Genomic DNA, 72,089 nt, shown 5'->3' on the forward strand with positions numbered 1-72,089 from the left:
CGAGGCTTGCCGAGTTACCGCCCATGGGCGGGTTCCCGAGGGACGGATATTCCAATCCGAACCGCAAACATATGTTAGATATTTTTTCTTGCATATTCTGCCATATTATTTCATATCTAAAATGGTTTACCTCAATATGATATATGTTCATGGAAATTAAACTCATTTCATCCATAACTATTTTCTTACAATAGCGTATGAACTTACAACTTTAATAACAACGGCGAAATGACGTCATCCTAAGCACATATTTCCCTTCTAAAACGACGTCATTTACCGCGGTTCATTCATAAAGTGCGCTTAAATGACGTTGTTGTTAGGCACGCGACTCATCTGGCACCCCCCATGCCAGATGAAATTTCCGGCATGGGTAAAACTCACGGAAACGCCAGTCTGCTATGCAAGAATAGAACACTCTCAGTGATAAATGAGTGAGACTGGAGCACCTCATGAAATTCCGTATTCCAGTATATACGGGACAAGGCGCTTGAATGTTTAAATGTTAAAATCTCGCCTTTTCACCCACTAAAATATATTTTAAGACATCTAAATCATCTGTTCACACCAATTTATAATTATATGATCACAAATGAAATATGTAAGAATCAGCGAAAAAAATGTAATATTTTTTTACTTTGCGATCATGATTTCTGCAAGCGTCTAGAGGTTACTGGATAAATATCTTCAGGTATATTTTTTTTTCTCATTTCAGTATTCTATTACCTCACCTATGAAGGCTCAGTAGACCTAGACAGGTATGTAGGTGGTAGAAAATCTTGTTTTTGCTTTCCAACTTGTCATGATAAATCATTTATATTAATTATTTTTTATAGGCCAAGTTTTTGTAAATGCTATCATATAATTTCACAAAGTATAAGTTTCTTTTTTAAATGAAAAACCGTGTATTTAAATTAATATAATGCAGAAAAAAACTTGATCAGTGACTTTGTTTTTCATTATGACATGTATGATGTACATTGAATTAGAATTTATTAATCAACGAATACATTGTTAAAATATTTTTAATGGACTTGTCCTTGTTTCAATCTGGTCAAAACCTTTCATCAAATTTAAGGAATATTTTGAAATATGAATGTACTGACTGAATTACGAACAGTGGAGGCCAATATCAGATGGCACAGATCTAGGTTTGAACTGGTCATCTGTGCCAGATGATCTTGGTCTGCACTGGTCACATGGGTACAGTCAATTGCCACCAATAGGCTAATGGTGAAGGATAGCTTGAAATTCCTTGAATATACTTATTAAGTTATTTTGCAGTATAAAGGACCCAAATGAGAGAGCTTGCATGGAGATACAGATAATGGAGTTTGGGCAGGTTCCTAAGCAGCTGTTTACCACACCCCACCCTGTTAGATCTATATCAAAAGAACATCCACCTGATATGGCTATTCCTCCACATGTGATATCTCAAGAGCATAGGTCAAAAACCCCAGGTGAGAGAAAGACGGTTATGTTAGTTATACATGGATAATTGAATAAGGGGGTCTGTGGCTTAGTGCTTAAGGTCGTTGACTTCAAACTACTTGCCTTTCACCACTGTATGTTCGCATTGTGCAATTGTTAATGGATTCTGCAAGTGCAAAACTTATCTAGCTCAGCTTACGAAACATCGGTGGTTCTCCTGAGGTGCCCGTTTGTGCCTGAAATAATGTACAGAGGAGCACCTGATGTCTTCCTCCACCAAAAAAGCTGGAAAGTCACCATATGACCCAACCAAGAAAGGAAAACTGGTTGCATATAGATAATATTTCTTAACTTTTGAGAATTATCAGCAATGGATCAATGACTTTTATACATATGTGGGGAAGGTATACTTATGCATTTATATAGGTATGAAAATATGTCAATGAAGTAGCGGAATATTAATCCCTGACAATTGATCTTGAATATTGGGTCTAATGATCATAAATTTTGTCTCTCACAGTTGATTCAGAAATCATTTGGATTAGTAGTTTTTCACTTGAATTTTATTTTTACTGGTAAGTCATTCAGAAAAGCCAGTTAGTTATCCAGAAAAGCTTGAAATTTAACTGGGAAAGCAGATCTGAACATGCCATTAATGTAGACTCTGGTAACACTTCATGTTCTTCACTCAGAGAGAGACTCATTCATACCGAGTCTGCAACATTTTCAATTTTGAGATTATAAATGTTCATTAGGAATTCCCTCTATAATTCTATACAGCTAGTTGTTTAGGGCAGACTTTATTATGTCAATTGTGTGTTAAACTGCACAGGAACTGCTTTTGATTTTAAAAGTTAAGACTTTATTATGTAATTTGGAGGGTAAACTACCAACATCACCACCACACACAGAAATGAAAGCATATCTAAATTTGTTATATCTTTTTCAGCGTAACATATTTTCCATATTTTCAATGGTATCTTGCTGAACTACTTCCTTCTAAATTGAGTCAATACTCAAAATTTAAGGCGAAGTCATACAAATTGTGATGTTAAAAAAAAAGAGAAAAATGTATATAATGAGCAGAAAATTCAAGTGATATGAAAATTATCATATTTCACTGGTGGCCACTACCAGTCTTGAAATATTTATTCTCAGACACCTCGATTAATATAAATCCTGTATTTATAGAAAAAAATAAATATTAGACCTCTATATCTTTGTACCGTCAAATGTTGCATAAATAAAAAAAAATCTTAGCTAAGCAATTATGTAAATAAAATCATTTCACTTCATAGCAACAGCTGCTAGCTAAATTTCAAAATGATTTATGATTTTTTTTTTTTTAAATATATTAATTTTATTCTCTACATTGAAATAGAGTTCTACAAAAATACTTCAGTGCATAGATTTATTACTTTATGTTACAAAGCAAAAACTTATATGAGTATCAATGACTAAAGTTTCGTCTTTCCTTTTACAGTATTTATTTATTTTTTAAATGGCCATACCAGAAACCTTACATCCTACACAAAGTCCGTGAAATCTTAGACATTGTCAACAGAAAGCACACCTTGAACAAAAGTGACAAATACTTTTACTGAGAACAAATTTTTTTGTACCTTTCTGAAAACATCTGATGCATTTTGAGTAGTAGATTCTTGGTAGAGTTTTAGATCTTATTTCCATACTGGAAAATAAAAACAAGAGTTAGAAATGTATTTAAAATAGAAAGATAAATGTCAGACATTGACATTTTGTGAATAACTGTAAGTTTTTCTTTCAATGTTTTGAATATACTGTTTAAATCTAAAATAGAAAGTTGTTTGTTAAAGATCTAAACTGAAGTCCAGTCCAAAAGCCAAAAAAGATAAAATTTGAATATTTTTTTACATAGATCAACTGAAGCACTGAAAAGGGTAAAATATTGATAAGTTAATAAAGAAAAATTAATTGTAGATCAATAGAGCAATTCTGAGCCGATTTCAGTAAAAAGTATTGCAACACGTTTGATTTGAGGTCATTTTGCACAAGAAAAATTATTATTCTGGAAAAACAGGGTAAAGGAATGATCTGAAACTTTGCACATGAATTTTTGGTCCAGACCTTCAGCAAATGGTAACAAATCTCGGAAAAATATTTCCCGTCCTATCATGTCAAACAACCTCAATCGAGTCCCTTTAATTTAAAATGCAAGTATTGCAAGAGAATTTTATCAGATCTAATATACTTTTAAAACTCGGAATAAAATGTTATTATTGAAATGCAAGCATCATGAAAAATTAATCTGATCAAATTAAGGATCAAATTTTAGAAAAGGATAAAATTTTGTAGTCACTACATGAGGATAGTTGCTCTCGTGAGGTTAACTAATATTATTGTGAAGTCTTACATACCATTGTTGTAAAGAGGGAATTGTTCTACTGTAAGAAAGGTCAGGGGTCAAAGGGCTCGCAGTGAGACTTACTGTAAAATCTTTGTTCGGTCAGTAACTTGTTGTAGGGGGAACTGCATGTCTATGTTACAGAGGGCAGCAGTTGTGGAGATAGCACTGTATTTATAGATGGCCACCCTTTTATTTTATCTAAATTCTACTTTTGTATTAGATATGAAACCTGTGAGCATGTGTTACTGAGAAGTTTCAAATCATATGGTATATTCTCCAATAATTGCCCCTCCTCCCATAAGTGCCCATTCCTCATTATGACATAGAAAAATAAAACTGAGTTACTAATGACAATAATAATATCTGTCATATTTTTGCGGTTTGGATTGCAATATCTGTCCCGAAGGATGGATATTCCAATCCAAACTGCAAACATGCCAGATATTTTTTCTTGTATATTCTACCACATTTCATTATGTTTAAAACTATTTACCTTAAAACACACATTTGGGTCGCTACCTTGAAGGTCAAGGTCACAGCATGACCTTGCAGCAAAATCGTGTCTGGCCCATAACTTTGTTATTTGAAGTCGGATTTTTCAACAATTTCACAGAAATAATGACTATATTGAGACGACCTGTCTCGCTCAACATTTGGGTCACTACCTTGAAGGTCAAGGTCACAGCATAACCTTGCAGCAAAATCATGTCCAGCCCATAACTTCGCTATTTGAAGTCAGATTTTACAACTATTTCACAGAAATGATAACCATATTGAGACGTGTTGCATGCAGTATTTGGGTTGTTACCTTGAAGGTCAAGGTCACAGCATGACCTTGGAGCAAAATCGTGTCCGGCCCATAACTTCGTTATTTGAAGTTCGATTTTACAACTATTTCACAGAAATGATCACCATATTGAGATGATGTGTTGGGCACAGCATTAAGGGTCGCTACCTTGAAGGTCAAGGTCACAGCATGACCTTGGAGCAAAATTGTGTCCGGCTCATAACTTCGTTATTTTACAACTATTTCACAGAAATGATCACCATATTGAGAAGATGTGTCTGGCGCAAGTCGGTAGGTAGATCTCATTGAGTAGAAGTGCAGTGCAAAGAACAGTTACTCTGCGTGGCTTAGTTTGGAATTATCACACTTTGAAATTTGTCTGGGACATAACTCTGAAACTACAAAAGATATACTTTTCTGAGTCCGAAACCTAGTCGGGTGCATCACCCGGTTCATCCAGCTCTTGTCCTAAGCATGCCATTGTACAGCACGCAACTCATCTGGCACAGCCCATGCCAGATGAATTTTCTGGCATGTGTAAAACAAACGGAAAGGCCAGTCTATTATGCAAGAATAGCTGTTGATTTTTAATACAAGGACATAACACTGATTTTAATATCTGAACATTTAAGGGATTTGTCAGAAAATACACAGAAACATTAAGTTAGATGTACAATTGCATTTATTTTATCTCAATTGAAACCAAGTTCCTCATCAAGTTCACGTCTGCTTCCTGGAACAAACCAGTACTTGTTAAATATGAGGAAACATGGTTGTGACCTGATAAAGCCTTGAACCCAAAATCCCTTGGTTGGGTGGCAGACACCTTTAAACCACAAGGTCGCCCCCCCCCCATTATAATAATATTTTGATCCTGACCTTGATCATTATTATGAATTGGTTATAAACACATTGCCTGGAAACATACAGCTTAATATATGATATTTTGATATTTTTCAGAAACAGATCAAGTAGAAGAAGATGCAATATTACAGACTATAGATTTTACCAATATGCATAAAATTGTGACATTTTCAAAGCATAAGGAGTGAGTTATCATGTTATCAAATTTCTATAAAACAATTAAAGACAACTTGTCAAACCTGTTTATCTGGTACTTTTGAGTTACAGGTGAAAGATCTTGATTGGATAAGATTAGAATTACTATAGTTTGATTGGTTAAAATTAGAATTAATCCAATTTCATTGTCTAAGCTTAGATATATGACAATTTAATTTAGTTAGTTTAGATCTATGTAAATTTGATTGGTAAAGCCTAGTGTGACAATTTGATTGGTAGGCAATGCTGTATAAATTCTTTTATGGGTCAACAGTGGTAGTTACTTGTAGAAAAAAAGGTAAGAATTGTTACATAATCAAGGACATTTTTGTTAATTAGTCAACTGCCAGTATAATTATTGTATTTGATGGAAAAACTGTTAATCGTCTCCATCTCCTTATGAAAAAATAATAGAAACAAATACAGAGAAAAAAATTTCAATTTACAAATTATGTTACTAGGTTTTCAATTTGTTTATTTTCATTTTTTTTAAGTCTCCTATTTTGTTATTAATCACAGTGGCTTTTATTTAAGATATTAAGCAAATCAGCTTTGTTATTAAGTGTATAGTTTATACATATTTCAAAGTGTTTTCTTTACCAAATTTCAGTTCAATAACTGATGTAAAATTATGTTTGGAGAAAAAGATGGCATTTTCTGTCTCACAAGGTAAATTTTGTTTGAACAATTACTCAAAAGCTTTTAATTATCATTAATGTAAGCTCTTATTATTTTTTTTTTTTGAGAATTTATTAAAAGTAAATTTAGAATGACCAAAGTTTTGTTACATCAATTTTGACCCATTCTGTGGATCATCTCAGCAGAGAGCTAGCCAGTTAAACATTATTGGCTATTCTGGGTAACTTACCAATAATGATCAATTTCTCTGCAAGTGATCCACTACTTATACTTATTCCTCATTAATCAGTGGAGAGAGGCAAATGACTATGTGAATCATGTCTGAAAACAATGGTCATGAAAATAATAACGCCTTGTTTGAGAATCAAACAAGGGAACCATGGATTACTAACCCAGTGCTTTCTCTGTTGAGCAACGCCAGGGGACACTAATTTTTGTTGACATGTAATAGCATAGAACCTGTCACTAAAGAGAAAGATAGTCTGTATGAAGCCAATTAGGACAGTCTGTTGAGCAGCAGAATGGTTTATTGAGGGTCCAGTTTTCAAATTCTGGTCAATGTGCACAATCATGTTTCTGACTCGGTGACGGTCATGCAACATGCAAGAGCATGGCCGTTTATGTGCACATTTTATCCTATAATATGTATTTTGTTGTTAATGTTGATGATATGATTTTAATAATGTAATGCATTTAAATTGTTTTGTATACTGTAAGGGAAAATGAATTATTCAAGGTTTTTATTAGCTTGACTATTTTCGAAGAATATGGATAGCTAATGTACTCAACCATTCATTGGTTTTGGCATTGGCCTCACACTTCGGTTAAGTTTTTGTGTTCAAGTTGGTATGTCAAAAACCACTAAAGAGAATGGATTGAAACTTCAGACACTTATTTAACAGCATAATAGATCACTGTCCAAGGGCCATAACTCTAACAAGGATTTTGACAGAACTATGTTTTAGAAATTAGTATATTCAACATTGTTCAAGCTCTAGTATAACTATCAAGCACTGAGAATAGTTCAGCATACTGTCCTACAAACAGCTCTTGTTTGATTTCTGTTTTACAGAAGAAGAAAAAACAGTTTACCTCAATAATCATATTGGATTTGAACATATTAATCATATTTTATTGTGATAATTTGTCTAGTTTGCCTTGAAAAGGTTACATGATAGAAAAATGAACATAAAATTCAGGATATTTGATCGACTAAAGTGATTGGAAAATCATAAAAATGAGGTTGACATTTTGCGTAGTGTAGAATTTCCTTTTAAGATAATCCCAGTGATTTGTTTTATATTCTAGTAGCATTTTATTTCCAGACAGTTTACTCAAAACAAACATAGATTTCAGGATATTTCCTCCCTTAAAATGATTGGCAATGCATAAAAATTGAGGTTTGACATTTAGAAAGTGAAGGATTTCCTTTTAAGATAAGCCCGATAATTTGTTTCCTATCCTTGTAACACTTTATTTTCAGATAGTTTACTCAAGTTATATTGTCTAGAAGAGCAAAGGCAGTTGAGGAGCGTTACCATTGCAAATATGGTATGATTATTTTATTTCCCATTTTTTGAAGGCCATTTATTTATATTTAAACCTTATTATCCCAGAGAGAGCAGGAGATGTATAATAATTATAGGAATAGAGACAAATTTATGTTATAAAAACATTACAATATAAGAAGAGCTTTAAACAGCCCCTCTTAATAGATAGATTTCCCTAAATGAAAAGTATTATAGTAATTGTTATTGAATACCTTTTAATGAAACTTGTGAACAGAGAGTGTTCAAGACCGCATTTAACAACAAAAGTGCGGAAATCCACCTTTCAGTAGAGAGTTAGTCTGAAATCCACCTGTCAATAGTGAGTGTGAAAATCCACCTATCAATAAAGAGTAAGTATGAAAACCCACCTGACAGTAGAGAGTAAGTGTGAAAATCCACCTGTCAGAAGAGAGTATGTGTAAAAAAATCCACCAGTCAATAGAGATTGTGAAATAATCCACAGGTCCATAGAGAGAAGGTGATCTTTAGAGAGTATGAAAAAACCAATTGTCAATAGCCAATACTGAGTGTGAAAATCCACCTGTCAATATAGTAAAAGTGTGAAAATCCACCTGTTAATAGAGAATAAGTTTGAAAATCCATCGGAAAAAATATAATCCACCTGTCAACATAGAGTGTGAAAATCCATCTGCCATTAGAGAGTACATGTAAGTGTGTAAATACACATGTCAATAGAGAGTATGAAAATTCACCTGCCACTAGAGAGTGAGTGTAAAAAAACCCACATGTCATTAGTGTGAAAGTCTACCTCAAAATTGGGAGAGTGAAAAAAATAGCTTTCATTGAGTGTGAAAATCCACCTTTCAGTAGGGGAGTATTATAGATATACACTATTTCTGAATAGTGTAAAACCACTTCTTACTTTAGAATATTTAAGACTTTCATTATTTCAGTAGTCACTGATAATATTGTCTCATTTAGGTTTAGCTTAAGCAGACATATAGAAATATTGTTTTTATTTTTTTATGCCCCCGGGCATATAGTAATTGAACCGTCCGTCCGTCTGTCCATACGAGGTTAACCTAGAACAGCAAGTTGGATTTTTCTTAAGTTCTACCTGTACCAATGGCTTCTTAGTTTACACACTTTCTAATCAATACAAAGTACATGATCTTGTCAAGTTACATAACTTGCTTCCATTTACCAAGTTATTGCCCTTTTCAGCTCTTAGAAAATGAATAATGGTTAACCTAAAACGGCAAGTTGGAAATATCTTAAGTTCTATCTATACTTATGGCTTCATAATTTCCACACTTACTTATCAATACAAAGAACATGATATTGCCAAGTTAAATAACTGTGTCATCCATATTTATCAGTTATTTCCCTTTTTTCACTTTGAAAATAGGGCCTTGTCTGGTTAACCTATTCCTGCAAGTTGGATTTATCATAAATTTCTCTTAATTGCTTAATTTATTTAATGATATCTTGCATATTTGGTAGTTGGATACCTTTAATGGTCCTCTAATTTTTTGTGGAGTAAGTAGTCTCGAGGGTCAAAGTCAAGGTCACTGGTTTAGAAAATAAATTTAAACATTTTTGCTCATACAGCCTTTATTTTTTGGTTGATGTCTTTCTTGTTTAATACAAACATGCCAAGGGAGGTCCTCATTCTTTGGGTATAGTAAGGAGTCATTTGGGTTAAGGTCAATGTCACCAATGTCAAGGTCACCAATGTTAAAAATAGATTTTTACATTTTTACAGGTGTATTAATCATATTCTATAGACAGATGTCATTTATAATTGATAGGAAAATAAAATTTGATGGAGTTAGTGGTCAGTTGGGTCAAGGTCACCAGTGCTAAAAATAGATTGTTTACAGTTTTGCTTATACAGCTTTTATTTATTGACAGATATATTTCATATTTGGTAGGAAGATAACTTGCATGGTATTCCTTCTTTTGTCAGTTGGCACAAGATCACTTGTACTAAAAATAGATTTTTACACTTTTGCCCATACAGGCTTTATTTATTGACAGGTGTATTTCATATTTGATAGGAAGATAACTTGCATGGTATTCTTCCTTTTGATTGAGTTAGGGATCAGTGTGTCTAGGTCACTAGTGCTAAAAATAGATTTTTACACTTTTGCCCATACAGCCTTTATTTATTGACAGATATATTTCATATTTGGTAGGAAGATAACCTGCATGTTATTCCTACTTTGGATGGATTTAGGGGTCAGTTGGGTCAAGGTCACAAGTGCTAAAATAGATTTTTACACTTTTGCCCATACAGCCTTTATTTACTGACAGATTTATTTCATATTTGGTTGGAAGATAACTTGCATGGTATTCTTCCTTTGGATGGAGTTAGGGGTCAGTTTGGTCAAGGTCATCAATGCTCAAAATAGATTTTAACATTTTTGCCTATACATCCTTTATTTATTTACAGGTGTATTTCATATTTGGTTGGAAGATAAATTGCATGGTATTCTTCCTTTGGATGGAGTTAGGGGTCAGTTTGGTCAAGGTCATCAATGCTCAAAATAGATTTTAACATTTTTGCCTATACATCCTTTATTTATTGACAGGTGTATTTCATATTTGGTAGGAAGATAACTTGCATGATATTCTATAGGTGTCAGTGGGTCAAGGTCAAGGGTGCCAAGTATAGATTTCTTACATTTATATATATTTGATAAAGTTGAATATTTATCACTTCACAAGTCATAGCATTGACTTGGCAACTTATATATTTCTCAATTACAAAACGCCATGAGTGAATGGGTAATCATTTTTTGAAATATTGCTACTGACAAGAATCGGAGCCGGGGGCATTTGTGTTTAACAAACATGTTCTTGTTTAATTGATTATTAATTTGAAATGATACTGTGTTTTGAAATTTAATTTAGTGTTAACCATTAATTTTTAATTATTTCAGGCCTTGTCATCTTGTATAGTGATGCCAGATTGTAAAACTGTGATATGTGGTGCTTGGGATAATAATGTGTAAGTTTTTGGTTGGGTTGTATGTTGCACCAACACTGTTTAGGTCATATGTCAACTTTCCAGCTTTATTGGTGGAGGAAGACTTCAGGTGCTCCTCCTTTTATTTTTTCAGGCATGCATGAATGGGCACCTGAGTAAGACCAACAATGTTCCATAAGCTAGCTGGATAGCTTCCTCACATGAAATAATCTAAAGTCCCTGTCGGGATTCAATATCCCTGCAGAGAGCGGCAAGTGGTTTGAAGTCAATGACCTTAACCACTTTGGTACAGAATGTGTACACAAGGAAGCTGTTTGGTTATTTAAGTTTCTGCTTTTAGCCAGTCGCTGGTTTCTGTTTGGTTATTTAAGTTTCTGCTTTTAGCCAGTCGCTGGTTTCTTCTTGCATTATTGTATGAATAGGTTCCTGTGGTGTATTGTTATTCTATACAGTAGCAGTTTGTTGTAATTCTATACAAAAAGAAAACAAAACAGTTGGAAATCATGCAAATAATTATACAGTAAGCAAAGAGGCACAATTTATTTTTTTTTATTTATTTTTTTTACTTTCTTTCATATATTTTTGAATTCTTTTTCAGATATTTTACATTTTCTTTTTTGTATTTTTACTTTCTTTCATGTATTTTATACTTCTTTTCAGGTATTTTTACAGTGTAGAGTATGGGAATATATTAGACACATTACATGCACATGATGACGCTGTAATCAACATCTATTGGAGAAATGATCTTCTGTTTACAGCCTCATGGGACTCTACTGTCAAGGTATACGGGTTTTTTTATTTTATCTGACATTTGTCAGATATTACCTCTGTGTAAATAGTTGGATTTCTCTTACTTTATCACTTATTTCTTATTTCTCTTTTATGAATTCCCTGAGGGAAACAAATTTACAATATACCATTGGTTATATTCTAAGGAATTGTATGCAGAAGTTCAAGAGATTCAACTAATGCAATACTTGTATTTCAAAAGCATAACCTTATGACATATATTAGGTCTTTTATTCTCACTCTGGCATCCACTTTTGTTTGATGGGACACTTGGTCATCTATATGATCTGTATTTTTCTCCTTAAATGCTATTTATTGTATCATATTTAGCTATGACAGATATAATTATGTTTAATTTATTTGCCTTTTAGCTATGACAAATGGCACTGGGCATTATATTTAGTTTGACTTTTGTCTATTATATTCAGCCATGACAGATGCCATTATATTAAAGTTTGTCTTTTTTCTGTGGCACCTGGCATTATATTAATTTTCTCTTTTGTCTTTTATATTCAGCTATGGCAAATGCCATGTCCAACAGCAGATGATAGTTTTATTGCAGCAGAATACTTTGTAAGTTTTTTGTTTTATCAATGTATAGTTTATTTTCTGTAAATATGTAAATGATATTTCTCAAACGCACGCTTTTAAATGCATGATGAATCAAAAATGATGAATGAAAAACTATACACACACACCTCTAGTACACGTTGTACACTTGGGAAATGCTTTTATCAAACACACATTGCACAATGCATGTTCGCACAATATTTGTAAAATGAAAAGCAATTTTGAGACAACTGAAATGTTTACCCTGCTGTACTGACCCATGACTAGCTATTTGGAAACCTAGGTTTGGCATAGCGTGTAATCTTACGTCATAACCATTAACACTTGCGGCCAAGTTTCCATATCAAAGTACGTTAAGCATGGAAAGACATAGACAATGAAAGACAATAAACACGATTTTCATAAGAACTTAATATTTTGCACTTTTGATTTGCACTGATAATATACTATTGATATTTAAATGATTTTCACACAACTAGAAGCTCATAGATAAACCTTTATTGATATCATCTGAATATAAGTGTTTCTAATGTTTATGGTACTAAATCATGGAAACAGTTCATGACAAGCCAAAAAAAATTGGTAAAATGATTTAAGTGAAGTAAAACAAAAAAAATCCCCCCACCTTGAAGCCAGGGTATACAGATTTGGCATTGTCTGTCGGGCAGATCATTTGCACTACCAATAGGGATAGGGGACATTTAACTGTGAACAAACAAAAGAGAACAAGTGTTCATTCAGTAACAGAAGAGGAAGGGGCAAATGTAACTCTTTTCATAATACCTATCTTCATTATTTATAAAACACTTTTAGTGGCATTCATGACTATCACATGACAGCTTTTGTTTAAATACTGAATTTGATTCCAGGGTTTTAAACTCATAAAGAATTGGAGATATCAATTCGAAATTTTACAACTTCATCTATATTAATGATAACCACGCTGTTAAAGAACCATTTCTTTATTTTATATGAATTTGGAGTTATTGCCCTTTATAATTTTATACATTTAATTAGCTCACTAGAGCTGAAGGCTCAGGATGAGCTATTAGTATCAAAGGGGATGCTCGGGTGTCCGTCGTCCATTGTCATGCGTCAACAATCGTCTTCTTCTCTGAAACTACTAGGCAGATTTACTTCAAATTTGGTCTGTAGCATCCTTGTGACAGTCACACTTAAATTTGCTCATGTCATTCCAATTGGCCCCTTTTAGGGGTCAGCAGAGCCAAAAATTGAAAAACCTTAAAACATCTTCTTCGAAGGATGATCACCAAACTTTGTCTGTAGCATTCTTGGGTAGTGTTTTATCAAGTTTGCTCATATTAATTTGATTGGCCCCTTTTAGGGGCCGCAAAAGCTAAAAATAGAAATACCTTTAATTGTCTTTTTCTAGAGAACTAATTGATGGATGATCACCAAACTTTGTCTCTAGCATTCTTAGGTAGCCTTTTATCAAGTTTGCTTATATTTTTTTGATTGGCCCCATTTAGGGGTCTCTAGGACTAAAAATAGAAAAAAACCTTTAAACACCTTCTCCTACAGAACTAATGGATGGATGATCACCAAACTTTGTTTGTTGCATTCTTTAATAGTCTTTTATCAAGTTTGCTAAGATTATTTTGATTGGCCCCTTGTAGGGGCCGCAAAAGATAAAAATAGAAATACCTTTAAATGTCTATTTCTACAGAACCAAGATGGATGATCACCAAACTTTGTCTGTAGCATTCTTAGGTAGTCTTTTACCAAGTTTGCTAATATTATTTTGATTGGCCCCTTTTGCTAATATTATTTTGATTGGCCCCTTTTAGGGGGCCGCAAAAGCTAAAAATAGAAATACCTTTAAATGTCTACAGAACCAATTGATTGAAGATCATTAAACTTTGTCTGTAGCATTCTTGTGTAGTCTTTTATCAAGTTTGCTCATATTAATTTGATTGGCCCCTTTTAGGGGTCTCTATAGCTAAAAGTAGAAATACCGTTAAATGTCTATTTCTAGAGAACTAATTGATGGATGATCACCAAACTTTGTCTGCCGTATTCTTGAGTAGTTTTTTTATTAATTTTGCTCATATGAATTTGATAAGCCCCTATTAAGGGCCGCTTAAGCTAAAAATAGAAATACCTTTAAATGTATATTTCTACAGAACTAATGGATGGATGAACACCTAACTTTGTCTGAGGCATTGTTGGGTAGTCTTTTATCAAGTTTGCTCATATTAATTTGATTGGCCCCTTTTAGGAGTCTCTTTAGCTAAAAATAGAAATACCGTTAAAGGGCCGCTAAAATTAAAAATAGATATACATCTAAACGTCTATTGATAGACAACAAATTGATGGATGATCACCAAACTTTGTCTGTAGCATTATTTGGTAGTCTTTTATTAAGTTTGCTCATATTAATTTGATTAGCCCCTTTTAGGGGCCGCTAAAATTAAAAATAGAAATATGTGTAAACATCTTCTCCTACAGAACTAATTAATGGATGATCACCAAACTTTGTTTGTAGCATTTTTGGGTAATCTTTTATCAAGTTTGCTCATATTTATTTGATTGGCCCCTTTTAGGGGCCGCTTAAGCTAAAAATAGAAAAAAAACCTTTAAACATCTTCTACTTCAGAACCAAATGAAGAATGATCACCAAACTTTGTCTGTAGCATTCTTGGGTACTTTTTTTATCAAGTTTGCTTATATTTATTTGATTAGCCCCTTTTAGGGGCCACTAAAACTAAAAATAGAAAAAAACCTTAGAACACCATTTCCTACTGAAATAATTGAAAGATGATCAAAAAACTTTGTTGCATTCATAGGTAGTCTTTTATCAAGTTTGCTCATATAGTTTGATTAGCCCCGTTTAAGCTAAAGCTTAAATACCCCAGGTCATGGCATTTCTTCAAATTATTGTTTTAACATATTCTATGCTTAAATTTAATATTAGAATATATTGACATTCCAACACTGAAAAGCAGTTGTTTCTGGTGAGCGACTCAGGGCCAACATGGCACTCTTGTTTATTTTTATTTTAATCTGAAATAATGAAGTATTAGAGATATAAACTTTAAGCATCATACATTGATGGATGTTTTGAAGGAAACAATATTGTTCACGAGCCATAATTCTCTTTTGTGTAATTTAAGAATGACCTCCCTTTGCTATTTTTGGGAGCCATAAAATCTAAAAGAATTTTTGGGGCCATAAATCTAAAAGAATTTTAGGTGTCAACATTATATCTGTCATTTAAGAGTGATTCAGTGCATAGGAGAAATAACATTTATGCTCTAGTGTACAGTGTATAATACTAAGAAGCTTTATAGTTTAAAGCTAACTTAGTGATTTGAATCATACGACGGGAGATACCAATTCAACAAAATTGCTGATGTGAGTTATGAATGTCATGAATACTTTAATAATTTTTTAATAATTATGAAATAACTATTTACAATCTGTTACTGTGTTTGAATAAAAAAATTGTAATACTTTTGCTATATACAAGATTGTTATCACGGTAATTAAAATTAAAAGTAAACAGTGTTGAAGTTTTGAATACATGTACATTCAGCGTCTCTGTAGTTTTTTGTAAACTCAACACTTTTTACAATAATACTAAAAGTGTTCTTCAAATAATTTTCCATAATAATATTAACTTTAAACATGAATAAAACTCGTTGGCATAAAATTATCTTGCTATTTTTAGCTCACCGGTCACAAGCGACAAGATGAGCTTTTGTGATCGTTTTTCGCCCAGTGTCCCTCAGGCGTCCGTTATCTTTAAACTTAAACCAAATCACCTCATCAAGCAAAGAACCAATAACATTCAACATTCACAGGAATGTTCCATTTGTGGTCAGCTTAAAAATTGTTCAAAGGCTTATATATTCGTTGCAGAACTCTTAGATATTTAGCATGAGACATCTTCTAGTGAGTGTCGACCAGGTTTGTTCAAATAAAAGCCCTGGGGTAAAAAATGTTCCCGCCCCAGGTAGTCGTTGATTTTCCTTATTTGTGTATAGTAAAAACCTTCTTTTCAAAAACCCAAAGAGCTAGAGCTTAGATATTAAGCATGAAACATCTTCTAGTGAGTGTCTACCAAGTTTGTTCAAACAAAAAGCCTTTGGGTCGAAATTTGCCCCCGGAGGGATCAATATTTTCCTTTTATGTATTAATAAAAAACTAAGATATAGAGCATGAAACTTCTTCTAATTGTTGTGTACCAAGTATGTTCAAATTAAAGCCCCAGGGTTTGAATTGGCCCGGCCCTGGGAGTCATTGATTTTCTTTTTATGTATAAAGTTAAAACTTAAAAATCTTCTTATCAAAAACACAAAAAGCTAGAGCTTAGACATTTAGCTTGAAACCTGTTCTAAGTATACCAAGTTTGTATAAATAAAAGCCCTGGGGCCAAATTTGGCCCCGTCCCGGGGTCATTGATTTTTACACATGCAATATGTTGTTTTTGCACATGCACTATTTCAGATACAAATATGAAATTTGTGATATCAGTTTAAGATTAAGATTTATATCTGCTTTTGTTAATAGTTTACAATATTGCTTGATCCTTGTCATGAAGATCTTTTATATACAGGTAAGTGATTTCAGGGCCATCATGGCCCTCTTGTTTTATCATGCTTCCCCTTTTTTTCGAAGAAACGATGATGACAGTTTTTAAGCCAACTATCGAGAACTGATTACGTTATTTTGTTTAATCTTTGTTCAAGTTTATGTCAATTTGTAGATGTAAATGCAGTTTTCATCAGTTTAAGCGATATCGCGACTGTAGTATAGTTTCTTTGTGTCTCCACACCAGCAAACAGGATAGGGACACTTCAGATCCTGCAGCACAATCTTTCCTATAGAGCAGTCGTGTGATATCTCTTGTATCACCTCTCTCTCCCGGTCACAAACATTGAGAATACTATCATCTGACAGTGCTATTCCTCGAGGTGACTACCTGCCGATCATTTCAACTTGCCAGTTTAATCTTGTCACAGTGTTCATGTCATAGTTAGATACATAAATAGAATCACTGTTACTTGTTATATGCCATTTTAATTGGAAAATATTTCCGCTAATCTTTTTCAAGTTTTTGCCATTCATATCAAGGATCTGGAGTTTTGTAGGGAAAGAGAAAGACACAATAAGTTTACCTTGCTGACAACTTGTACGCCAACATGCTCCACTTACTTCAATAATGCGGGTTTTTATGATTTTGGTTAGATGACATTGAAAGAAACTGTACTGTATTAATGCCAGGAATGATGACAGCAAGTTCATTACTTCAGTGATACCCCATGGTTTACTATCTAGTTGTAATCGATTGGACACATATTGAAGGCTTGTATTTACCATCATGACAGCAACGTTTATCAGTCAGTGATGATGAGAATATCGGGAATTATGAGAGTCATTCCTGTTATGCAGCACCTGCTCTTATCATTTGTTTTCACACAGATTTCTCCCATGTATGAAAAATAATTTTTAGCTCACCTGTCACAAAAGTGACATCTGTCAGTTGTCCCTAAACTTTTACTTTAAATGACATCTCCTCATAAACCTTAAGTTTAAAACCCAAACAGCTTAAGCTTAGATATTTGTCATGAAACATCTTCTAATGAGTGTCTACAAAGCTTGTTAAAAAAAAAAAAAACAAAACAAGATTGGCACCGCCAAAGGGGTTGTTGATCTTCCTTATATGTATACATGTTTAAAAAAAACTTTAAAAATCTTCTTTTAAAGAATCCAAATAGATAGAACTTAGATGTCATGCATGGAACATCTTCTAGTAAGTGTCTACCAAGTTTGCTCAAATAAAAGGTCTGGGGTCCAAGAGGGTCATTGATTTTCCTTATATGTATATGGCAAACACTTAAAACTCTTTTTTTAAAAAACACAAATAGCTAGAGCTTAGATATTAAGCATGAAAAACCTTCCAATGGGCGTCTACCAAGTTTTTTCAAATAAATATCCTGGGGTCAAAGTTGGCCTATCCAAGGGAGTTATTGATTTTTCATAATATGTATAATGTAAAAACTTAAATAATCTTCTTTTAAAAAAGGTAAAGAGGCTGGAGCTTAGATATTTAGCATGAAACATCTTCTAGTGAGTGCTACCAAGCTTGTTCAAATAAAAGCACTGGGGTCAAAATTGGTCCCCAGGGGTTCATTGATTTTCCTTGGTATGTACACATCTTTTGTAACTGTTTTTTTCCCTAAGCAATAACAACCAGCTATGTTTTTACACATGCACTATTTCAGATACAAATATGAACTTTGTGATATCAGTTTAAGATTTAGATTTTTATCTGCATTTGTTTATAGTTTACAATATTTTTTTTTCCTTGTCATGGTGAGTTTCAGGACCATCAAGGCCCTCATATATTTGTTCAAATTTAGTTTCTGTATTTACTGTTTTCTGTTGGATTGCACCCAAAGACTTTTTTGCTTTTAGCTGATTGAGTATTTCTCCATTCGGTTTAAATCTGTATTTTTTGACATTATATGATAAGATTTGTAGTGATTTTTCCTTGACATCGTTCAATACTTGTTCAGCAAGTTTGAGTTCGATGAAGAGGTTATCAGCTTGCTTAGATTTATTGAATTGTTTAATTTTTTCTGATGTTTCCATAAGAGACTTGGTTACATCTTCACTTGTTGTTTCTACTTCATTCAAATGTTTCTTTCTTTTTTGTTTAATCCTTTCAGCTTGACTCTCCAGTTTATCTAGTCTTTGGTTGATCTGCTCCCGAAAAGTTTTAATGTCTGCCAAAGCATCTTCAATCGATCTTTTGGAATTGTGGGTTGTTTTCTTAACGTCCTCTACTATGAATTGAAATTGGTTCAAAGTATTATTTATTTCTTTTGTGACAGCTTGATAGTGTTTGCTGTCTATTGTATTGCCAGAAATATCGGATATAAAGTCAACTTTGCAGGAAGCAGTGTGGTGTTCAAGAGTAAAACAAACCATGCAAAGTATTTTTTCATGGTTATGACAGTAGAACCCAATAATTTCTTTTTGATGCTTTAAACATGTTATGGTCTGATCATTAGACTGACCTGTATTGGTGGATGTTGAGGGTTGCTGCAATGATGTAGGAATACTTGATGCATCTTGAAGTATATGGTGTCTGGTCAGTTCGTGTTTTTTGTGCACTGTAAAACATGTCTTGCAAAGGTTTTCCCTACCATTAGTGCAGTAACCGCGGGCAGGGAGTCTAGTTTCTTCCTTTTCACAAGGCTGGCAGTAAACTTCAAGCTCTTCTTCAGATGCCTTGTATATTGATGATGGAACTTGTGTTGATGCTTTCCTTCCAGAGACAGCCATGCTTTACCTATTTAAATATATTGTTTCAGAGTTAAGAATCTTTTATCTATTCCATGTGTGTGTAATTGTCCTTTAGAGAATTCAAAGAACTACAGGAATTTTTGTGATTATGCAGCACTTCCTTTCCGAGTATCATTGAATTTATTGATTCATATTTTATCAACTATTTAAAAGTAAAATACATTAAATTTTTATTTGTAGACAGATTCCTTATTATGCCCCCTTGGAAGAAGAGGGGGGTATATTGTTTTGCTAAGGACAGTCGGTCTGTTCGTAGGTTGACCACATGGTTTCGGCAGATTTTCTTAAAAACTATTTATCTCAAAGTCTGCATAATTCGCATAGTGATTGGTCATAACTAGTAGATAACCCCTATTGATTTTGGGGTCACTAGGTTAAAGGTCAAGGTCAAAGGTGCCTTAAATGTCAAAATAGTTTCCACTGATTATCTTGAAAACTGTTCATCATAAGTCTTCATATTTCACACAGTGATTGTTCATTGCTATCAGATGACCCCTTTCGAATTTGGGGTCACTAGGCTGAAGGTCAAGGTCACAGGGGCCTTAAATGTCAAAATGGTTTCTGCTGATTATCTTGAAAACTAGTCATCACAAAGTCTTCGTATTTCACATGGTGATTGGTCATTACAAATAGATGACCCCTATTGATTTTGAGGTCACTAGGTCAAAGTGACAGGGGCCTTTAATGTCAAAATAGTTTCTGCTGATCTTCTTGAAAACTATTCATCATAAAGTCTCCATATTTCAGACAGTGATCGATCATAACTAGTAGATGAAACCTATTAATTTTAGGGTCACTAGGTCAAAGGTCAAAGTCACAGGAGCCTTAAATGTCAAAATGGTTTCCGCTGATTATCTTGAAAACTAGTAATCACAAAGTATTTATATTTCACATTGTTATTGGTCATAGCTAGTAGGTGACCCCAATTGTTTTGGGGTCACTAGGTTCAAGTTCAAGGTCAAAGGGGCCTTGAATATTAGAATGGTTTCTGCTCATTATATTGTTTAATATTTATCACAAAGTCTTCATATTTCACTTATAAAATTGTCATAACTGGTTGATGACCCCTTTTGATTTTGGGGTCACTGGGATAAAGGTCAAGGTCACAGGGGCCTTGAATGGTATTATGGTTTCGGTTTAGTTATCCCAAAGATTTCATATTTCATATAATGATTGGTCTTAACTAGTAGATGACCCCTATAAATATTAGTGTCATTAATTCAAAAGTTAAGGTCACCGGGATCTTAAATGTCAGAATGGTTTCCCCTTATTATCTTGAAATCTGTTTATCACAAAGTCTTCATATTTCACATATTGATAAGTCGTAACTATTTCATGACCCCTAATGATTTTGGGGTATCTAGGTTAAAGGTCAAGGTCATAGCTGTCGTAAATGTCAGAATGGTTTGCGCAAACAATTTATCACAAAATCTTCATGTTTCAGATATTGATTGGTCATAACTATTAGATGATCCCTACTGATTTTTTGGTAACAAGGTTAAAATTCAAGGTCATATGTGCCTTAAATGTAAGAATGGTTTCTGCTCATTATCATAAAACTTTTTATCACAAATTCTTCATATTTCATATATTGAATAGCGATATGTAGTAGATGACCCCTTTTGATTTTGAGATCACTAGTTCAAAGGTCAAGTCACAAGGGCCTTCAACGTTAATATGTTTTCTGCTTACTACCTTGAAAACTTTTTTTATCACAGTCTTCATATTTAACATATTTATCAAAATTTGGTCACTAGTTCAAAGGTCAAGCTCTTTATATTTCATTTATTGGTTGGTTATAACTAGTAGGTCATTATTTTTCTTTATTCCATAACTGAACACTTCCATGTACCTATTTATGGCAAGTTTTTATATATACAAATAATGTGAGTCTGGGCATACGTGTCATTCGACATTTCTTTTTATACAGTTTACTTGAAACTGAAGTGAGCAAGCAGTCCATTCTTCTTATAGAAGCAAATATTACACCACAATCCTTGAACTAATGGCTGTAAAATGTATTTCAATCTTTTGTAAATGAAGTTTAACATTATCTGCCATGTATTTAAATACTTTTAGTGTATAGATTGTTTTGAAATTTGCATATTTTAAAATGTGGTACCTTTAAAATGATAACTCTGAATAATTTTAAACGTTTCTAAATACTTTTTCAAAAGAAAGGAGTATCATAAGGTTTTGAAATTGACATTATTCAAACATGTTGGATAAATATGATTTATAACTACATAATTGTAGTAGCAGTTATAAATGGAATTAACTTTTTATACACGCAGAAGAATGCTCTGTTTAAAGTCAGCTAAATTTATTTTGATTAAAGTACTAGTATATTTCCGTCCGGAACACAATATGATTGTACAACATCACAACAGCAATACATAAATCATCATTTTACAATTTTACAAAACAAATGGCATTCTGTATAACCTATCTAAAGTTACTTGTATATTGCTTTTCCTCTTCATTAGTGAGTTTTGGTCGGTTACTCCCTATTCATTGATTAAAGTGGAGATATTTTCTTGACCCACTATTTTAGCTTAAAGCTTCTTACACAATTGAATTAAAACAAATTCAGTATGAGCTTAATATGTTTCTTAAAACAGATAGAAAGGTATTCAGATTTTACAAATGTCTTGTTAAAATCCAAAAGAGGTAGAGCTGAGATATTTTTGCACTGTTTGTAATTCAGGCGGTATGAGAAATGTTTGCAAATATGTATATTCCAACCGTTGAAGTTTTAGACAGTAAAGTGAATTGGTTAGTAATGGAAGGTTTTTGATTCCATAATAGTATTTTGTTTCATAAATGACAACATTGAACCTCAAAAGAATTATATATGGATGATGTTGGTTGGTGTGATAAACATGATCTTATATGACATATCATCTTTTGAGTAGAATAATATTAAATCTAGGAAAGGTATCAACATGGAACTTGGAGTATTTGTTTATCATGGCAAGGTTCAATTTTAGACAAGTGTCACAGTTCTGAGCGTTATATGTTTTGGGTAATGCCCCCTTTTAACTTAAAAAAAATCTGTCAAAATGGCCTACAACTTTTAAGTAGAATATCTTTAAAATAATGAAAGGTATCACCATGAAACTTGGAATACTTGTTCATCCCGACAAGGCACAATTGTAATACAAGGGGCATATTTCTAAAGCTTTATCTTTTGGAGTTATGCCCTTTTTAACGTAGACTGTTTGGCACGTTTGCCTGTAAAGTAGAGTGACTATAAACTATGAACGATATCAACATGAAACTTGGAATACTTTTTCATCATTACAAGGTACAATTGTAAGAAAGGAATTTAATTATCAAAGCGTTGTTTTCGGAGTTATTCCTCTTTTTAACTTAGAATTATCGTCATTATGGCTTAAGTTGAATGATTTCCAAACTATTAAAGATATCAACATGAACTTTGGAATACTTGATTATTGTTACAATCCATTGTTGTAAGACTGGGAGCATTATTCTTAAAGCAATATTTTTAAAAATCACATATTCCTTTGATACACATTCTTTATTGATAACTGTTTTTTCTTAAAAGTTTAGCGTTAACACCACATACGGTGCTCTTATTTTTCTAATTAACAAAGAAATCTGGAGTTGTGCTAGTTAAAAAAAACAAGCTTATTAATTAATGATTTTAATATGCAGGTAAATCTAAAAAAAATAATACCTGTAGCAATCCTTAGTGTTATTGTTTCACAAAGTTTTAAATCGTTCACTATATCTCCTCTTACGAAATGTTAAAATGTAAATATTTTACTGTTACTATTGACTTAATGGAATTTAATCTCGACTTTTTTCGCAACATTGATTTTTTAACAATGTCATTTCACAATTTTTTTTAATGTAAACCTTTGTTTTTAACAAGTTTATTTCATGAATGTAAACCTTATTTCATTTAAACTCCATGATAGCATTCATTTTATTATGTAGTTGAGTTTTACTTATTATGCCCCCACTTCAAAGAAGAGGGGGTATATTGCTTTGCACTTGTCGTCCGTCGGTGCGTTGGTCCGTCGGTCCGTAGACCAAATGGTTTCCGAGTGATAACTAAAGAATGCTTAGGCCTAGGAACTTCAAACTTGGTATGGTGATTGGTCATGACCAGCAGATGACCCCTATTGATTTTGGGGTCAAGGGGTCAAAGGTCAAGGTCACATTGGCCTTGTAAGTAAAAACGGTTTCCGATCAATAACTAAAGAATGCTTAGGCCTAGGAACTTCAAACATGGTATGGTGATTGGTCATGACTAGCAGATGACCCCTATTGATTTTGGGGTCAAGGGGTCAAAGGTCAAGGTCACATTGACCTTGTAGGTAAAAACGGTTTCCGAGTGATAACTAAAGAACCCTTAGGCCTAGGAACTTCAAACTTGGTATGATGATTGGTCATGACCAGCAGATGACCCTTATTGATTTAGGGGTCAAATGTCAGGGTCACATTGACCTTGTAGGTGAAAACAGTTTCCAATCAATAACTAAAGAATGCTTAAGCCTAGAAACTTCAAACTTAGTATGATGATTGGTCATGACCAGCAGATGACTTATTGATTTGGGATCAAAGGTCAAAGGTCAAGGTCACGTTGACCTTGTAGGTAAAACGGTTTCTGACCAATAACTAAAGAATGCATAGGCCTAGGAACTTCAAACTTGGTGTGATGATTGGTCATGACCAGTAGATGACCCCTATTGATTTGGGGTCAAGGGGTCAATGTCATATTGACCTTGTACTTAATGACGGTTTGTGACCAATAACTCAACAACTCAAGTTGCCTCGGTTGATATTTTTATATTAAACTAAAAATGCTTTTGGTATACACATTTGAAGGTCTTATGTAATATAACAATTTGGCTGTCATTAATGAGGCCTACATGATTCATAAAATGTATGCATATATTATTTGTAAGATTTGTAATAACTTAAATTGCTGCACACAACCTATGGGGTCACAATAATTATTACCTTTTGACTAGTCATGACCTGTAGATACTAGATAACCCTTATTAATTGTTTGTTCACTGGGTCAGAAGTCATGCATAACAACATGATCTTATGACTAATTAGCTGCCGATAGGGGGCATACATGTTTTACAAACATATCTTGTTTCTAAAGGTTTGAGATAATATCGTGTTTTCGTGATCATTTTTTTAAAAAAAGAGGATAAGTATTTTTTAAGAGGACATTAGCATTTATTATTCGTGAAAAAAAAATTCCAATTTTATTTGAAATTTAAATCTAAATATGATCTTTAGAATGTGGGATGGTGCCGTAATACATTTCAGTCTGAAGTTAGTTATTTGTGTGCATTTGTTGATAAACTGGCACATTAAGATCATAAATTGTATTGAGATAATATAAAAAAATGGGTCATGAATATCTTGAAAAACATTTAAAGTAAAATAATATGATTCTTTTTTCTTCTTTAAGTACCAAGTGTATTAGTACTTAATCTGTTAATATGTCACAATTTTGTGTTTTGAAAGACCATTGATCAACTAAAAAAAACATAATGAAAGTATAGTATTTCATTACATACGCACTCCGTACAAAAGTCCCAGGCGGTTAATAATATATTCTTTCATGGAAAATTACATATAAATTAGGTGAAATGTAAAGTATCAGTGCTACATATGTATAAGTTGCAATGAATTGAATTAATTTCTCGTGTTGTGAAAAGTATGCATACCTCTAAAAGAATTATTTAGGTTAAAGGATAGCCATGAGAGATAGTGAATCTTCCACGAACAGGCTCAATCAAACAGCTTTGGCTTTCTTTAGGGGTCCTGTTTTTCTTATTTTATCACCTAATAAAGTATGTCCTTGGCATAAAAGAAAACTGTCCATTTGTGGTCTTGTCCTAAATCTAGTATCCTATAACGCATGCTAAGCGTTTAATTGTTCCTTTAATTGTCGCAAATTTTTACGAATCTTTCTTAAAATTACACTATCGATAACATTCTGGAACTCTGTCTCAGGTTCTGTTTTAGCAACAACGAAAATCACATGGTATAGCAACCTTGCTTAGACAAGCATCAACCGAAATTATGTAAAAAGGCCAGACTCAAGGGTCTCATTAGTTTTCTTACCTTGTAGAATGACTTAAAAATCTTCCGATTAAAAACTGCAGCGGACCCCTGCAAAGTTTTATTATTTATGTCCTTGGTGTCGCACATGGCCCAAACACATCTGTCTTCTACACATGTATTGCATAAACAAATAAGAAAGCAATTTTTTATCTTCTTTTCTTGAGTTTTCTGTCGGTAAACCTAAAGTATTGGGCATGTAGCATTGCCTTGCCGAGTGGTCTTCTACAAAAGTTTTATAAATAATTTTCTTCATTCTAAAGACATTTTATATAAAATAATTTGGATTTAGAATAGCTGTATTTAAACCTAAAACAATCCGGTTAAACGTTTCTCAATATCATTTGACTTTCACCTGTTCACTAACTATGTTCATTGGAGCATGGGCATAATGTCACTTAAAGTAATAAAAAGGACAATGTAAGGTTAAGAACAAAGACGAATTTTCAAACATATTTGATATTTATATGGTTTGAATGTTGCATTGGAGGACTTTGATAATTGTCATTTAAATCTTACAAAGGGTTTTAAATTTCTAAGACCATTAACTGAAACTAGAAATCAGTTTATCTTTTCTGCCTTCGCCATGGGTTTTATCAGTCAAGTGGACCCAACATTTGTTTGGAAAATTATTAAATAATATCAGTTGTACCCTTATTAAAATTTAAATGATATAATGTTAGAAGTGTTAAATGGCTATTTTACAAAATACTTAGTGTTTTTTTTATTTGAACTTGAAACCCAATTCCCATCTGTGGTGTTTTCAGGTTTACATTGAAGTATGATGTAATTTAGGCATTATACAATCCAACAAAAAGACTTGTTAAACAAACAGAAACAAAACAGCCACTTTTCAAACATTTTCAAATCAGTTTTTATACCCCTTAAACGAAGTTTCTGGGGGTATATAGGAGTCACCCGGTGGTCGATCGGTTGCTCGGTCGGTCGGTCCAGCGGTCCATTGCATTTTCCTTGTCCGGTGCATAACTTGAAAACTAATGGTTGGAATTCAATATAACTTCATACAGTTGTCAAGCACATTAAGAGGAAGTGCATTGCACAAGAACCATAACTTCATCTTGACTAATGACAGAGTTATTGCCCTTTGTTACTTTTCCTTGTCCGGAGCATAACTTGAAAACTACTGGTTGGAACTCAAAACAACTTCATACAATTGTCAAGCACAATAAGGGGAAGTGCATTGCACAAGAACCATAACTCTATCTTAAGTAATTACAGAGTTATTGCCCTTTGTTACTTTTCCATTGCTTTTTTTGTCCGGAACATAACTTGAAGACAAATGGTTGGAATACAATAGTCAAGCATATTGAGAGGAAGTGCATTGCACAAGAACCATAACCCCATGCTGACTAATTACATAGTTATTGCCCTTTGTTACTTTCTTTTGTCCGGAGCATTACTTGAAAACTACTGGTTGGAATTCAATACAACTTCTAACAGTTGTCAAGCACATTAAGAGGAAGTGCAGTGCACAAGAACCACTGAACCATTACTCCATTTTGACAAATTACAGAGTTACTGCCCTTTGATACTTTTCCTTGTCCGAAGCATAACTTAAAAATACTGGTTGGAATTTAAACCAACTTCATACAATGGTCAAGCACAATAGGAGGAAGTGCAGTGCACAAGAACTATTACTCTGTCCAAAGTAATTATAGAGTTATTGCCCTTTGTTACTTTTTCGTGTCGGGAGCATAACTTGAAAACTACTAGTTGGAACTCAAAACAACTTCATACAATTATCAAGCACAATAAGAGGACGTGCAGTGCACATGAACCATAACTCTATCTAAAGTAATTACAGAGTAATTGCCCTTTGATTCTTTTCCATTGCTTTTTTTGTCCGGACCATAACTTGAAGACTAATAGTTGGAATTCAATATAACTTCATAAAATGGTCAAGCACATTGAGAGGAAGTGCATTGCACAAGAACCATAACTCAATCTTGACTAATTACAGAGTTATTGCCCTTTGTTACTTTTTCCTTGTCCGGAGCATAACTTGAAAAGAACTGGTTGGAATTCTAAACAACCTCATACAATGGTCAAGCGCAATAATGGGAAGTGTAGTGCACAAGAACCATAACTCGATCTTGACTAATTACAGAGTTATTGCCCTTTGTAACGTTTCCATTGCTTTTTTGTCCAAGGCATATTTTGAAGACTTATGGTTGGAATTCAATATGACTTCATACTATGGTCAAGCACATGGAGAGGAAGTGCAGTGCACAAGAACCATAACTCCATCTTGTCTAATGACAGAATTATTACCCTTTGTTACTTTTCTTTGTCCGGAGCATAACTTGAAATCTACTGGTTGGAATTCAATACAACTGCATACAGTTGTCAAGCACATTAAGAGGAAGTGCAGTGCACAAGAACCATTATTCCATCTTGACAAATTACAGAGTTATTGCCCTTTGATACTTTCCTTTTTCGGAGCATAACCTAAAAATACTGGTTGGAATTGAAACGACTTCATACCGTGGTCAAGCACAATAGGAGGAAGTGCAGTGCACAAGAACTATAACTCTGTCCAAAGTAATTATAGAGTTATTGCTCTTTGTTACTTTTCCATTCTTTTTTTCTTGTCCAGAGCATAACGTGAAAACTACTAGTTGGAATTTAATACTATTTTATACAATGGTCAAGTTTATTAAAAGGAAGCGCAGTGCATAGAAACCATAAGTCTTTCTTTAAAAGTTTTTGCCCTTTGTTACTTTTTTATTGTCCAGTGCATAACTTGAAAATAAATGGTTGGAATTCAATGAAACTTTATACAATGGTCAAGGGCAGTGAGATGAAGTGCAGTGCACAAGAACCATAACTCTTTTTGGACTAATCTTCAGTATTTATAGAGTTATTGCTCTTTGTTCCTGTTCCTTGTCTTTCTGAACTTATTACAGAGTAATTCAATAAAACTTCATCAATGGCCAACCACATTGAAAGGAAATACAACATACAAGAACCACAACTATCTTTAATTGCCCACAACCATAACTCTATTTCAATTCTTTTACAAGGTATTCTTTACTTGTATCATCCTCTTTTCCAAAGCAGTCTTGGGGGTATTAATCACATGTAGTGATAGTTCTAGTTTATGGTTGGTGCTAATTTTAAGCGTATGTGTACAAAATTTAAAAGATTTACAAAATTAAAATGGAATAAAATGGACTTAACTTTATTTGATTTTAAAGGGTCTCCACGGTTGGGATTGTAGTCACAAGTTTGATCCACACACAATGATGTGTTTTTAGGAATTAATGTCTTAGGTCTACAGTCTTCGTGGTTTATTTCTATATCAAAATTGCATACTTGTGCTAAATGGCAACTGAATACTGCTAATATGAAGATTATATTTTACGATGAAGCTACTTATGGTCCCTTTTATAATATCCGCCCACTGTTTTCATTAGAAATATAATAGTTATTTCTTTATGTGTATTCGAGTAACATTAAGGATTGTATTCATTTCGAAATACTTGACAACATCAGAATCTAAAAAGATTTTTTCAGAAAACCGTTGAATCTGTTATTTTCTTTATATAAAGATTAGGTTACAGAATGAGATAACAATGTGGTTTTAGATGGAAAGGTCAAAGAACCATCTCACTGTCCGTCAGATTTATGAACATATTACATTTCTTATTGAGATGATGAATAAGTATGTAATAGAAGCTAATATGATATAATTAGATGACACCTGGTCTTCAAAAATAAGCTGCTTGGCTAAATTTGTAGAAAAGTGTTTTTTTATGGTAGAACATCTTTTTTCTTTCCTTCCCATTGAATGTGTTCTTGTAATGTATTTGCAGAAAAGATCGAAACCTACACTTTTTGTCATCAAGACATGTTCAGATTACAACATACATAATATTCTGCAATAAACTGTATGTTTTGCAATTGCTTAGAATACAAAGATTGCCGTTTCTTAGAAATGTTTTACAATCTAATTGTATAGTTACACCCCTTTTAAAATACAGACATAATGTGTTATAACTGAAATTGAGGCATTAAAAGATTAAAGATGCATTAAAGTTCTCGTGGGTGAAATGACTGCAATAGATAATAAGTCAATCTTTTATCAGACAATAGCTTTAAAAATAATATTTACCTCAATATAGGAGATGGTTATTTACTATTTAGAGGATGAGTTTAATTTATAAATGAGTTAACATATGAAATTGCATTTTAATATGTCATTCATTTGTGTTTATTATCTTAAACAAAAAAATCATTTCTGTACTGTGTAATTAATATGATTTCTAGCTTAAAGTTCATTTTGTAAATACCCGCAGATGGTTTTTGATATTTTTGTTTGTATATATTTAGATTGCAGTTTGAAATTAATTCTTAAGATAAAAAAGCAATTTTCGTTTTCTTTTTATGAAAATATTATAGCATGATATCTGTGAAGATTAATCTAATACAAGAATGCACTATCACTGTCGGGACTTTCAAATGGCAATTATTATCAAACAATTACTTGGTACTCCCATGCGATATTTCTTCTTAAAGTCACTTTTGGTGCGAATAAATAACACAATTGCTTTCACACTGTATATTGTGCATGAACAATGCGATAGATTGGTCATTGTTTAAAATATTTTCCCTTATAGCCATGGAGGGGTGTAAAGGTTAATGTCATTAATTTCTTATTAGTTATAAAATATAAAAGATTTGTACGTTGATATTGACTGATCGATGCATCAGCAAAATGGGTGCTTGTATATATTGATGCAATAATATGACCTGGTGCCTCAACATAGATCGGTGCAGTTATAAAGACAATTTAGACTAGTGTATAAGTATAGACACATGTATTAATATATACCTTGTACTAGTGCATTGATAGATATATGTGCATAGATTAAATAAGACACCTTAACGTGTTCTGGTATTTTATAATGATTTGCACTGATTAAGGCATCTAGCCGAAATGTATGCAATAAATAATTACTGAATGTTCGTGTTTGTGGGTCTTGTTTGTTGATTATAATATAGATTAGTATTCCAATATAGGCAAGTACATTATTGCAGCCTGGTACAATGAAATAGACAGGTGCAATAAGTAATAGAAAGAGCACCGAAACACGAGGCTATCTGATTTGTACGAGGGGGCGTAGCCCCCGAGTATTAATCAGATTGCCGAGTGTTTTGGTGTTCTTTCTCTTTTGTATCATAGTCAAACATAAAAGCACGTTCCCTGTTGTCACAATATGAAACCCCGGCAAAAATGAACCAATGAACGAACATCTGAATATGACATTTCTGTCGCTTTCCCTTTCTCTGCCGTCACAATATGTAAACCCCAGCAAAAATGAGCCAATCAATGGGCATGTTCTGGAGTGCGGGTAACTAATACCCGCACTCCAGTTAACGCACTGTGCATGTATATGTATACGATTAAACCCTGACACATTTTCAACAGAAAGGTCTCCAAACTATGATACAATATAGACTGGTACCATAGTTAAGAGTGTGCATCATTATAGACTATTACATTAAAATAGACAGGTGCAATAATATGTACAGGTACACTAAACAGACAAGTGCATCAATATAGACTAGTACACTAAACAGACTGGTGCATCTATATAGACTGGAACAATAGTAAAGACTGGTGCATTAATATAGACTGGTATACTAAACGGAGTGGTGCATCATTACGGACTGGTTCAAAAGTAAAGACTTGTGCATCAATCAGTAAAGACTGTTACACAGGTGCATAATAAACTAAATGGACTGACATAATTGTCAAAACTGGTACATTAATATAGGCTGGTGCATCAAATTATAGACGAGAGCATTAATGTAGACTGGTGCGTTGATATAAACTGTAGTATTAATAACAGATGAATTTATTGTTTAATTCTAGGTACAACTAGACCACGACTATGGTGTAAGTGATATAGCTGTAGATGACAACTGTGATATATTGGTGTCTGCCACTAGGGAGGGACATATCTATGTCTGGGATCTACAAAAATATGCTCTTAAAAATGTCTTTCAAGGTAAACACCAATTTTCTTTTTAAAAAAAAAAAAAAAACAGGAAAAAATGAACTTACTTAATCATATGATAAAATGGGATAGATATTAGAAAAAGTTGCAATATTTGAAGATTACCAACTTAAACAGGGAACTTAAGTTGAATGTTTTGTTGGATGTAATGGAAAAAAATTAAGTTAGTTATATTTATCTATGATTTATTTAATTAATTAATTTAATTAATTTATTATTTAATTGCTTTAATTAATTAATAATTTTTTCAGTCTGTTTGTGTAAATGATTATTTGTTAAACAATTGTATATTCATTTATATTTTTGGTATTATTTAAAGTTCGTTAATTTATTTATATATTCAATTTTCTCTTTTTTTTTTGGTATTAATGAATTCATGAATTTATAATCTATAAGACGTATAAATCAATATACGTATTATTGTCTGTAGTAATTTATTTATAAATCTATTTGTATATTTATTTTATGTTATTTAATTGATTTTTATTAGTCCCCTACCGGTTTACCGGAGGGGACTTTAGGTTTACCCTCCGTCCGTCTGTCTGTCTGTCTGTCTGTCCGTCAGTCCGTCCGTCTGTCCGTCCGTCAGTCCGTCCGTCCACAAAACTGGATCCCGCGATAACACAAAAAGTACTGAAAATATTTTAATGAAACTTGATATATGGATAGATGGCTGTATGGAGATTATGCACGTCTTTTTCTTTTCTTCCTATGTTGAAAATTCTGGTTGCTATGGCAACAAATAGACTGAAAATATGGCAAATTTTACACATAACCTGGATCCCGCAATAACGCAAAAAGTACTGAAAATATTTTTATGAAACTTGATATATGGATAGATGGCAGTATGGAGATTATGCACGTCTTTTTCTTTTCTTCCTATGTTGAAAATTCTGGTTGCTATGGTAACAAATAGACTGAAAATATGGCAAATTTTACACATAACCTGGATCCAGTGATAACACAAAAAGTACTGAAAATATGTTTATGAAACTTGACATATGGGTATATGGCAGTTTGGTAATTATGCACATCCTTTTCTTATCTTCCTATGTTGAAAATTCTGGTTGCTATGGCAACAAATAGACTGAATTTCAAGATTTCTGATTCTAGTTTTTAAGTTTTTTCACTATAAGTTCGTTATTTCTTAAGGTATTTTCTTCAAACTTTAAATATAAGTTGCTTGTAATCAACCACATCATATATGACAAGGTTTACAACTCTAGCACAAAATTTATCAGAATTACCTCCCTTGAACTTAAAATTTTCATGAAAAAACATTGTTTTTATGCCCCCGCCATGTAATGGCCGGGGCATATAGTGTTACCCTGTTCCGTCATTCCGTCCTTCCGTCCTTCCGTCATTCTGTCATTCCGTCATCATCAGTTTCCGTTCATTATCTTAAGAACGGTTGGACATATTCAACTCAAATTTGACATATGGATATGTCATGAGAAAATACAGGTCAAGTTCGAATTTGGTCATGGTTCGATGATTTTTGGCAGAGTTATGCCCCTTTTACTTTGAAAATAATATGAAATTTCAGTTTCCGTTCATTATCTTAAGAACGGTTGGAAACATTCAATTCAAACTTGACATATGGATATGTCATGAGAAAATACAGGTCAAGTTCGAATTTGGTCATGGTTCGATGATTTTTGGGAGAGTTATGCCCCTTTTACTTTGAAAATAATATGAAATTTTCAGTTTCCGTTCATTATCTCCCTCAAGGTACAACACATTCAACTCAAACGTGACATATGGATGCGTCAAAGGAATGCGCAGGTCAAGTTCAAATTTGGTCATGGTTCAATGATTTTTGGCAGAGTTATGCCCCTTTCACTTTGAAAGTAATATGAAATTTTCAGTTTCCGTTTATTATCTCCCCAATGGTACAACACATTCAACTCAAATTTGACATATGGATATGTTTTTGGAATGCCCAGGCCAAGTTCAAATTTGGTCATGGTTCAATGATTTTTGGCAGAGTAATGCCCCTTTCACTTTGAAAATAATATGAAATTTACAGTTTCTGTTCCTTATCTACCCAACAGTGTCACATATTCAACTTTAATTTGACATATGGATATGTCAAAGGAATGGGCAGGTCAAGTTGGAATTTGGTCATGGTTTGATGATTTTTTGGCAGAGTTATGTCTCTTTCACTTTGAAAATAATATAGATACATCTTATGAATAAGCAGTTTAAGTTTAACTTTTGGTCATGGTTCAATGATTTTAGACAAACTTATCTTTCCTGAATGTTGGAAAAATTTTGAACTTTCAGTTTCACCACTCATTCTTTTAGCCATTATTTTGGCTACAAATATGCAATATGCTATTTCTGAAAGGTCAAGACTGAATAATTTCAGTGCTTTGAACATTGTATGGAAATGGTTTGTGTTAACATTGAAAAGTTTTAAGGGCTTTGAACTTAAAATGAAAAAAATAACTAATGCACCATCTGAAATTTTGGCTGCATGCGGGGGCATCCGTGGCATGATGACACATTTCTAGTTTTTTAATAACTTCTTTTTCTGAATGTATCTACTTCAAACTTCATATAAATGTTTCTTATTATCACTCAACATTTGTGAGTGTTCAATACTCTAGCAAGACTATTTCCAGAATTATGCCCCTTTTGAACTTAGATTTTTTTTTGAGAAATTGGTAATTTTAACTTCTTCAATCATGATAGGATTTTAAAAATGTTATATTTTGATAACAGGGATGTTTAAAAAATGACTTTAGAGTGTCCTTCAGTCCGTCTGTATGTACATAAAAACTGTTTCCTGTGATCACTTTTAAAGAACTTTTTCAACAAATTTACTTAAAATAGGAACATAAGTGAATGGCCAATGGCCCTTCAGAATGTTGCTTGGGCTCTTACCGGTAGGGGACTTATGGATTGCTTGCAATACTATGTTAATTGCTTGTTCATTTATGTTTTCTTTTATATATATATATTTGTAAAAATTTAAATAACTAGTTATTTATTTATTTTATTTTATTTATTTATTTTTTTATTTATTTATTTATTTATTTATTCATTCATTCATTCATTCATTCATTCATTCATTCATTCATTCATTGAAATTCATTTATTTATTCTATTCATTTATATTTATTTGTTTTATTTATTTATTTGTAAATTCATTCATTCATTCATTCATTCATTCATTCATTCATTCATTCATTCATTCATTCATTCATTTATATTTATTTTTTATTTATTTATTTATTTATTTATTTTTTTATTTATTCATTCATTCATTCATTCATTCATTCATTTATATGTATTTATTTATTAATTTATCTATTTATTTATTTATTTTCAGCTCATGAAGGAGTTATAAATGCTGTAAGATTGGACCAAGGTATGTTTCTATACAGAATCCCTAAAGAAAGCCCAACACGGCAAAATTGAAAATGTTGCAGGCTCGGTTTGATTGAGCCTGTTCATGGACAGTCTCATTTGAAATGTAAAATAAACGTCTTTTGAGTATACACATAGAAGATCTGTTACGTTTTAAAACTCTACAATGTATAGGTTAACACTTTATGATTACAAAGTGTCATAAAATACTATTTTGTTTTTGATTACTTAATTTACCTAGTTTTAGTGAGTATAGTTGCCAAACAGTGCATTCTCTTAGTATCCAAATAAGACAAAGGTTTTTTTTTAAATTTTCTTAGATTTCAATTGAATTCTGCATTAAAAAAACTCTAAAGATGAGCATTATTATAATATAGTTAAAGTTTTAGTCTTTTGCGTTTTATATATTGTCTCATAATTATCTCAGTTCTGTCAGAATACATGGTTTCAAACATTGGAATTTTTTAAGAGTTTATGAAATATATAAACACATAGTACAAAGGTTAAGGTAGTTGACTTTAAATCACTCGCCCCTTGTGTTCGAATTCCGACAAAAAAACGAGGATTCTTTCATGTGAGGAAGCTATCCAGATAGCTTACGGAAAACGGTGGTTCTACTCAGCTTTAAATAATGCAAGGAAGGGCATCAGAGGTCTACCTACACCAGTCAATCTGGAATGTCGCCAAATGATACTATGTTGATAAAACCCAACAAATAACATACAAAAAAAACTCGACAACAACAACATACAAATATCATGGTGCTCATCAGTATCGGTAGCCTTTTTGTGATTTCTGATTTTTCTGTACCCTCTTTGTAAATGCACAGGTCATTTGCTGCTGAAAACAAATCGTCAACAGACAGCAATCCGGAGAATGTTCATTCTACTGATATAACTATGTTGTTTTTAGTAATGTGTCCACTTTTCAATTACTGCAGCTTCACAATAAAGCTGTGTCCATTCTAGGATTCAAAAGACAGCGGGTGGGGGGTTATCGAAAAGTGAGAATTTGTTACATTTGTTGTTTTTTTCCTTCTTTTTCTATGTAGAAATTTCCCCCTGCCTCTGAAAAAAGGGGGAATTCTCAAAAATGTGAGTGATTCCCCCATCCGCCTTCCTAGAACATGTAGAATAGCCACTGATAAAGTCTATATAATACATGCTATCACCATGTTTTGCAACATCCACTGCCTCGGCGTGATCTGAATACAAGAAATATGTATAGTGTGTACATATTCAAATCACTGGTTCATCTAAGTCCACAGTGTATGTCGAGCCGTTGGGTGTGCCAAAACATCGCTATATTCTGGATTTTGACTTATTTTGGAGTTACATTTAGTTAGAAAGAGACACATTACTTAGAAACACATACCTAAAACATCTCCATATATTCACTCTGTCTGCATATTTTAACATAACTTATTTATTTGTGATGATAGCTGAAATCATTTATTTCTTCACTGTAGACGCTACAAAATAAGCATTTGTCTGGTTACCAACTGCAATCATTTGATTATTTTACAAATAATTTATCTCTCATGAGTTTATATAAAAAAACTTTCGTTTTAATATTTATAACTAAACTAAGTTAATCATACTCGTAATATTTGTTAATTTTTTTAATTGTTAACGTTATTCAATTACCAGTTTTTATCATTCAGGGTGTAGCAAAATAGTGAGCTGTGGTACTGATAGTTATCTCAGGATAATAGACTTAGGGTCCGGAACAGAAATCTTCGTAAAGGATATCAGAGAGATAGTACTGTAAGTTATAATCATTTTTTCACTCCTCTCTATCGTATCAGGCGAACTGAATTGCATAAAGTGACATTATGCCCATCATAGATTAAATAGTAAATGTTCTGGTAAAAGTAAAATAACTTCACATTTTGTATATTTTAGGCAGTTTATATATTTTTTCTTTAACATTTGTGATCGTTAATAATTAGTGTGCAGTCGCCATTTAAATAGTCAATCGTTTGAAATATACGACCAATTTATCACAGTTTGACAGTGAAATAATGAGCATAATGTCACTTTAAACATTTTCTTTTCAAAAATATTATTAAAAAAGCCAGTTTAATGTGACATATTTGTAATTACCTTTTAAGACCAAGTGGCAATTATTGAAATTTGTCTGTTATTCTAACTGCTAGAATATTAAAGAATTTCATTCCAAGAGATGTCAGCCAAATTGTAATCAAGCAATGTACAGTGACGAGAATTATTATATGCTTTATATAGTAATTTCATGACATTCATATTATAGAATATAATTGGAACAATACAAGAAACTAAATTGATTTTTTTCATCTTTACAATATGTTTTCTAATTGTTTGACAAATAATGGTATGAAAAAGAGAAAACAAAATGAATGTTTTAATAAATGGTTGTTTCTTAACGTAAGAACATTTACATTTTGTTATTATAAGAAATGGACAACCATTAAATTTCTTTTAATTTGAATAAACATACACACAAAGAACAACCAATGCTTAGGACTGCACTTTTCCTTTCGCTTCATTTACATGCATTTTAAAGAAATAAGCGATATGCAGTGAATGGTACAAATTACAGCATCCAGTGCACCATTGCACAAATAGTATTTTAAGTACCATATAAATGGACATGCGTCTTTACGAAGCTTGTAAAATTCATTCAACAACATATTCGTATGCAACCTTTGCATTCTTCTTTTAACCATCACATAAAAAGAGTGAACATTTTTAGCTGAAAAATGCAGACTTTGTTTTGTTGAGTCGGTTAATGATGCATAATATCTCTTATATTTTGCAGTTGTCTTGCCATGGTGAATAATGTATTGCTATTAGGAACAGAAAAAGGTCATATACAAGTGTGGGATATGGAAAAAGTACAGATGTTGCATCAATTTAAGGCCCATGAAGGTATTCCTTATCTGTTGTATTTACATCTCCTTTTATTAAGATATTATTTATCATATGATTATTTAATATTGATAGCTATTTGTAGAATAAGCATAGGTATTATTACATTCATTGACAAGTGGATTTGGCAAACCTGATTTGATGATCAAAATGCTTTTCTTATTAACCTGCTAGAACAGAAAAACATAGATCAGGGTCATCTGGACAGTCTGATCAGACTCTATACTTTTGTTCGATCAATTTTTGTAGTCCCTTAAACTTCAAATGGACGGCTCTAAATTCAAAGCCAGGAAAAACATTTTTCATTTTCAGCAGGTTAAAGGTTAAACCGATTGCAATGCATGTATTTAACACAAAACAATGAACCATTATGTGTATTTTTATATTTCAAAAATTGAATTGTAAATCATAGGGCAATGATTAACACGTACAATAAACTACAATGTAATAGCATATTATTTGTCTACATGTTACACAGAGAAAGTTCCGCCTTAGGGCTGATGGGTTACTTTTAAGGGCATCAGAATTGAAGCCACCGTTTATCCATACATGATCATAAGAGGCGACTAAAGCGTTCGAATTTCTGGAGTCTGTGCATCTCTTAGGTCCAGGTGGTTGTGGTCCCTGGTGGTGCTTTAAGTTTGTTACACCTGAGGTTAGCCAAAATCATCATATGACATAAATTGTGATGTGCCCTGTAAAACCAAACAAAAGAAACAAACAGATCAAGGAGTGATATATGGTTATATAGTTATTTTTAAAAATGAAGTTATTCTCTATTATTTGCAAAAATAAAATATTGCATTTTGTGCGGTTTATATACAATGAACATGTTATTGTATTTTAAGATACAATCAAATTTAATTTCAAATCTCTGAAGTGTCTTTGGTTTTGTATAATATCAAATTATCTGTAAAATACCGTCGTATTTATTTTAAAGGTGCAGTTACATGTATACACATGACAAATGATATGTTTTTACTGTCTGGGAGTGAAGATAGATCTGTGAGCCTCTGGAGACCGTCAATAAAATGATCATCATGTGTAAGATTGGCTTGAAAACAGTTAAAGCGAAGTGAAGAATGAGTGCCAAAAGAAAAAAAAATAGAATGAGTTATATATGCAGACATATTCCTGTCGTTTGAAAATTACATAGTTACATTAACAATTTTACTAGAAACTTCTTGCCATGATACTTTATACTGTACACAAGCCATTTTTTGAAATATCGGAGGTGTGGTGAAAAAATTTGAATTAGCCCTTTTTATAGTCAGATGTATTAGTAATTTTCCAAGTCACCAGTATAGAAATCTTGAGAAAGAGTGACCCCTCGTGCATTAATCACAACAAAATTTCATGAAAATTGCCGGCTTGGTTTAATTGAGTCTGTACATGAGGGATATTAAAAATGTGCCCAATAACATTGGCTGAGCTCTGCAAACCCGCAAGACCTGTATAAACTGTGCCCTTTTTTATTCACGCTTATTATGAAAAATATAAAACAAACCTTCACATTGCCAAGAGAAATGTCCATTTTTAGAACAGAACGTATGTATAATATGAAAATAAAGAATAAAATGATAATTTGTTAAAGGTTATTAAAGGTTTAATGCTTACAATTTTTACTATAGAACACTGTTTGTATACAAATTTGTTTCGTGTGATGTCTTTTGACTGGAAATTATTTTATTAGGTGTTAATTTGAATGTTGGTAGCTCGATTAATTCTTATCGAGGAATTCTTAAGTAGCTACTATAAACATATGTATAATTTCATGTCATGTAAATTAATACTTTCCTGTATATTGCATTGAAATTGGTCATACTTCAACGGGTTTCCCGATTATATGACTTGAATGCAACTTTATCAACTTAAGTTATTAAAAGTGCAAATGCAGTCAAAGATGAACTATGAAATTGTTCATTGAAATTTAAGCAATTTAGTTTTCCAATTAACTTACAATAAGCCTGATACTTCTTAGTTTTCTTGTTGTTTACATGTTGAATAATCATCAGGGTATATATATTTTAGGTAATTAAGTTTGTTTGTTTGAATCTTTTAATTGCAAATTTAAATTGAGATTAATAAAATGAAATAAATTTTGTTTGTGTGTTTGTCTTTTGTTCATTAGGAAACTTTATGCAGAAGACATTTTTTTTCTTCAATATTTATATCGTCTGCTTATTATATAGCTAATATCAAATAAGTGAAAAAAGTATTCCTTTCGTGACTGACGTCATCACTGTCAAGTTTCATTAGCCTAAGTGTTGTGGTAAGGACACAACTATTAATATAAGTTTTAATGAATTAAATATAAATCTCATATTGACATGGAGTGTGGGTTGACTGAAACTTTTCATTCATATATCTTCTATTATTGATTGCTTTATGAGAATGACAAAAAAGAGAAACTATAGAAATACCAACAGCAATTTTGAAATCTGAATTTTTGTTGCTGTCATAAATCATTTAATATAAAAGCCATGTTTTAATATTGCTGAAATATACAAGTGTCTGATTCAGAAATGAAAAATAGAGTTGTTGTGCTTTTTGCATAGATTTTATAAATGCTTGCTTTTTCAGAAATATTTATGGAACAGTAATGAAGTGTGATTGATAAATTTTTCAAAATAAAACAAATATTTTTTAAAAGATTTAATATCACAAAATGTGTATTTTAAGATGTGTTTAATGGCTGTCGTGTTTAACAAACGTTAAATGTAATAATTAACAAGTGTGTGTCTTGAATCTTGATTAAAGATGTCTTGAATCTTGATTAAAGATTATGTTAAAGCAAGCGTGAATGTTGAGATAAACTAATCATCGTGTGAAATGGCTAGGGCATATAGTGTTCCCTGTTCCGTCATTTTGTCATCATCAGTTTCCGTTCCTTATCTTAGTAGCGATTGCACACATTCAACTCAAATTTGACATATGAATATATCATGAAGAAATACAGGTCAAGTTCGAATGTCGTCATGGTCCAATGACTGACAGAGTAATGCCCCTTGATGAAATTTTCAGTTTCCATTCATTATCTCCTCAACGGTATTACACATTCAACTCCAATTTGACTTATGGATACGACAAAGGAATACAAAGGTTAACTTCGAATTTGGTCATGGTTTGATGATTTTTGACAGAGTTATGCCACCCTTTCACTTTGAAAATAATATAAAATTTCAGTTTCCGTTCATTATCTCCCCTACAGTATTACACATTCAACTCAAATGTGACATATGATTACGTCAAAGGAATGCACAGATCAAGTTTGAATTTGGTCAGGGTTCGATAATTTTTCAAGCGGACATGTTGCTCTTAGTGAAAGACAAGTCTATATCGTTTCAAGCTGATTTTCCTACCACTCTTCTCCAGCCTTTCCCATCCACTACCTCCATAAAATTCAATGTAAACGCAAAAATAATTTACTATTTCCGAAAAAATCTGCATACAGTAATAATTACGAAATCCATTATCCGACAACTTTCCCGTTATCTGTATCATTTGAATAATGTAATTATGTCCATAATTAAATGAATCCAAAATAACCAAATATTTTTAACCTTTAACATATGAGTTTTAATTAAAAACTGAATGTTCCGAAATCATGTCGTACATTTATAATATTTCTTTACACAAATTTGAGACTTTACTTATTGTTTACAAATATATCTAAACGTTTTCGTAAATTAACAAGAAAACTGGATGTGTTTATAATTATTTAAATGGTAAATGAAAAAAATAAACTGGAAAGAAAACAAGATTATAGAAAATAAAAAAATAAAGTTATTTTATCTTTTTCGCAATTAATTGCTCTCCTTTCATAGACATACAGTTTAATGAGAATCATTTTTATTCATAGTTATTGAAACGGTCATGTTGCCTTTAGTGATAGGCAATTCTATATCTTTTCATGAATGCAATTGAGTAGGTTTCGTAGAATTACAGGAAAGTAGGAATGGTTCATAATTAAGTATTTGAAATGTAAAAAAGGTGGTGATACCAATAGTATGTAAAAATTAAAAACGTATATCTAAACTGAATTAAATTATATTTAATTTCTGTTATATTATTGCGTTTTTTTTCTAGGCATACAGTTTTGATTGCAATAAATTTTATTTGAAGAAACTAAAAAAAAAACAAAGTTGTTTTAATAGTCAAGTTTCTCTTAGTGATAGTCTTGATCTTTTCATGAATGCATTTGAGAAGGTTAATCGAAAATAAACTGTAAAGGAAGCAGTGTGTTAACAATAAAATAAGGTGTATATTTTAAACTGAGCTCTTTTTTTATCTTTTCCGCAATATCTGTTGCTTTTTTTCCCCAGGCATACAGTTTTTATTACTATATATTTTATATGAAGAAACTAAAAACAATCATATATATTGAAACGGTCACGCGGTACTTAGTAATAGTCTGGAACTTGATATTTTTTATGAATGCATTTGAGAAATTTGTAAAAGATGAAATTACCAACAGTCTAATTGCTCAAATGATAATGTACAGGTTTGACATTTAATGTTACGTTTTGCTTTCTTTAAAACGACACTGTATGCATTGGATAAATTAATTTCAACAGACCTAATAACCTTTGGCAAGATCATTTTAGATATAATTAATACAGTGTTCTATATCTGATTAAATGTAGCGTAAACAGCACGTTTCATAAAATGTGTATCTGTGTTTGGACAAGACATTGTTTTGTTCGTTTGTTTGTTTGTTTTTTGTTGTTGTTGTTTTTTGTTGTTGTTTTTTTTAATTCAATCAATGTGAATATTACACAACTTTGTGGCTATCATTACATGCAAAAGTGATAAAAAGTTAAAAAAAAACAACAGCGACATGCATTTGACCGGTCAAATTAATATGAATAAAGGAAGAACACTATTATTGTAACATGGTTGATGTTGTATGGAGTGTATTTTCATTCTTTGGCTAAGAATCGCACTTGCTGTGCAATCAACGGCATTTTAACGTAAATATTTCCGTTAAATTTTTCGCTAATACATTGTACATGTTATATTAACATCAAAATCTTAAATACTCCTACCACTAAAACATGGCAATAAAAATACAATAAGGCGATGGGAAAAACTAATATATGTTGTTTGGTGATTAGTTTTGGTTTAAACATATTTTATTTCTCAGAATATATTATACATGCTACAAATTACAATAAAAACAGGATTAGAATGAAAGACAACATGTCTTATGAAATTCTCCTTGTTTTAGGAAAGATGAAAATATATTTAATACGTAGTTGTAGGGATATGTACTACTTTTCGTAAAGTTCTTTTCAGAAGTTGTATCAAAAGTTGTTTAAATTTATTGTCACAATTTTACTAGAATTAAACTCTCATTTGTACCGAGTAAAGTACTTTGAAATAAAATGGAAAGAGATCACCCTTTTCAAAACTGATAAAAGTGTGATCACGTTACCAGGGTTTATAGGTAAACATATATTTAAACAAACGCAAATGATATACAAGAACAATTAAAGCAACTTGAGCTGTCGTAAATTGTAACCAATATTCGTACGAATACACAATCAGGACAACAAAACACTATCTTCTTCAAATTGCCACATTAATTTTTTTCTACCAGTAGTGGCATATTGTGGGATTAATTTGTCATGATAACGGGGTTGATTTTTGTTCATTAATATCATGGATATATCAAGATGATAACGTGGGATTTAATCAATCGTTAAAGTCACCTTTCAAAAGTTATAGTGACATACCATGTGGTTGTCAATGGTATATTGAACAATAGTTTTTTTTCATATATTCAGCTGATAATGTTTTTAGATCTATAGACTTTTTGTAAAACTATTTTTTATTAAACCTTACTGGCATTGGTTAAACCAGACCCCTTATGTTTTGTTCAAGGACATAAGGTACTTAATAAAACACTGCCTCTTTATCCAGAAATAATCTTTAATTAAGTTTATAATAAAAACCTTTCTTGTCAAATATAATAAGATCTTACATAAATCTTTCATCTGCATTGAATAGTGGTAAATAGTGACAAAACAGTTCTATCGATGTCAGAAGCAATTTTTATTCAGTATCGACAGAAAATTGCATTCAATGTTTGGAATTATAAAGAAATGTAAAACAAACAAGCATACACATAACTGTAAAAGTGAACAAAATAATTTTCTTATTAATTAATTCCTTTACAAGTAGTTAATTTGTCAGATTTCAAATCACTTATCTTACATTTTTGAATTGTAAATGTTAAGATGAGCAATTATCACACATACTAAACAGTGACAGTTGATGTGCTTCAATTCATACGAGGTATGCAAGACTTTTTTTGTAAATGGTTAAAAATAGTGTTATGTATGCAACATGTTATATGTATATAGTATTATCACTGTTCTATTTTTAAAACATAACTACATTTATGTACTAGAACTTTCTTAACTTTTTTGTAGAAAATTCTAGATTATGATTCATGCATTATATTTAGATAGAAATTTCCGGAATATTCTTTATTGTTGAAGTTGCTAGATTATGATTACTGTAGAACATGGAGGACTATTCTGGAATGTTCTTAGCTTAATATATATACATTTTTCATTCCATTATCTTTTAAGTCATCAGTTACCTTTTAAGTCATTAATAAATTTGGAGTATTATTCAACTTGGATATTAAGTAATTTATTGGAGCTTGGATTTTAAAGTTGATTAAATTATTCTTGTGGATTTTATTGTTAATTCTAAAGTGTTCTTGGATTTAACTGTGCTTTTCAAAAAGGGATCATTCCAGGATCAGACTAAACATTTGAGATTTCATTTTATTTGGACTTCAGGTATTTGTAAACATAAAGTGTTATTAAATTTTTAGTTTAATAGTTTTTATGTAATAAATTTGTTATTGTTACAAGTTTGTTGCTGGCTTTTTTTTCTCGTTACGCCTGGCTCGTAACAATAGAGAAAATGTGTTGTTTTGCTTTTACTAAACTGCTTCGTTTATATCATTTTCTATTACCAATGAATATAAATTTATGTAATCAAGACTGAGAGATGAAAGGGTTTGACAGTTATTTAATTATATGTATTTGGTCATATATTCGAATATTGCAGTCTAGATTTTGAAATTAAAATATACTTGATATTCTTTTAACTATAATTTCTTTATATCAACATATGCGCCCTGTTCTTGACATTATTACATGTACGCATTTAACATTATATTGATCTATTTTTTAAGTGGGAAGAACTGTTTTTAAGTCATTTTCTTACCATCATCAAGTTGATAAATTTAAGAAAATTGACATTATAAAAGTGATGTTTTACATTATTTTGTACAAATTTATGTTTTTTTTTTTTTTTATTTTTTAACGTTTACAAAATAATGTATTTATGTTGCGGTCGTAAGAAGACTTATGCCTTCTGATTGTAGAATATCACTCGATAATTGGAAATACTGTGTTTATTTTTTAACCATTTGTAGCATGACGCAAAAATTCATTGTATCATAAATTTTTATCTCATTTTTTTTGTATTTTTAAGGTCAGATATTTTCAATGGTACGTTTCTTTTATTCTATTTTTTAACCCAAACTTGCAATTTTAGCGAATAGTTACAGACGATATTTTTCTATTACAATATTTAAGGAAAATGAAAAATAAGCATACATATATCACTGCATTAACGTTATAATAAGTACCTAAATATATTGGAAAACAAATTTCAAGACTAACAATGAAAACCATAATTGTATGTTTTATATATTTGTGTCCAGTACATACAACGTGACAATTGACAAGGAATAAATATACATTTTGCAAAGGCGAGTGTCGACCAGTGTTATTGGTTTTTGTGGCTTTGATATATCATTCAGGTGTGTTTCAATAACATTTATTGAAAATAAAATCTGTTATAATATAGATCCTTAATAAATGCCACTTTTGTGAAGGACCGATATCTAAAATATTATGTACTGGTAAATTAATAAACGTCATGCTTTTAAGTTATTCTTCCCTTCATTTTACATGACATTTCAAATAACAATAATTTCAATTTTAATCTCAAGAATATGTTGCAAGAAATCTGTCCATCTATAAAAAAGAAAAAGTAATGAATAAATAAGATTTATTAATTTACTGTAATTTAACAAGAATTTAGTACATAAAGATTAAGGATGAGCGATTGTAAATAATCTAATGCTCAAAATTTTGAAAGAATTAACGTTCCCGAAATAATCGATTTACTCAGATATAGGCCGATGTAAGATTTCTTTTTGCGGGAAAGCATTACAGTAAAACTACCTTAAATGTCGTCATTTTCAACTCCTCAAATTAGATAAAGTGATTGTAATGGCGTTAGTTTCATATCTCATTTAGCTGACCTCAAAAAAATATTTCAGAAAAAAATCATTCTCAGAATATTCGATTGATATTCGATTCGATTGATTTACATTTTCAATGGCAATGAAACGTTCGGATATGAAAAAACAACTTTTTTATGAAGTAGTTAATTCATCAGAGCTATGAGCATAAGAAATTAAATGGCTGAAGACCGGATAAAAATAGAACCTAATGATGTGGACACACTGAAAAATGAGATTTATCTTAAATTCGTTTTCATCTTGATTTACAAGTAATGCTTATATGAGTTAAAGAAATTTATAACAGTAATGTTGTCTTGGTATTAGTTCATAAACCTATATATATACGCAGTTTATATAAACCAATCTAAATAAGGAATTTATTAAAGTGTGTAGATATTCATTTATCTTTGAAATGTTAATATGTTGCAAGGTAAAACTGAAAACTTCAAAATAATTAAATTATATTTCTAAATCAGCGAGAATATCAAAATATTTGAGTTAACTGTTTTTATTTCTTAATCAGTCAATAACAAATTAAGATGTTTGAAAAATTTGCATTTAAATTTTTAAATGGACCTTATCCTAAAAATTTCACTCCCTTGTACTTAACGGTAAATTATACCCCCATACATTGAGGGCAATGTAGCCTTAGAAGCAAATTTAAGGAAAACATTGTTGTCATCCCTTTGATGATTTGTATTTGATAGAAAATCAACGAAATGTACATTTATCGTATATAGTTTACTTATATACCCCTTTAGAACGGACATTGATAGACAAGTCTCTATCGTTTCGTGAATGCATTTGAGTAGGTTTCGGAGAATTACAGGAAAATGGGAATGGTTCATAATTTATTATTTGAAATGATGAAAAAACGATGAAGATAACAAGAGTATATAGAAATCAAAAACGTATATCTAAACTGAATTAAGTTATCTTTTATTTCCGTAATATTTATTGCTCTTTTTTCTAGACATACAGTTTTAACATATGAATAAACTAAAAAAAATCAAGGTTATTGAAATGGTCACGTGGTTAATAGTCATAATCTGGAACTCGATCTTTTTTATGAATGCATTTGAGAAATTTGTAAAAGATGAAATAACCAACGATCTAAATGCTCAAGTGATTATGTTCAGGTTTGACATTTAATGTTACGTTTTTGCTTTCTTTAGTAAGACACTGTATGCATTGGATAAATTAATTTTAACAGACCTAATAACCTTTGGCAAGATCATTTTAGATATAATATAGTTTCTATATCTGATTTGAAAATATTTTGTTACGGTAGCAAAAACAGTACATCTCATAAAAATGTGTGTTTGTGTTTGGACAAGACATTGTTTCGTTTGTCTGTTGTTTTTTGTGTTGTTTTTGTTGTTGTTGTCTTTTATAATTTAATCAATTTGAAAATTACACATTTTGAGGCTACCATACTATAATTACATGCAATAAACAATTAAAAAAATCAAGAAGACACGCATTAAATCGTTCAAATTAATATTAATCAAGGAAGTACACAGTTTATTATTGTAACATGGTTGATGTTGTATAAAGTGGATTTTCATTCCTTGGCTAAGATTCGCTCTAGCTGTGCAATCAACGATTTTTACGCAAATATTTCCGTTGAATTTTTCACTAATATATTAACATCAAAATCTAAAATACTCCCACCACCATAACATGACAATAAAAATACAATAAGGCGAGGGAAAAACTAATATATTTTGTTTGGTGATTAGTTTTAGTTTAAACATATTTTATTTCTCAGAATATGTTACAATTTACAATATACACAAAGCAGTTCCAATATTCTTTTTAAAAAATACAGGATTAGAATGAAAGACAACGTGTCCTATGAAATTGTTTTTCTTGTTTGGTGTTTTTAAAATGGATGAAAATATATTTAATTGGTAGTTGTAGGGATATGTACTACTTTTCGTAAAGTTCTTTTCAGAAGTTGTATCAAAAGTTGTTTCAGTTTATTGTCGCAATTTTAATAGAATTGAACTCTCATTTGTACCGATTGTAAAGTACTTTGAAATACAACGGAAACAGATCACCCTTTTCAAAACTGATGTGTGATCACGTTACCAGTGTTTATAGGTAAACAAATGATATACAAGAACAATTAAAGCAACTTGAGATGTCGTAAATTTTAACCAATATTCGTACGAATACACAACCAGGATAAAAAACACTATTTTCTTCAAATTGCCACATTAATTTTATTCTACCAGTAGTTGCATGCTGTGAGATTAATTTGTCATTATAACGGGGTTGATTTTGTAAAATGATGGATATATCAAGATAATAACGTGGGTTTTAATTAATCGTTTAAGTCACCTTTCAAAAGTTATAAAGTGACATAGATAGTGGCTGTCTGTGGTTTATTGAACAGGGATTTATTTTCATATATTCAGCTGATGATATTTTAAGAAAACCATATTTTTATATTAAAACTTACCTAAATTGGTAAAACCAGACCCTTATGTGTTGTTCAATGATATAAGGTACTAAATAAAATACTGCCACTTTTTATCCAAAAATGATCTTAATTACATGTAAGTTTATAAATAAAAACGTTCTTGTCCAACAAAAAACTCCAACAACAGAAACATGCATGATATTTGGTTTAATTGAGAATTAAAATGCTTTTTTGACAGTTTTTTTTGTAAATGGTTAAAAAATAGAGAAAACATGTAGTTTTGTTTCTTCCATTTTCTATTGAATATATTAATCATCTTTTCTATTAGATATTTTATCAGATGAATACATGTATATGATATCAAGACTGAGGGATAAAAGTGTTGGACACACATATATATATATATATATATATATATAGCGGGAAAAAAAGAATGAAGTGATGCCTTTTCCAGTTTACATTGCAATTGTTTATTAACAAAACTGTAATAAATAATTGAAGAGAAATATCAACCGGTTTCACCCGTTAAAGGGATCTTCAAGATAATGACGTTAATAACGTCGCTTGGTAACGACGTCAAAACAGTGTAAAGGGACGTTACTCTTATAACGTTTTAAAGGGACATAATAATAAGCTATAATATTATTGTTATATATATATCAAAGTTATTTTGAATTCAATTCTGGTTTAAGAACGTTTATTAAAACAGTTTCTTTCATTCTTCTTTTGAATGTGTCTGGTTCTCGCATTTTATAGATTGGCATTATATTAAACTTTGGAGTGATGTCTTTTGCGCAAATGGCAATGTGTCGACTGACTGGTAATAATGCATTGTCTGGATTTCGTATATGTTGGTTGTGTAATGTTACTCGATTTCTTAAATTTGAAGTTTCTCCAATATAATCTTTGGAACAACCATTACATTTCAATGCATAAATTACATTTCTAATGTCGCATGATCCTGAGAATTTTACTTTAAATTCGCGGCCATTCTTGAAATGGTATGTATTTCCTTCTATCATGTGTTTGCACAGGCCGCATTTTAAACTGCTGCATCTTTTTATTTTATTCTTTCTCAGTGTTGAAGAAAATAGAAGACTAACATACGCTGAGGCAGTAAATTACCCTCAAACACAAACATCACGTCAGGAATACCCACGATTAGAAGCAGAAAATTATGGCGACAGAAGAAATTACCACAAAAAAAAACTTTAAAAACAATTCAAAAAATTATAATAAAATGGACAACAAAAAGATTTCAGAAATTTTTTGGAAAACCCGGGGTTTTCTTTAGATGAGCAAACAATCGCTAGAGGTTTGATAAAAAACATACATAAAAGCAGATTTTACAAAAATAGTTCACCGCCTCAACACTCCTATGAGGGGGCAAAAAAAGGGATATTATACAACCTTTACATCAAAAAAAATCGCGCTCAATATACAATGATAACTTTCGCAAAACCCTTTTTTTGTACAGGCCACGCAGACAAAAATTCGGTAAATGGTATAAAAAATAAACAAAAATTAATTAAAAGGGAATAAATATTCAACTAAACTATCTCTGAACCACAAAAAAAATTCTTAATAAAAGGACTTAAGTTTTCCCCCCAAATCCAACTAAAAGCAGCACTGAAGAAATAAATAATGATATAAATGAATTTAATAGGAGACTCCGATTAGCAGAATACTTTAACGGAACAGATGATGAAAATGACACTTCACTTGTCAGAAATAAAAGTAAACTTTATACCACCTAAGAACAGGAACTCATCCTAAAAAAAAGTTTATAGATAATTTAAGTAATTATATCCGAAAAATCAAACAAGAAACAATACAGTAAAATCAAATATTTCAAAATCTGAGAAGACAGCTATTGAACAATTGGCAAATGATCCTGATATAGTCATCAAAGAAGCTGATAAAGGGGGAGCAGTAGTTATCATGGACTGCTCTCATTACATTAAAATGATTGAACGTCAGCTCAACGATACACAATATTATGAATATTTGGACACAGATCCTAATCATAAAGACAAGTTAAATTACAGAAAACTTATTGATCGATTTCAGACCTGTTTCACACACAAAGAATATGATTATCTAACAAATTTTGAAGTGAAACAAAGAAACTTTTATGGTTTACCTAAAATTCATAAAAGTAAAACAGATAAATGAGAAGTGTTCGATACAACAATCATCAACAATAATTAATATTTCAAATGTCACCGATTTGAAAGTAAGGCCTATCGTGGCAGGTCCTAGCTGCCAAACTCATAGATTAAGCAACCTTTTAGACATTCTTCTACGACCATTAACCAAATTCGTAAGAAGCAACATAAAAGACAGCACAGATTTTTTAAACTCATTGCCAGGCACTGTGGAAAAAGATATCATCTTAACAAGTTTTGATGTTGAATCTTTATACTCAAACATTTCGCATGAACTAGGCCTTAAATCAATAGAATTTTGGGTTGAAAATCATTTGGACGTGATACATACTAGATTTACAAAGAATTTCATCATTTCAGCCACAGAATTCATCTTAAAGAATAATACATTCTTTTTTAATGATAAGTTTTTCAGACAAATAAAAGGCACTGCCATGGGCACAAAATTTGCTCCAGTGTATGCAACACTTGTATTAGGCTATGTGGAGGAGGAACTGCTTTATCCCAAAATTGCAGAAATTTATAATACCGAATTTAAAATTTATATCATCAATTACTGGAAACGCTTTCTAGACGATGTGTTTATTTTATGGCCTAAATCTAAGCACGAATTGAATTGCTTTAACATTCTACTGAATAACCTTCATAAAGATTTAAAATTCACAATGGAAAACAGTATAGAGAAATTGCCGTTTCTGGATGTTTTAGTTAAATTAAAAGGTGACCAAATAGAAACAGATATCTACTATAAACCTACTGACAGTAAACAATATCTTTTATTCAACTCTTGTCATCCAAAACACACAAAACAAAACATCCCATTCTCACTAGCTAGACGACTTTGTACAATTATATCAAATAGAGACGTATTACATCTCAGATTAAATGAATTAAACAAATTCCTGGCTTCTTTAAAATATCCTCAGAAACTTATAGAAAACGGCATCCAGAGAGCTTTAGCAATAGAACAATCCGAACTACGGAAGACAAAACTAAAGACGGACGAGAAAGTCATACCATACGTGTCAACACATAATCCAAGGAATACCGAATTTTTCACAGTAATACAAGAAAATCTACCAATATTACAAAATGATAAAATAATGAAAGGAATTATTGACAGAAGCCATATAATTAAAAGTAAAAGACAAACGGCTAATCTGAAAAAACTTTTGACCAGGGCACGATTTTCTTCAACACTGAGAAAGAATAAAATAAAAAGATGCAGCAGTTTAAAATGCGGCCTGTGCAAACACATGATAGAAGGAAATACATACCATTTCAAGAATGGCCGCGAATTTAAAGTAAAATTCTCAGGATCATGCGACATTAGAAATGTAATTTATGCATTGAAATGTAATGGTTGTTCCAAAGATTATATTGGAGAAACTTCAAATTTAAGAAATCGAGTAACATTACACAACCAACATATACGAAATCCAGACAATGCATTATTACCAGTCAGTCGACACATTGCCATTTGCGCAAAAGACATCACTCCAAAGTTTAATATAATGCCAATCTATAAAATGCGAGAACCAGACACATTCAAAAGAAGAATGAAAGAAACTGTTTTAATAAACGTTCTTAAACCAGAATTGAATTCAAAATAACTTTGATATATATATAACAATAATATTATAGCTTATTATTATGTCCCTTTAAAACGTTATAAGAGTAACGTCCCTTTACACTGTTTTGACGTCGTTACCAAGCGACGTTATTAACGTCATTATCTTGAAGATCCCTTTAACGGGTGAAACCGGTTGATATTTCTCTTCAATTATTTATTACAGTTTTGTTAATAAACAATTGCAATGTAAACTGGAAAAGGCATCACTTCATTCTTTTTTTCCCGCTATTTTTATCCGTATTGTTTTAAACTTTACATTTTGGATATATATATATATATATTTCATTATATGTATCGAGTCGTATATTCGAATACCACAGTCTAGATATTTAAATTGAAATATACCTGATATTTTAAAATAACAAGAATAAAGATCAACATAGCATAGGCAACGTTCACAGGACGCCGCCCCCGGACACACCCAAACAAGACACCCAGAAGGCACCAAACAAGCACCCGTAGTGGACACAAGGGCGAGACATGTAATGTGAAATAATATTAACAAAAACAGGCCCATAAGGGAGTTAAAGGGAAAAGGGCTGTAATGTGAAATAATATTAACAAAAAAACAGGCCCATAAGGGAATTAAAGGGAAAAGGGCTGTACGGGTGAAAAGGTGGGGAGGGGGGTTAAAAATGGAAGGGGGGCGGGAAAGAGAAAATACCTACCGTCAACGACAATCCAACGAGACAGACATCACAAAACATGTAAACATCCAAAAACAAGTAACATTACAGACAAGAAAAACACGTGAAGGAACACAAAGGGGTACCGCCTTGGAACGGTCAGTGGTAGTTAAACCACTGGGGAGTTTAAACCGGTTGTAGGCACGCCAAACCTCACTCTTAGCCCCAATATGTTCCGGAATGACACGAAAATGTATATAAAATTAATCCCCGCCAAGTGAAATTCTAACAATTGTCATGGTTACATTAGACAAAATAAATAAAACACATACAAAATTATGTAAATAATTATGTAGAAAAAGTTACTGCCTAATGACCATTACCAAAGTTCTCGATACCTTAAAGGAAGGCAGAGCAACAAGAAAATCATCTACAAGGGCCCGACGAAGCAAGGCAGAAGACGAACATTAAGACAATTCAGTCCCCAAAGGGCTTTAAGAACTGTCCATCATAGAGTCTCCCACTTGGTCCGTCAGATGTAATCAAAAGAGGAAAGCGAAGCGACCAACTGTAAAAGGGTTTAACACCAAGCATGCGGTATGTCTTAAAATAATCGGGTCATAACCTCTTTTAATAAACCGTTTGATAATTTTAGTGAAGACGGCAGAAAAATTACTATGACCCATGATCCTACGAAGTTTGTAAACCACATCTCCATTGAAGTCAGGCTTAATACCTTGACGTAAAAGAGTTTTTAAATCACAATTAAATTTTAAAACCAAGTCTGAATTACGATGGTAAAACTTAGTAAAATATTTACGCAATTTATGATAGCGATAACCTTGTTTAAGAAGTTTGTTAGTAATAAATAAATTGCGTTCATTAAAATCATCAACACGACTGCACGCCCTAGCAAATCTAATTAATTGAGAAATATACACCCCATATGATGTAGCATGAGGTACATCTCCATCTAAATGTGGGTAGTTAACAATATTAAAATCAAAATCATCTCTTTTATCGTCGATTTTAGTTACTATAGTATTGTTAATGGTAGAAATGTTTAAATCTAAAAAAGATGTAATAACGTCTGAAGAGTTAGTTTTATTCAATTTGAGTTCACTGGGATATATTTTAGAAGCCAATTGATCGAAATAAGGATTATTCATGTTACAAATATCATCTAGGTAGCGGGAAGTGTTGTTAAATGCGTATTCCTCTATCAACAAATGCGCCCTGTCCTTGACATCATACCATGTACCTATTTAACATTATATTGATCTATTTTTATGTGTTGTCCAGGTCAAGCAAATATAACTGGCAAGACGAACTTGTTTGGTATGAGATAAAACACAACACTTAGGTTGAATGAAATAGGGCATTTATTAAATGCCATAACTGACAAATGTTACATAATAACAAACATGACAATTGTTACATAATAACAAAAATGTCATGTACATATTTGTATCGAAATAACAAAACTGGGAGGTAAAAACCGCCACAAAGGGAACCTTCCGCCACCCAGAGAGACTTGACTAGGTATGAGCTTGACCTGTGATAAGGATTGAAACAGAGGGGCTATATTTTTCGAAGTTACCATTTATTTAATCAAGTCATGTTAGGACAACAATGTTAAGACAAATCATATATCTAATGACAATATTATAATATGTGTAGAGTTAATGTCTAACGTTTAAATGGATCCTGACTGGTTCTTTAAAGATTTGTGGACTACAGTCTTAAACTGTCAGGCACATTACAGGATATGTTATTGTAAATCAGCAACTGAGTTATTAGACCAAATAATAAGCTGTGAAAATTTTAATTACAATTTCATTTTATATTTATTATTGAAACATCTGACAGTATGCATAATCAGGGCTTTTTCAACGTCTTAACTGGTTGTAACAAAAAGAGGTAGCATGAATCAAATTTATAGAAGTTTCAAATTATGTGTAATGGAATTTTATTTTTATGTTATCACCGAAACAATTTCAAACTCAATCAGATATTGGTTGGAATGCTGATTTAAAATATCGACATGTTGGTGCAAAATAAGTGACACAATAGCTTTAGACGAATCTTACTGTATATAAATAATTTTTTTTTAATCTCATACAATATGATAACAGAGAACAAAATATACTAGTCATCAATGACAATGAAACTAGAAAAATTCTTTTTAAATTTGAAATTAGGAATGGACTATTACTGTATCAGCATCCAGATATCCTTCAATGGTGAAAAGCCAAAATTGCACGGCCATGGCTTCCAAGTTGCAGTCATCAAATTTAGCACAGGCCCCTAGCCTGTGAAACTTAGTTCATGAAGTGAAAAATATACGAAAATTTAGTTAAATATATAGTAGTATGAATTCAAAACTGGAATTCGGGCTAGTACATTGTAAATTAAAATCTTTAATGCATAGACTGAAGTATGTCAACAGTGCATGGCACCCTAGACATTTAAACATACACATCTCCTATGTAAGGTATGTGACACATTGAATTTCAGTTAGTGTCTTCAATTTGCGTTAGTCCTATCGGATATGCCAATTCTTTCGAATCATTTATTCCTTAAACCTTTAAAATGCATTAGACCGAAATAGATGTAAATGTCAATTTGTTCGCTATACGTTTTTCCAATTATCAGTTAAGACCTAATGTAGAATTGGAATCAAAATTGTAAAATATCTAATTAAACCTTATAAATGCATTTGATCTAAATACATGTGACGTGTCTAATGTTAATTTGTTCATTATATGATTGTTGCATGAAAAATATAAATTAATGGATTAATTAAGGATAAATAGAAAAAGGGTTGTATACATTGTAGTTCTTATATATAATTAGGACTACTTAGTTTTGTTTAGACAAATGGTAATACCATATATGGTAAAAAATGTAGAAAACTGTGGTATAAAAAATTATTTACAAAAAAAAAATTATGACTAGACTCTTCCAAAAAACTACAAAGTAACAAAACCTTTGAACAAGATGTGAATGTAAACATTTCTACAATAATACATAAAAACCTTCAGTACAAATGTACTTATAATATTTACATAAATCCATTCAACTAGTGATATTAACATTCATGCAGTAGCATGAACTCAATCTGAAATTATATGTAATGATTAATTATAAAACCTGCAGCCTTGTACTGTCAGATTTATATAACCTTAATGAAGCCAAATTGCGCATATCTGCCACAAGGTTAACATGAATAAGAATACTGTCATACACGATATCAAGGGGCAGGACGTGAAGTGGTTGCACACTTGGTTCAAGCGAGCGAATTGGTTGCAAACTTGACAAAATGGCTAACACGGCGTGATTTTTTGAAACGGGTGAACGAATTTTTGCCAGGCATGTGGGTTTCTTTGTTATTTTGAAGTTCATTAGTATGTCTTTTCCATAATGCAATATATATGCCACACTCGGTTAAAGATTTCAGCATCCTAGATTCTGTTTTGACGAAGTTATTGAAGATATAAACTGATCATGTAGATATTTTGAAATTTGACATGTGACTGTTCTGGTCAGTTTTTCTCCTGATTTATTCGTATGTGTAAGTTTTGAACTGCATTTAATAATAAAAAATACCGGGTATGTTTCTGTCAATGCTGAACAAATGGATTAGTTCGCAAGTCCGAAGATAACGTTCAATACACAAAAATATCTTGTTCAAGCACATTTTGGTTGCATACTTATACTTCAAGCAGTTTTGGTTGCAAACTTATTCTTATTCTATTGAAATCCATAGTTAAACTTTGCAAAAGGAGTGTAGAAGGTTATATTTATTAACCTATTTTCAATGGCCATTATTGACATTTATGTTCCGTTACTTGTTTTTGTTTTAAATGTAATTTATACTTTCTTCTTTTACAACAATAATACACTTAATGTTTCAAATTACATGGTTCTCAGCTCAATACTACAATCATTGGTAAAAGCCTGCAGACAAAATAATAGCATATAGTAAAATATTTATTGATACTTCAGTTCTAAAATATGTCATCATATGTAAAATGCAAATGAAAACTACTTACAAAACAAACGTATATGAGAGTACTGTTGTATGTAAGTGAATTATTTTCATCATAAACATAAGGACATGTGTACAGTACACATACTATTTTACTCGGCAAACTTTCCAGTTTATCAAAACCACAAGAAATGTTAATTTGTTTGTTTTGTATGTAAGATCAGCAGTTACTTTAGACATAAAGTACGTAAATTTACTTAAAATATTTTTACAAACCACAAGTTAAAATGACATGCTTGTTGACAATATTTCGGATTTGATGTACATCATATGTCAATTGGTATTCTAAAGATGATTTTGATTATTAGATCATAATATAAATGATATACGATTGGTTATTTACATTGACTGATACGTGACAAAACAACTTAAAGTCATTGTTCGAGTTAGTGAATTTGGAAGATGTTTCGATTGGTCAATAATAAGGATCAATTTAAAGAAACATGTGAATAATGCCATTGTGTCAATGTTAACATAGTTTTTATCTACTATATAATCAAATTTATTTCAAATCTCATGAAAGCTGTTTGGTGCTATCCTTTACAATTAGTCATGCCAAGATATAAAAAAAATTCCTAAGACTTTGTAAAAAGTAAAGAAGTATATCGAGTAGACAAAATGATGAAGATAAACACAACTGAACTTCAAGTTTATATCCATTAGAAAGACCCAGTGTTAGGATATATCTGCACGCATGCACAATTTGTATATATATTTCTTATTAGATGAACGGGTATAACTGCCTTAATATTGCTAATTATTTAAGAAAAATGATCAGTTATACCTCGCTAAAACTATGCATGCCACATTATTGACACAAAAGTTTGCAACCAAAAATTATTGAAATATAAGTCTGCAACCAAAATGTGCTTGAACAAGATATTTTTGTGTATTGAACGTAAACTTCGGACTTGCGAACTAAACCACTTGTACAGCATTGACAGAAACATATTTTGTTATTGTTAAATGCAGTTCAAAACTTAAAAAGTCGAATAAATTAGGAGAAAAACCGAACAGAACAGTCACATGTCAAATTTCAAAATATCTACATGATCAGTTTATATCTTCAATAACTTCGTCAAAACAGAATCTAGGATGCTGAAACCTTTAACCGAGTGTGGCATATATAATGCATTATGGAATAGACATACTAATGAACTTCAAAATAACAAAGAAACCCAAATGTCTGGCAAAAATTCATTCACCCGTTTTAAAACATCACGCCTTGTTCGCCATTTTGTCAAGTTTGCAACTAATTCGCTCGCTTAAACCAAGTGTGCAACCACTTCACGTCCTGCCCCTTGGATATTATGGCACGAAATAAATAAACTGCGGCCTTGCACCGTCAACAAGGAGAAAACTGCAGCCTTGAACTGTCAGTAATTTGAAAGATTGTAATGACACTCAGTTTGCCGTTATTCACTGTCTTTTTCTATATTATCTAAAGAACTGTTGCCTTATACCGAAGATCATAAATAACGAAAATAAAAGTGGAAAACTGTAACCTACAGTATGTCCAACGTACTGCAGCCTTGAACTGTCAGTAATTTGAAAGATTGTAATGGCACTCAGTTTTCTGTTATTTCTCTGTCCTTTTCTATATCTAAAGATCTGTTGCCTTATACCGACAGATCTTAAAATTACGAAAAAATAAAGTTAAGACATGATGTGGAAACTTCCCGCGGCTTCTAATAAAGGCTGTCGTCCCGGACTGAATATTGGACATTTTTTTTGCGCAGGCTGGTAGGGTTCCCCCATACATTATTAATTTGAAAAAGCACTTCTGGCATGATGAGCCATTTAATCTATTTACAATGTACAATTAAATCCAATTTCATATTGAAATTAAAGCATCAGCCGTGCAGAATGGATAAAATAAACTAAGCCAAGCTGACAAGACAAGTACATAATTGGAGACTCAAAAACAAATTGAAAAGCATTTAAACTAAGCGATGCACACTATTTAAATTTATGAATAAAGGCAAATAGCGTCAACTTAGCAATGCCTAATACAGCAATGGTATGCTGAAATAATAGCAAGGCGTGTAAATTAAGCCAAGCTGACCAGTACAGACAAACAAATGGCAAAGCATGTCAACTAAGCAATGCCTATTACAGCAATGGTATGCTGAAATAATAGCAAAGCGTGTAAACTAAACCAAGCTGACCAGTACAGACAAACAAATGGCAAAGCGTGTCAACTAAGCAATGCCTAGTACAGCAATGGTATGCTGAAAAAATGGCAAGGCGTGTAAACTAAACCAAGCTGGCAAGACAAGTACAGAATCTACTTGAAGGGTGTACTGGGTAGGTTGTAGGTTTTGAGAAGAAGGTATGAGGGTTGTCATGACTATAATTTTTTTTTAAATATCCTTGCATAAGGAATATTTAACTTGGTTTATAAAAGGTGTTTTTATTAGCTTAGCAATCTGAATACCATTACTTGTTATGTTATTTCAACTGTGTTGGGCAACAAATAAGAATTTCCTTGTAGCTGTGTAAAACATGTATGCCGGCATCAGTTAATTCACTATCTGACTCAACCTTGAAACCTATGAAACATGCAATGAAAGGCTGCTAATGTACTGATGATTACATTGTCTTAGGTCTCAGGTTGCTTGCACTGTTAATTCAATGATAATGATAGCTCTCTCGACTAGTATTGGTTTTTTGCAGAATTTACTGAACATTCTTGGTGTTTGACTTTTCCTTGTTGTCTGTTGTGGACCTGAACAACAGTTGTAAGGAGAATTTGTGGCCGTTTCATCTGAAAAATATGAATTGTTTCGTCATTAAGGAAGACTAAATGTATGAAATGTAATTGATCATTAAATTAATTCTGACTACATTGTGCGTGATTCATAAGCATAATCATGCAAACATGGACTATAGACTTAACCACGTATAATAGGATATGTGCTAACTGTAAACTTACTCACACAGAATGTAAACTAAACCATGTGTGGAAAAAAAAAGCGAGAACTGAAAACTAAATCAAGCAGACATGATTATAGACTAAACCATGTATAATAGGATATGTGTGAACTATAAACTAAATCACACTCACACTGACTGTAAACTAAACCATGTGTGAAAAAATAAGCGTGAACTGTAAACTAAATCACGCAGACATGGGCTATAAACTAAGCCATGTATAATAGTATAAGTGTGAACTATAAACTAAATCACACTCACATGGACTGTAAACTAAACCATGTGTACTAAATAGGCGTGAACTGTAAACTAAATCACGCATACATGAATATAAACTAAGCCATGTATAATAGGATAAGTGTGAACTGTAAACTAAATCACACTCACATGGACTTTAAACCATGTGTAGAAAACAGGCGTGAACTATAAACTAAATCACGCAGACATTGTCTATATGGGAGAACTCTTAACTCAATCACACTCACAAGGAGTGTAAGCTAAACCATGTGTAGAAAATATGCGTGTAAGCTAAACCATGCGTATCGGTAAACTAGATCACACAGACATGGTCTATAACCGGAGCCATGTATCATGGGATGTGTGCGAATTGTAAACAAAATCACACTTACATGTACATATATTATAAAACTTTGTGTGAACTGTAAACTATATCAAGCAGACATGGATTATAAACCAAGTCATTTATCATACGATGTGTATAATTGTAAACAAAATTACACTCACATGGATCGTCAACTATATTGTGTTGAAAATGTGCATTAAATGTTAACTAAGTCACGCAGACATAAACTATATATTAAGCCATGTATACTTGAATATGTATAAATGCAACTAACATGGACTGTAAACTAACCTTGTGTTGTAATCGTGTTTGAACTGTTGTACAACCAAGTCATAGAATTTAACACTGGTCCAAGGCCAGTGAAAATTAGTTCAGGTCAGTTTAAATTTGAAGAAAATTTGATTTAGTGTATAATAGAAGAAATTCAAAATTAGAATTCAGAACAGTAATGTTGAATCTTCAATTCAATGACTGACAAACTAAAACAGTGAAACCTGAATGTATGGAAATCATAAACTAAATCACACTAACTGTACTTTAGTTGGAGTCTAAAAAATTGTAAAATTAAATGAAAATAAGGCTAAATCGCTCCAATCTGGACTGTTACTTAACATGTTGCTAAATAATACTGCTATGATGATGTGTGTACAAATGTATAGTAGACTAGCAGAAAATCAACATGTACTATTATCTAGTCTAATTAGAAGTTTGTGTGAACTGTAAATGAATTGGAAATAAGTAATAACTAACATGACTTATATAGAACTTCAATTATGTATCCAGGGAAAAATATGCCTGATTAATACTGCATTCTTGTACATTATGAGAATAATTTATGACCAACAACAAACCCAGCAATGCATAACCTTATATTTTATAAATATAAAGAAATTTACTAACTGATAAATTCATTAAGTACTACGAGTCATAACAAAAGCTTATTATATTAATTTGTTAATGCAAAGCAACAAACCTAGACTTCATCTGTTCATAGTTTGTATACCAGGGCAGGCATTATTAAACTGTTAACAATGCAGTCAAATACTGACTTTAGTACAATATAACTTTAAGACATAGTAAACAAAATACTTATGAATACTAGGGCGGGCATTAAATCGTTGACAACGCAGTCAACTTATATAACTACAAGACATAGTAAACAAAATACATATCTTAGGCCTGACAAATAAAATGCTTCGGGGCGGCGACCAAGGTGCTGTTCTTATCTCATTGATGAGACGTAGCTGATCAGAGTAAACAGGTGGCATCCATCTGGTGTAAACAGGTAAATGTTGCTTAGGCATGTCAACCATGAACCATTTATTCGCCATAAATATGATCGTTTATGTTTGGTTTGGCATCGGTACAAAACTTGAACTGTTGAAGAACGGTAACTTTCTGGACTCGTAAGAAAGGTATCTACTAAATCTGTTATATGACAAGCAACGTTTTGTGGATAAATTCTGATTTGTAAATGTCATTAGTTCCAAAGACCGGCACAACTGTTTCCTGACTGATGATGTCTCAAACTTTCAAAGCGTGTACCGTTGGTCCAGGTATCCCAAAAAAGTTGCAGATCTACAAAAGTATGTCTGTGAAGATTAAATCCATATCGTGGATTACAATCGTTCTTTCTAAATTCCCGAGTCTTGAAACAACGAATGACCAAACAGGTGAAATTTAATTACGAATGTAGAAATGTTCATTTGATAATAAACTGTATCTTGTTACGTATCCTGCCCCCGTGAAATGAATTGCCATTTTCGTCACGAAATTGAATATGAAACCGGGGTCACCGTCCCTAAAATTCGCTTCCAGCAGATTAATAAGATAACTGTCCGTAGTAATACGTAATTAGTTCACTGTAAATAAAGCGTATAACTTCAAAAATAGATACATTTTAGTAATAAAGAAAGGCGAGAATCATTCCTCGCCAAAATTATTTCTTTTCAATAGATCTAATGTAATCATTGGTTAATTAACATCACATGATTTAGGTCTTGATATTGATTGGCTAAGACGTACTTGGCTAAAACCTGACCCGTAATATTCTGTACAGTAATGAGAATAGGGACGGACCACTGACATAAATTATTTCATGTGGGCATAAAACCTTCTAAGTTAAAATAGCTGGTGTATTTTAGTCGTTTTCCTCACTTATTGATAAAATTAAGAAAATTGACATTATAAAAATGATGTTTCATAGATCATGTAGTTTGTACAAATTAATGTTTTTATACTTTAACAGTAACATAATAATGTATTCATGCTTCGGTTGTAAGAAGATTTAGTCTGTTACTCGTATAATATGAATATTATGTTTATTTTTTTTTACCTCTTATAGCATTACGCTATATAATAGCATGACGCTTTATAATAACATTATATCATAAATTTTTATCTTGTTTTAATGTATTTTGATTAGTCAAACGTTTTCCTCGGCACGTTTCTATTATTCTATTTCTGTAACATAAACTTGCAATTTTTATCGAATAGTTACAGACGATATATTTCTCTTACAATTTTTAAGGAAAAAAGAAAAAAATAAGCAAACATATATCACTGCATTATCATTATAATAAGTACATGCGTATATTCGAAAACAAATTTCAAAACGTTATAATGAATATCATAATTGTATGTTTTATATATTTGTGTCCAGTACATACAACGTGACAATTGACAAGGAATAAATATACATTTTGCACCAGTGTTATGGTTTTTGAGGCTTTTATATATCATTCAGGTGTGTTTCAATAACATTTATTGAAAATCAAATCTGTTATAATATAGATCCTTAATAAATGCCATTTTGAAGGACAGATATCTAAAATATTATATACTGGTAAATTAATAAACGACATCATTTTTTGTTATTCTTCACCTCGAAATAATAATAATTTCAATTTAAGTCTCAAGAATATGTTGCAAGAAATCTGTCTATCTATCAATTAAAATGAAAAAGTAATGAATAAATAAGATTTATTAATTCAATATAATTTTAAAAACCGTTTATTACCAGAATTTAGTACATAGCGATAAAGAATGAGTGGTTGTAAGTAATCTAATACCCACTATTTTGAAAGAAATAACGTTCCAGAAATAATCGATTTGCTGCGGTATTGGCCGATGTTAGATTTCTTTTGGCGTGAAAACGTTACAGTGAGACTACCTTAAATGTCGTCATTTTGAATTACTCAAATTAGATGAAGTGATTGTAATGCCGTTAAATACATTTCTTTTCTTTTCATTTCTTATTTAGCTCACCTAGAAAGAGTATTTGAGAATAAAATCATACAAAAAATATTTCATTGATAGAACTTAATAATCTGGACAGAGTGAAAAATGAGATTTATATTAAATTCGTTTTTATCTTTATTTACAAGTAATGTTGATATGAGTTAAAGAAATTTATTACAGTATGTTGTTTTTTTATTATTAGTTCATAAACTCTTGATATACCCAGTTTAATTAAACCAATCTAAATAAGGAATTAATTAAATTGTGTAGATATTCATTAATCTTTGTAATGTTAATATGTTATCAAATATAATTTGCATGCTAAAACTGAGAACTACAAATTAATTAAATTATATTTCTAAATCAGCTGAGAATATCAAAATAATTGAGTAAAGTATTTTTTTCTAAATCAGTCAATAACAAACTAAAGTGTTTGAAAATTTTGCATTTAAATTTTATAATGGCCGTAAATGCTGGAACTGAAAATTAACCATGAGTTCTATGATCTCTCTTGCAATGATACATAAATATTTTTCTTACTTTACATGGTCGTGTAATTGGAAAAAAAATGTAAAAATTTCACTCCCGTGTTAAACAGTAAATTATACCCCCATACATTGATGTAAATGTAGCCTTAGAAGCGAATTTAAGGAAGACATTATTGTTATCGTAATCCCATTGATAATTTGTGTAAAAGGTTGATGGAAAATCAACCCCAAGGTACATTTATCTTATATAGTTTACTTATATGTCCCTTCAGAACGGACATTGTTTAAATCATGACCCCCTAACGGGCACTATATGAAACTGAGAAATTGACAACATATGTAAGTTATATGCCTTATAGATAACTTAGCCGGTGCTAGGGGGTCTGAGGGATGTTGCACTTATTCATTATCCCTCAAATACAGACTCAATCAAACCGAATCTGCAATTTTCAAGTAATTTTGTTGTGATTTATGCTTCCGAGGGATCACTTTGTTTCCAGATTTTAAAACTAAATTAATTTATGGTTTACGAGTTGAGGACATTTTTCCACGCTATAACTTTGATATTTTAAAGGCAGAATGAAATGTAGTTTTCAGAAATAAGGAAACTCTAAATTATCTATGACATCATCTTTTTGGAAAATGCTCTTGATTATTGTTAAGAAACAAATAATAACATTCAGCTTACTAATCACACAAGCAAAATACTTGAAATATATACATATTACCCTATTCTACCTGTTTGAAACACTTGTTTGACCATTTGGGAGTGTAATTAAAATATACAATATTAGTGGGCTGTAATTTGCTCAAAGTATATTAATTGATTCTGTCAAAAATTTAATACTTTTACCGTGTATTTTTGATTTCATCAGACTTTGAAAACAGCATGTTTCACCTCGGATTTTAAATTTAGTATGACTTAAAATCCGAGAACAAAGATCAACGAGGCAAAGGCAACGTTCACAGAACGCATTCCCCGGTACACATAAGTCATACATAATTAGAATTTAAACTTTTCTTTCCAAAAGGAAACTGACAGATATGTAATGTTCAAAGACAAAAAGTTGACCCTTTTGCTATTTAAACCCACGATTCTCAGTTTTAATACATTTTAGCATATTTATAAACTTTTCAAGACGTAGGTAAAACATTATTCATTTAAATTCCTTGATCTGCGTGCACGATTTTTGTTCTGTTATTTATTGTTAAATATCGTGTTTTCCATAAAAAACATGCATTTGATATTAAAAAAAATGTTCATTGAAAATGATGAATGCATTGTTGATGAGAACTGATTTGGAATTATGGCTATTTTTTTATTTTAATAAGTCGGAACAAAATCTTATTTATAGTTTTCCATATATTCTTATGCATCAATTTCATTATTTTACTTCATATTTAAATGTCAGATTTTGCAGTGTTCACAAAATAGTCTCTGTCATTTTTTTTCTTTTTTGCTCTATCAGTATTTGTAAAGTTAGTGTTTTTCCGATGTTATTTTTGGTCACAGGTGCTTGACAGTGCTTGTAAAGAGCATTCCGATCTTTATTTGTTACTGTTTCAGTCTATAAAACAAGATTCTTTGGAGCTTTAACATTTAAACATTCAAAAAATTCATTTTTGTCATATTCCAGTCTTTGTGTCCATAGACATTTTGACATTTTAGATAATTCACATGGTTGTACAAACACTTTCCTCCCTACAGAATACACAATCATAAAATACAATAAAAACACGGACAATCTGACTTTTCAATTTCAAATGTATTAAAATGTAGACTACAAAGAATATGACCAAGGTAGGTTCAGGTGTAAATTATACAAGTGCAATGCAATTTAAAAGAATGAATACAAAATTTATTTACAACCGGTTTGGATCAAGAACAAGCTACATAAGCTATGAGGATATCTATTGGACCTGCATTTTTAACATTATGAGAAAGCTTTACAAGTACCTGTTAGGTGCATTTAAATGACAGTTATTAATGGCTGAACTTTTCTTGGAGGCCAGCAAAGGATTTCCTGTTAAGAAATATTTCACTCATAGTGTGCGTCATTACTTATTGTTATCCACAGATATTTTCTGCAACATCTTGCGAAATTTAAGTTTCAACATACCGCGGGCAATGGCTAATTTCAGGTTCTGACAACAAATAACAATTGTTATTCAATATTCAACTTCAAATAAACAACAACAACAACCAAACAATGCGTTAGCTGAACAAACTTTGTACATTTTTTCATGAGAGTCCATATGATACCTTGGTATATTACATAGATTGTATTTTTAAACTTGTAAATTTAATTTTTAACTTCCTGATATTTTTCAGCCGTAGAGCTAAATTAAATTAACAATGTAATGTCACTGATTAATAAACCATTTGTTTACCCCAGTTGCCCTGTGTTTAGTGAATGTCGTTTTCCTTTTTCTTATATCATTTTGTATCATATTTTCTTTTCATATTTTATATAAGAATGAAACTGCTGAAAAATCTTTAGCATTTATCAACTCTTGAACAAGATGTTGGTCGCTGACTGGCACGTATTGATATATTGAGGAGTCAGAGAGTATATATTTTTTGTATTTTGCTCAAAAGTTCACTTTATACTTGATATTAGTAAATATCCACTTTAAGTGATTTCAAAGAACACAGTACACAAATGTATGAAATTAAACCTTTATTCATCTATAACTCAATTTTATAACAACATATAACATTAAATTCATCAATCTGGCTAGTACATGTAACACGAATTTAATGTCCCATTTAACAGATTGAATGTCTTGCCGCAATTTGTTTTCTAATACATAGTCATATAATATTAACTTATCAAAACATATTTTAAATTTCAGAATGGCATTACAGGCTTAACAGCATACAAAGTATTCTTTCAATCGTTTTTTCTGTAGTCGAAAACATAACGTCTACATGGAAACATTAAGTCTACCTTAAATCTAAAAGCATTATTTCCTAATAAACCTCAAAACATGTAGTCTGCAAAAATGCTAGGGAACATGTAGTCTACATAAAGCACGGAAACATGTAATCTACAAAGAGATCGGAAACATTTTGTCTACACTATTTGCAGTTTGTTACTAGCACTTTTATCCGTCATTCTTTTAGCAGTTACTGTTAGAAAAATATAAATGATTGTGGCAAGGTATTGGTTATATAAATGACGCATATATCGTAAGAAAATACAATTGCCTATTACAACTATTGATACTGGATCGTAGGTATTTTAATGATCAAACAAATTGGCATTAATTGTGAAGCATCGAGTTTCATGCTTTTAGGCACTCTTTTCATTGTGTAAGTGTCAAATTTGTCATTAACAATTTGCATAACCATAACTTATTCAATTTCCTACAATGCTTATTATGTTATCTGATGTATGGTTTTTAGTATTTTAATTATTTGTTGATGTTACAATGTAGCACCGAACAACATACAACACTTACAACCCTTTTTATCGAACAAACGACTCTTATTAAATTGATTTCATTGAAATTCATTATATATCACAACTATTCATTTTACAGTTGCTCACTTATATATACAGTACTTAACATACAATTTATTTTTGTCACTTGATAAACAATTCAACATAACCTCATAACAAAACCTTGAATCACTCTCAGAAAGTAACATTCATCTGTTACACAATTAACAACAAAGATCAATTATGTGAACATTTCTCATCATATTGTTAACAAAACATAAGTCACCTTACATAAGAGTTTTTCTTTTTGTGACTGTCAATTGAATTTGGCGCTTCTTTTTCAATGTTTGGCCAAATCTTGTAAACAAAGCGATTGCACTCAGACACTCATTATAACTTTTATTAAATTCATGATGCGACTTTTCACTCATGATTGAGTTCACTGGATCAGCATCGATATTCTGTCTACCATAGGTAACATATCAATTTCATTCTTACTTATTTCCCTACAATGATTGCGAGACCTTAAACCGAGCCTTTCTGGTGAATTCCCTTTTTATCCGTCATGTCTTCGACAGCACATCTATTTCATCGGCAGTCTTTATATCATGATGATGTAAAGTTACCAAGAATATAGTCATGCAAAAAAAAGGAAAATGCCCATGTTTATCTGTTTACAGTAGTATGACGAAATTGTTGATATAAAGTGAAACAATTACGGATATATGTCTCTTTCGCAATCCATTTTAATATGTCTATTTGATGTATGAACGCAAACATCTGGTAGAATTCTGTACGTTTGAGAAATTGTAAAATGAAAATATCTTGAAAATTGTGAATCGTGCTTACAACTCCGGCATGCTTTCTGTAAAATAAAATGTCACAATGTTATTTAAAAGAAAATAATTTTATCATATATGGCAGATAAAGTAAATGCAAAATGAAAATTCATTCTTATCCCATCCCGAAATTATACATGTTTCATTTAATGAATTCCTGTAGCTCTGATAAAGACTATAACGTAGCAAGCAATAACAATATTTATACTAAAATTTCTGTTTTTATGCTCAGCACAAGGTCAAGATGTTACAAGTTAAGAAAAATAAATCGAAATGTAAGTAAAACATTCGCTCTTATATGTTAAAATATAGATAGATAGAACCAACCGACCAAGCTCTTCGCATATTTTCTCTTTGAACGGGCATTTAAAAATATAATATCTTTCAGAACCAAATAAATAATGCCTACATTTACTTTAAAGCATACTGTATGACATACTGTCTTGTGACTATGCAATTTCAAAAAAAAAATAAATAAAAAAATAATTATGAAAATAAAGCAACTTATCAATATATCAATATTTCTTTAGAGTTAATTGACTTTGAATTTGACCACAATAATTCAGTTATTAAAACGTGTTTAAAGTTGAATCATTTTATTGCTAATTGTTTCATACCACATGCGTTGCATGATAATGAACAGTTGATGCGAATACGTGGGTCTAGACAGTCCTCTAGTGAGACTGTCGGACAAATATCATAGTCGTTAAACATGTCTTGTGCGTGGTTTTCACATGGTTCTGAAATTGAAGAAATTGCTTTGAAATTTGATATTCTAAACCATATATTGCCCACATGTTAAGTTTTAACAAAATAAGATTTAAAAATAAATATTTTATCTGATGTTATTAACATGCAAAATTATATGTTTCTATAAACATTTACACTTATACTTGTGGCATATTTTCATATGATTGCTATGTTTTATTTCTTAAATCAAAAACTTACAATTTTATACATAAATTAACAAAAACATTATAATACATGTACATAGATACATAGATACATATTTTATCATGCAAAATTATATCGGTATCATAAAAGAACAATGAATGAAATATTATTCTCAGGCTAAGCAATGAAGAAAATCAAGTTATGTTAACGCTTGATACACTTATTTATAAAGCATATAACTTGGTAACTATAATCTTTTCTGTCTTAATTTAGCATCTAAAATGTTAAAAAATACTTGCAATTACACGAAAACGCATACTTTACTATGATAGTTTAAATGTTTGTATTTCCTCAAATCAAACACTAAACATATTAAACATAAATTAGCAGAATAACAAAACGATGAATACCATCGCAGTTCAGTCCCATTCCATATTGACAAGAGCACGAACACGCAGTTTCATTCAAAGTTCCAAAACCTATGCCATTAGCTTGGCAAGTTTTTAGGCAATCTGAAACAAGTTTAAAAGGGAGCATAATTGCTAGATCCTTATTTTGATCTTATAATTGAATTACCATGGATTTAACCACAAAATTGACATGTGAGACTTTTTTTACACAAACGTTTTTTGAAATTGTAAAGGTTACAAAAGCTTGGCTAAAATAAATTGAAGAGCCTTATGGTGTTGGAGCTGTTTTGCACTTCATTTTCATTAAATGAATAAAATTGTGATTTTCATAAACGTTCAAAATATCGGTATTTTTTACACGCGTTTAATTATTTTCGATTAGAATAGAAGGCATAACTGACTACTCAGCAATCATTAAAGCTTGGCATTATCTTCAAAACAAACGAGCTAAAATTTATTAAAAAAACCGATGATCTTTTAACATTTTTATGTAGCATAACTGTACTAATTTCATTTTCTGTTTTGTTTCTAGATATACAAAATCAGATTTGACAGTAAGAGTATCATCAATAATTATATCTTACTTAGTATACAATATTTGATTTTTATATCAAAAGTATGAGAATATATGGACCTTATAATACTTTTTTATAATTCAAAAGAATCTATACCACTTGGAATAATTAATAATATATACTCTCGTGAATAAAATAACACTCACCACAATTTTCTAAACTACTATCACAAGATGCTGAAAAAACAAAGTGTTTTGCTTTTAATTACGTATGAATATATAATATAACACAATTTCTTTAATAACATTTTACAAATAGATTTGCTTTATGTTACACAATTTTGTTTTTTATGTCTTGAATAGTTTTTCCAGGATATTTTGAAATCAAAATATAAACAGAATTCTATTTTTTTGTTTCAAAATTCTTGATAACATAACTTTTTTGTAAATGTCATTATATAAATTTACTACAAAGTTTGGATTTGTTACCTAAGGATAAAATGAACACTGCATATGAAATAATAAAACATTCAATTACAAATATGACTTGTTATAAATCTCATTGCACGAATACAAATAAGCTTACTGCAAAGTCCTTGATCACAGAAACCAGTCGGATAAGAACACTTTGAGCACGTTTCCCCTTGTTGATAAAACTGGAGGATCGTTTCGGTCAAATATTCCGGTCTGTCTGGATCACTGAATTATTTATTTGATAAACCCTTAATAATCAAGTTGCACATTTACCTAACGGTAAATTCATATTTTTTTACGTTTTCATCAATAATGGGCTTTACACATTCAGCAATCAGTGAAGTGTTCTTATCAGATTATACAGAATCATGGCTTACCTGGCCCTCCACTGCTGGCAATGGTATTTAATTTTGGTCGACTGAGACACATAATCTTAACCGATGCTAGGGGTTACAGGAAATGTTGAACAGTTCTTAATACCTCGTGAGCAGGCGCAATTAAATCAAATCAGCATTTCTTTCTCAATTATTTATTTCCTTGCTCTCGAGGGAATTCCCATTCATGGACTATTAGTATTTGCATATGAGAAATATAGTTTTCATATAAATGCAGTATTCCTCCGGATTCATGCTAAATTTCATGAAAATTTGGAAAAAAGTAACTATATAAATCAAAGTAGAATATTGTAAAGTAAGCACAGAAAGTAAGTTATATATTGAAAATGGCACCCTAATCCACGTTTATCACTAAAGAAATGTCAGATATGCAAAACATTCCTAATATTTTAGTAACGCTGAAGAAACATGGTAATAAATACTGTAAAATTAGACATTAATGGCACATTCTATGTACTACTTAATATTTTTCCTTATCTTAAAATCTTATTGTATTCTTCTCAAGTTTGATTTTCTTGAAAGAGATTGGCTCATCTGGAGGCATGAAGCTTTGAAAATCCTTCTTGATTAATAGATTACACCTTGTACACAATGTTCACTTATTAGTTGCTGTCCTACAAATGAAGGGGGGTTTTCTTTGGTATGAGTAAGGTGTTAAAACAAAGTAATATGCAGTTATGAAACATT

At 31.5% G+C, this 72,089-nt stretch overlaps 2 protein-coding genes across 2 annotated transcripts; one reads left to right on the forward strand and one right to left on the reverse strand.

Annotated features, from left to right (window-relative positions):
- Nucleotides 1-712: 712 nt before the first annotated feature.
- LOC132729123 (protein FAN-like) lies at nt 713-40,045 on the forward strand (the record flags this gene model as incomplete). Its single annotated transcript, XM_060714865.1, is given in 13 exon segments — nt 713-755; nt 1,282-1,457; nt 5,562-5,649; nt 6,271-6,329; nt 7,783-7,850; nt 10,756-10,823; nt 11,463-11,586; nt 12,111-12,167; nt 31,513-31,648; nt 34,995-35,033; nt 36,696-36,798; nt 37,832-37,941; nt 38,882-40,045. Coding segments are annotated over 13 exon segments (1,166 nt in total), but the record flags the coding sequence as incomplete, so codon positions are not given.
- Nucleotides 18,073-23,274, reverse strand: LOC132729124 (transcription intermediary factor 1-alpha-like). Its single transcript, XM_060714866.1, has 2 exons — nt 23,200-23,274; nt 18,073-19,485 (listed from the first exon to the last, which is right to left on the reverse strand). The coding sequence occupies exon 2, from the start codon at nt 19,476-19,478 to the stop codon at nt 18,477-18,479; it is 1,002 nt and encodes a 333-aa protein (XP_060570849.1). The 5' UTR covers nt 19,479-19,485; nt 23,200-23,274; the 3' UTR covers nt 18,073-18,476.
- Nucleotides 40,046-72,089: the final 32,044 nt, after the last annotated feature.

This window comes from Ruditapes philippinarum, unplaced genomic scaffold (assembly GCF_026571515.1).
Source record: "Ruditapes philippinarum isolate M1 unplaced genomic scaffold, ASM2657151v2 ctg3861_1_1_1_1, whole genome shotgun sequence".
NCBI lineage: Eukaryota > Metazoa > Mollusca > Bivalvia > Venerida > Veneridae > Ruditapes > Ruditapes philippinarum.

Bases quoted from the DNA above. Each gene is read 5' to 3' on its own strand.
- LOC132729124 (XM_060714866.1), bottom strand. From the start codon at position 19,478: ATGGCTGTCTCTGGAAGGAAAGCATCAACACAAGTTCCATCATCAATA.